At 32.8% G+C, this 64,233-nt stretch overlaps 1 protein-coding gene across 4 annotated transcripts; it reads right to left on the bottom strand.

The window, feature by feature from the left end:
• Nucleotides 1–11,778: 11,778 nt before the first annotated feature.
• LOC134725764 (regulatory-associated protein of mTOR-like) lies at nucleotides 11,779–63,780 on the bottom strand. Of its 4 annotated transcripts, none has more exons than XM_063589892.1 (32): nucleotides 63,508–63,780; nucleotides 57,826–57,928; nucleotides 55,303–55,463; nucleotides 54,641–54,721; nucleotides 53,200–53,346; nucleotides 52,491–52,669; nucleotides 51,022–51,081; nucleotides 50,701–50,801; nucleotides 50,023–50,167; nucleotides 49,042–49,222; nucleotides 48,565–48,648; nucleotides 46,804–46,914; nucleotides 45,353–45,427; nucleotides 44,441–44,506; nucleotides 43,244–43,342; nucleotides 42,491–42,583; nucleotides 40,323–40,463; nucleotides 39,265–39,424; nucleotides 37,631–37,693; nucleotides 35,367–35,593; nucleotides 34,715–34,818; nucleotides 33,705–33,834; nucleotides 28,818–29,037; nucleotides 28,165–28,279; nucleotides 25,720–25,844; nucleotides 25,348–25,455; nucleotides 24,186–24,292; nucleotides 21,694–21,824; nucleotides 19,754–19,840; nucleotides 18,499–18,615; nucleotides 17,473–17,602; nucleotides 11,779–14,449 (listed from the first exon to the last, which is right to left on the bottom strand). In XM_063589892.1, exons 1-32 carry the CDS (start codon nucleotides 63,655–63,657, stop codon nucleotides 14,381–14,383), a joined length of 3,870 nt encoding a protein of 1,289 aa, XP_063445962.1. In that variant the 5' UTR covers nucleotides 63,658–63,780; the 3' UTR covers nucleotides 11,779–14,380. The 4 variants fall into 4 exon arrangements, with proteins under 4 accessions (XP_063445962.1, XP_063445963.1, XP_063445966.1 ...); XM_063589893.1 differs by having other exon boundaries at nucleotides 39,295–39,424; XM_063589896.1 differs by lacking the exon at nucleotides 37,631–37,693.
• Nucleotides 63,781–64,233: the final 453 nt, after the last annotated feature.

The following is a 64,233-nucleotide window of genomic DNA, read 5'->3' as shown; positions in this document are numbered from 1 at the left end:
AACAGATATCTGCCCAATTTTATTGATTTTGTAACATTTGTTTCAAATATGACCAATTTCTTATCCAAAATCACCAGCACCGTATAAGGACCCACCAGCACAATGACAGGACCCACCAACACAGTATCAGGACATGAATAAATTGAGAAAATGCGAAATTTTAATAAATTGCAATGTTTTTTCACAAAATAGTTTTGTCTAGTGGATTGCGGTATAGAAAGCGGACTCTATGAGCATTTTTGTTTTTATTTTTCAGTTCGAGATTTTCTGAAAATGAGCATTTTTGTGTTACGCTTACTGAAACAGTTTAGAGGGGCAACTTTTTAATGGTTTACATATGAACCCATAAGAAACAAAATTGAAAAATATCAACTGTTTTTTTCCATTTTTTATGAGTGAAAACGTCAAAAATCATAATTTTCGTCTTTGTTTACATTTTTTCATTGATCACCAGCACCCGTCAGGACCGAATCACCAGCACAGAACGTTCTCTCGCAGGACAACCATACCCACCGTCACGGCTGGTAATCTACACACGCAGAACATTTGGTTCTGCAATGAAAACCGTGAGAGGATTTTCCGGTTGTGCTTGAGTGGAGCAATTGTCACCGCTTCAAAGGGTATAGACATTTCTAAATCTCAATTTTCTTATTCGACTGATCAAAATATTGAAAATCGGAGAATGCTATGCTGTGTTGAATACTTTAACGAAGAGATACATGTATCATTTACTGTTGTACGTGAAGTTGAACTCCTACACAATCAGTTGCCGCACGAGATGTTGCCTAAAAAAGTGAATTCAAATTTTGAAAGGGTTCTAATTACAGACCTACAAGTTCAAATTTACTTTTTATTCGGTCAGTTTAATATCTGACAAACTCCATCTGGACAATATATCTGGTAATCTATTCTGAATACCGTCTATATGAATAGCTCTTAATTTACATTCTTTAATTGCACAAATAAAACACATTTCTCTAAGACAAGCTTGTACCATCATAAAATATATTAGAAGAACATAACCGTGTCATGCTGGGTTTAGAACATGTGAATATATATGCGGTAGGTCTTTTCACCACCGAACAAACCAAAAATTATTTTTTACAATTTTTTTTATATATAAATGTGACCTAAATATAGTATTTAAGTTATCAATTCTACAAATTTTAAGATTAAGAGACCAAATATCAACAGCGAACAGACAAAGAGAGTATATAATACTGTGACTTGAACTCAAACGTCCACCACTGGACACCTCAAACATTTGTTTTCTTCATTTTACTTCTTCTTTTATAAAAGAGTTATACACCAATAATAAGAAAAGATACAATGTTAAAATCATGAGCCAAAAAATTATGTATTGTTAATCCGGAAAAAATGTGATGAATCCGGAGAAGGTTTTCTGTATATTGATTATATTGATTATCGACTTTTTCAGAAAAATGATGCACATAAAAAAAACCATAAAATTTCAATTATGTGTAATTTGATTGATTTTATCGTTTTATTGTATGACATCACTGATTTTCTTAGTGGTTGATGTTTTGTTGGGTGTTCGGTGTTGTGTGGTGGTGTTTGGTGGTAAAAAGACCCACCCATTTATATGAAATATATGTTTAAAGGGGCACTAGCTACGCGATGTATAACAAATCTTTTGCTCAATCAATAATACAATGCAAACAGTGAAATAATAATTAGCTTTTAGCAGACAGTATGGTTCAATTTTGTCAAATTAAGCTAAAAATTGATTATGAATTATTCACTTGCAAGTGAATAATTCGACCTCATTGAATGCGTATTATTGGAAACTTCAATTTGACCCCTTGTCTTGAGATGGATAAAACGTGAATTGTATGTGTAAAGTTATTCAAAGGAAAATAATGTCAACTTTAAAAGTGAAACAAAGAAAAATCATTTGAATGACTGATTCGATCCACAAAAATTCATTCTTATACAGGTAAAAACGATGATAAAAAAATATTTTTCATCTATAATATGAAATTAAATAGACCTAGAATAATCCAACAGCACGAATTTTCTTAATCTATTCATATCTATATTAATGTTTACATGGCTTATATGGTCATTGCTAGACTTTAGAGGTCAACTCGATAGTTAATTAGATGGCGTCTGGACTAAAATACACACGAAACTAAGCTACATATGTTCATGCTTGTGCCCGTTTTTTTTTTTAATTTATTTTACTTTTAATAGTTTGGATAAATGTTGTACACTGTTATAAATAAAGAATATGAGAATTTGATTAAAATTGGTGAAAATGGATTTGACAGTTAGTGCCCCTTTAATTCCCATGCAACCATGCTTTTCAGTCTTAAATACAGTAGCAGGACACCTCTGAGTGCGGGATTTTCTCGCTGTGTTAAACCCATTGGTCGGGTTGTTGTCTTTTTGACACATTTTCATTCTCAATTTCATTATCTATTAGTCGTTTTTGTCTTTAAACTAGTGGCCAGTAACTGCGAGTACTCTTTGAGCTGTTCTTTGTGGCTTTGTTGTTGTTAAGATGTATAATTACCCTTTTACATCGGGTCTGTGTTTTTCGTTAGACTTTTGTATTGCTTTTTATCGATCTGAGTTAATGCCTTTTCAGTATACCATCGAAACAGTTTTGCGTTCAGTATTATGATCTATTATGTAATGACGGTGTCTTCCACAGACATTTGGTTTCCAGACAATAACCTGAACATAAGTATATGGATCCATGAGATTATATCACAAGGTACCACAAAAGGATTAAGAGGTTGGAATTGCTTTTTGTGGGTTATCATGTCTTAATTATTTAGGAATTAAGATCACAAACCAATCAGGGTTTGATCTCTGCGGTTGTATCAAGCTGCATTCAAACATGTTTAACCTCGCCAAAGTCTTTATAAGTATGTCCTCATGCTGAGGTACGGATTGCACTCAAACATGTTAAACCTCGCCTTTATAAGCATGTCCTCAGGCTAAGGTACGGATAGCACTCAAACAGTTTAAACTCGCCAAATTCTTTATAAGCATGTCCTCAGGCTAAGGTACGAATTGTACTCAAAACTTGTTTAACCTCACCAAATTCTTTATAAGCATGTCCTCAGTCTAAGGTACGGATAGTACTCAAAACTTGTTTAACCTCACCAAATTCTTTATAAGCATGTCCTCAGGCTGAGGTACGGATAGCACTCAAAACATGTTTAACCTCGCCAAATTCTTTATAAGCATGTCCTCAGGCTAAGGTACGGATAATACTCAAAACTTGTTTAACCTCACCAAATTCTTTATAAGCATGTCCTCAGGCTAAGGTACATATAGCACTCAAAATATGATTAACCTTACCAAATTCTTTATAAGCATGTCCTCAGGCTGAGGTACGGATAGCACTCAAAACATGTTTAACCTCGCCAAATTCTTTATAAGCATGTCCTCAGGCTAAGGTGCGGATAATACTCAAAACTTATTTAACCTCACCAAATTCTTTATAAGCATGTCCTCAGCCTAAGGTACGGATAGTACTCAAAACTTGTTTAACCTCACCAAATTCTTTATAAGCATGTCCTCAAGGCTAAGGTACAGATATCACTCAAAATGTGATTAACCTTACCAAATTCTTTATAAGCATGTCCTCAGGCTAAGGTACGGATAGCACTCAAAATATGATTACCCTTACCAAATTTTTTATAAGCATGTCCTCAGGCTGAGGTACGGATAGCACTCAAAACATGTTTAACCTCGCCAAATTCTTTATAAGCAAGTCCTCAGCCTAAAGTACGGATAGCACTCAAAACTTGTTTAACCTCACCAAATTCTTTATAAACATGTCCTCAAGCTAAAGTACGGATAGCACTCAAAACATGTTTAACCTCACCAAATTCTTTATAAGCATGTCCTCAGGCTAAGGTACGGATAGCACTCAAAACATGTTTAACCTCACCTTTATAAGCATGTCCTCAGGCTAAGGTACGGATAGCACTCAAAACATGTTTAACATCGCCAAATTCTTTTTAAGCATGTCCTCAGGCTAAGGTACGGATAACACTCAAAACTGTTTAACCTCCCCAAATTCTTTATAAGCATGTCCTCGGGCTAAGATACGGATAGTACTCAAAACTTGTTTAACCTCACCAAATTCTTTATAAGCATGTCCTCAGGCTGAGGTACGGATAGCACTCAAAACATGTTTAACCTCGCCAAATTCTTTATAAGCATGTCCTCAGGCTAAGGTACGGATAATACTCAAAACTTGTTTAACCTCACCAAATTCTTTATAAGCATGTCCTCAGGCTAAGGTACATATAGCACTCAAAATATGATTAACCTTACCAAATTCTTTATAAGCATGTCCTCAGGCTGAGGTACGGATAGCACTCAAAACATGTTTAACCTCGCCAAATTCTTTATAAGCATGTCCTCAGGCTAAGGTGCGGATAATACTCAAAACTTATTTAACCTCACCAAATTCTTTATAAGCATGTCCTCAGCCTAAGGTACGGATAGTACTCAAAACTTGTTTAACCTCACCAAATTCTTTATAAGCATGTCCTCAAGGCTAAGGTACAGATATCACTCAAAATGTGATTAACCTTACCAAATTCTTTATAAGCATGTCCTCAGGCTAAGGTACGGATAGCACTCAAAATATGATTAACCTTACCAAATTTTTTATAAGCATGTCCTCAGGCTGAGGTACGGATAGCACTCAAAACATGTTTAACCTCGCCAAATTCTTTATAAGCATGTCCTCAGCCTAAAGTACGGATAGCACTCAAAACTTGTTTAACCTCACCAAATTCTTTATAAACATGTCCTCAAGCTAAAGTACGGATAGCACTCAAAACATGTTTAACCTCACCAAATTCTTTATAAGCATGTCCTCAGGCTAAGGTACGGATAGCACTCAAAACATGTTTAACCTCACCAAATTCTTTATAAGCATGTCCTCAGGCTAAGGTACGGATAGCACTCAAAACATGTTTAACCTCACCTTTATAAGCATGTCCTCAGGCTAAGGTACGGATAGCACTCAAAACATGTTCAACATCGCCAAATTCTTTATAAGCATGTCCTCAGGCTAAGGTACGGATAACACTCAAAAATGTTTAACCTCCCCAAATTCTTTATAAGCATGTCCTCGGGCTAAGATACGGATAGTACTCAAAACTTGTTTAACATCACCAAATTCTTTATAAGCATGTCCTCAGGCTGAGGTACGGATAGCACTCAAAACATGTTTAACCTCTCCAAATTCTTTATAAGCATGTCCTCAGGCTAAGGTACGGATAATACTCAAAACTTGTTTAACCTCACCAAATTCTTTATAAGCATGTCCTCAGGCTAAGGTACATATAGCACTCAAAATATGATTAACCTTACCAAATTCTTTATAAGCATGTCCTCAGGCTGAGGTACGGATAGCACTCAAAACATGTTTAACCTCGCCAAATTCTTGATAAGCATGTCCTCAGGCTAAGGTGCGGATAATACTCAAAACTTATTTAACCTCACCAAATTCTTTATAAGCATGTCCTCAGGCTAAGGTACGGATAGTACTCAAAACTTGTTTAACCTCACCAAATTCTTTATAAGCATGTCCTCAGGCTGAGGTACGGATAGCACTCAAAACATGTTTAACCTCGCCAAATTCTTTATAAGCATGTCCTCAGGCTAAGGTACGGATAATACTCAAAACTTGTTTAACCTCACCAAATTCTTTATAAGCATGTCCTCAGGCTAAGGTACATATAGCACTCAAAATATGATTAACCTTACCAAATTCTTTATAAGCATGTCCTCAGGCTGAGGTACGGATAGCACTCAAAACATGTTTAACCTCGCCAAATTCTTTATAAGCATGTCCCCAGGCTAAGGTGCGGATAATACTCAAAACTTATTTAACCTCACCAAATTCTTTATAAGCATGTCCTCAGCCTAAGGTACGGATAGTACTCAAAACTTGTTTAACCTCACCAAATTCTTTATAAGCATGTCCTCAAGGCTAAGGTACAGATATCACTCAAAATGTGATTAACCTTACCAAATTCTTTATAAGCATGTCCTCAGGCTAAGGTACGGATAGCACTCAAAATATGATTAACCTTACCAAATGTTTTATAAGCATGTCCTCAGGCTGAGGTACGGATAGCACTCAAAACATGTTTAACCTCGCCAAATTCTTTATAAGCATGTCCTCAGCCTAAAGTACGGATAGCACTCAAAACTTGTTTAACCTCACCAAATTCTTAATAAACATGTCCTCAAGCTAAAGAAAGATAGCACTCAAAACATGTTTAACCTCACCAAAATCTTTATAAGCATGTCCTCAGGCTAATTGGTACGGATAGCACTCAAAACATGTTTAACCTCACCAAATTCTTTATAAGCATGTCCTCAGGCTAAGGTACGGATAGCACTCAAAACATGTTTAACCTCACCTTTATAAGCATGTCCTCAGGCTAAGGTACGGATAGCACTCAAAACATGTTTAACATCGCCAAATTCTTTATAAGCATGTCCTCAGGCTAAGGTACGGATAACACTCAAAAATGTTTAACCTCCCCAAATTCTTTATAAGCATGTCCTCGGGCTAAGATACGGAAAGTACTCAAAACTTGTTTAACCTCACCAAATTCTTTATAAGCATGTCCTCAGGCTGAGGTACGGATAGCACTCAAAACATGTTTAACCTCTCCAAATTCTTTATAAGCATGTCCTCAGGCTAAGGTACGGATAATACTCAAAACTTGTTTAACCTCACCAAATTCTTTATAAGCATGTCCTCAGGCTAAGGTACATATAGCACTCAAAATATGATTAACCTTACCAAATTCTTTATAAGCATGTCCTCAGGCTGAGGTACGGATAGCACTCAAAACATGTTTAACCTCGCCAAATTCTTGATAAGCATGTCCTCAGGCTAAGGTGCGGATAATACTCAAAACTTATTTAACCTCACCAAATTCTTTATAAGCATGTCCTCAGGCTAAGGTACGGATAGTACTCAAAACTTGTTTAACCTCACCAAATTCTTTATAAGCATGTCCTCAGGCTGAGGTACGGATAGCACTCAAAACATGTTTAACCTCGCCAAATTCTTTATAAGCATGTCCTCAGGCTAAGGTACGGATAATACTCAAAACTTGTTTAACCTCACCAAATTCTTTATAAGCATGTCCTCAGGCTAAGGTACATATAGCACTCAAAATATGATTAACCTTACCAAATTCTTTATAAGCATGTCCTCAGGCTGAGGTACGGATAGCACTCAAAACATGTTTAACCTCGCCAAATTCTTTATAAGCATGTCCCCAGGCTAAGGTGCGGATAATACTCAAAACTTATTTAACCTCACCAAATTCTTTATAAGCATGTCCTCAGCCTAAGGTACGGATAGTACTCAAAACTTGTTTAACCTCACCAAATTCTTTATAAGCATGTCCTCAAGGCTAAGGTACAGATATCACTCAAAATGTGATTAACCTTACCAAATTCTTTATAAGCATGTCCTCAGGCTAAGGTACGGATAGCACTCAAAATATGATTAACCTTACCAAATGTTTTATAAGCATGTCCTCAGGCTGAGGTACGGATAGCACTCAAAACATGTTTAACCTCGCCAAATTCTTTATAAGCATGTCCTCAGCCTAAAGTACGGATAGCACTCAAAACTTGTTTAACCTCACCAAATTCTTAATAAACATGTCCTCAAGCTAAAGAAAGATAGCACTCAAAACATGTTTAACCTCACCAAAATCTTTATAAGCATGTCCTCAGGCTAATTGGTACGGATAGCACTCAAAACATGTTTAACCTCACCAAATTCTTTATAAGCATGTCCTCAGGCTAAGGTACGGATAGCACTCAAAACATGTTTAACCTCACCTTTATAAGCATGTCCTCAGGCTAAGGTACGGATAGCACTCAAAACATGTTTAACATCGCCAAATTCTTTATAAGCATGTCCTCAGGCTAAGGTACGGATAACACTCAAAAATGTTTAACCTCCCCAAATTCTTTATAAGCATGTCCTCGGGCTAAGATACGGAAAGTACTCAAAACTTGTTTAACCTCACCAAATTCTTTATAAGCATGTCCTCAGGCTGAGGTACGGATAGCACTCAAAACATGTTTAACCTCGCCAAATTCTTTATAAGCATGTCCTCAGGCTAAGGTACGGATAATACTCAAAACTTGTTTAACCTCACCAAATTCTTTATAAGCATGTCCTCAGGCTAAGGTACATATAGCACTCAAAATATGATTAACCTTACCAAATTCTTTGTAAGCATGTCCTCATGCTGAGGTACGGATAGCACTCAAAACATGTTTAACCTCGCCAAATTCTTTATAAGCATGTCCTCAGGCTAAGGTACGGATAGTACTCAAAACTTGTTTAACCTCACCAAATTCTTTATAAGCATGTCCTCAAGGCTAAGGTACAGATATCACTCAAAATGTGATTAACCTTACCAAATTCTTTATAAGCATGTCCTCAGGCTAAGGTACGGATAGCACTCAAAATATGATTAACCTTACCAAATTTTTTATAAGCATGTCCTCAGGCTGAGGTACGGATAGCACTCAAAACATGTTTAACCTCGCCAAATTCTTTATAAGCATGTCATCAGCCTAAAGTACGGATAGCACTCAAAACTTGTTTAACCTCACCAAATTCTTTATAAACATGTCCTCAAGCTAAAGTACGGATAGCACTCAAAACATGTTTAACCTCACCAAATTCTTTATAAGCATGTCCTCAGGCTAAGGTACGGATAGCACTCAAAACATGTTTAACCTCACCTTTATAAGCATGTCCTCAGGCTAAGGTACGGATAGCACTCAAAACATGTTTAACATCGCCAAATTCTTTATAAGCATGTCCTCAGGCTAAGGTACGGATAACACTCAAAAATGTTTAACCTCCCCAAATTCTTTATAAGCATGTCCTCGGGCTAAGATACGGAAAGCACTCAAAACATGTTTAACCTCACCAGATTCTTTATAAGCATGTCCTCAGGCTAAGGTACGGATAGCACTCAAAACATGTTTAACCTCGCCAAATTCGTTATAAGCATGTCCTCAGGCTAAGGTACGGATAACACCCAAAACATGTTTAACCTCGCCAAATTCTTTATAAGCATGTCCTCAGGCTAAAGTACAGATAGCACTCAAAACATGTTTAACCTCATCTTTATAAGCATGTCCTCAGGCTAAGGTACGGATAGCACTCAAAACTTATTTAACCTCACCAAATTCTTTATAAGCATGTCCTCAGCCTAAAGTACGGATAGCACTCAAAACATGTTTAACCTCACCAAATTCTTTATAAGCATGTCCTCAAGGCTAAGGTACAGATATCACTCAAAATGTGATTAACCTTACCAAATTCTTTATAAGCATGTCCTCAGGCTAAGGTACGGATAGCACTCAAAATATGATTAACCTCGCCAAATTCTTTATAAGCATGTCCTCAGGCTAAGGTACGGATAGCACTCAAAACATGTTTAACCTCGCCAAATTCGTTATAAGCATGTCCTCAGGCTAAGGTACGGATAACACCCAAAACATGTTTAACCTCGCCAAATTCTTTATAAGCATGTCCTCAGGCTAAAGTACAGATAGCACTCAAAACATGTTTAACCTCATCTTTATAAGCATGTCCTCAGGCTAAGGTACGGATAGCACTCAAAACTTATTTAACCTCACCAAATTCTTTATAAGCATGTCCTCAGCCTAAAGTACGGATAGCACTCAAAACATGTTTAACCTCACCAAATTCTTTATAAGCATGTCCTCAAGGCTAAGGTACAGATATCACTCAAAATGTGATTAACCTTACCAAATTCTTTATAAGCATGTCCTCAGGCTAAGGTACGGATAGCACTCAAAATATGATTAACCTTACCAAATTTTTTATAAGCATGTCCTCAGGCTGAGGTACGGATAGCACTCAAAACATGTTTAACCTCGCCAAATTCTTTATAAGCATGTCATCAGCCTAAAGTACGGATAGCACTCAAAACTTGTTTAACCTCACCAAATTCTTTATAAACATGTCCTCAAGCTAAAGTACGGATAGCACTCAAAACATGTTTAACCTCACCAAATTCTTTATAAGCATGTCCTCAGGCTAAGGTACGGATAGCACTCAAAACATGTTTAACCTCACCTTTATAAGCATGTCCTCAGGCTAAGGTACGGATAGCACTCAAAACATGTTTAACATCGCCAAATTCTTTATAAGCATGTCCTCAGGCTAAGGTACGGATAACACTCAAAAATGTTTAACCTCCCTAAATTCTTTATAAGCATGTCCTCGGGCTAAGATACGGAAAGCACTCAAAACATGTTTAACCTCACCAGATTCTTTATAAGCATGTCCTCAGGCTAAGGTACGGATAGCACTCAAAACATGTTTAACCTCACCTTTATAAGCATGTCCTCAGGCTAAGGTACGGATAGCACTCAAAACATGTTTAACCTCGCCAAATTCGTTATAAGCATGTCCTCAGGCTAAGGTACGGATAACACCCAAAACATGTTTAACCTCGCCAAATTCTTTATAAGCATGTCCTCAGGCTAAAGTACAGATAGCACTCAAAACATGTTTAACCTCATCTTTATAAGCATGTCCTCAGGCTAAGGTACGGATAGCACTCAAAACTTATTTAACCTCACCAAATTCTTTATAAGCATGTCCTCAGCCTAAAGTACGGATAGCACTCAAAACATGTTTAACCTCACCAAATTCTTTATAAGCATGTCCTCAGGCTAAGGTACGGATAGCACTAAAAACATGTTTAACCTCGCCTTTATAAGCATGTCCTCAGGCTAATGTACGGATAGCACTCAAAACATGTTTAACCTCGCCTTTATAAGCATGTCTTCAGGCTAATGTACGGATAGCACTCAAAACATGTTTAACCTCGCCAAATTCTTTATAAGCATGTCCTCAGTTGTCTGGACCATGTAGATCAGCTTTATATTGATTATTGGTTCACGTCTGTCATATTTGTTTTTCTTATAAAGTTGTTTATATTTCTTAATAGAATTGTTTCCTATTTTTCATGTCAAAATCTTTTATATTGGACTATACAGTATAGGTTTATCTCTTTATGAAGTTGAGAGAATGAGGGCACAACATCTTTGAAGGGTTCTGTCAATTCAAAACAAGAATTCGATCACCAAATCTTTGAAGGGATCTGTAAATTCAAAACAAGAACTAGATCACCGAATCTTTGAAGGGATCTGTAAATTCAAAACAAGAACTAGATCACCAAATCTTTGAAGGGAACTATAAATTCCAAAACAAGAACTAGATCACCAAATCTTTGAAGGGATTTGTAAATTCAAAACAAGAACTAGATCACCGAATCTTTGAAGGGATCTGTAAATTCAAAACAAGAACTAGATCACCAAATCTTTGAAGGGATCTGTAAATTCAAAACAAGAACTAGATCACAAAATCTTTGAAGGGATCTGTAAATTTCAAAACAAGAACTAGATCACCAAATCTTTGAACGGATTTGTATATTTCAAAACAAGAACTAGATCAACAAATCTTTGAAGGGATCTGTAAATTCAAAATCAAGAATAAGAACAAAGCAGTATTCACATCATTATTAATATGTATACTTTCGAGTTGATGTGACCATAACTTCATCCTAATCTGTCGTCAAGCTTAATTTAAAACTTGACACAGAGCTGACCGTGGACATATACAGTGGAAAACAATACACCAAACTTTTATTTAAGATTGGCACATAAATCAACAAACTTTCTTTGCAATTATGTATCATGATCATTTTTATGTCAAACTTAATATTTTCATCATACAAATACAATCATTTGGTTAAAACATTGAATCAATTTGGTGTATGCATACAATTCATCATAAAACATCACTTTACTGATACAGCACTCGCATATATAACACCATATTAAAATAACATAGATTAGTCAAACTTAAATTTCTGTGACAACTGATGCTATGATATATTGACATTTCTATTACAGTGAAACCATGTATGAATGATATATTGACATTTGCATTACAGTGAAACCATGTATGAATGATAAATTGACATTTGCATTACAGTGAAACCAAAGTTTTTCTGTTTACAAAAGTAAAGATTCTAATGTTGTAAAGATGTATATTACAGGCTTATGGTTAATTCATTATTTAAATCAGATGTCACTGACTGCATGCAATAAACTTAACAAGTAAAATGTGACTTCATCAGAAAAAACAAATAAAAGTGTATTTAATTCAAATTCTTCCTTGTTGGTTTATTTCTAATTTGCTTTTTAATGGGACAATTTTCGCAGATTAAGCAGATTATGAAAAATTAACAAATCACCTTGGCTATAGATTAAAATACTTATATGTTCCATATGTAATATGTTCCATATGTAAGTTACTTAAAATCTTTGTTTCTCCTATCTTTCTGGTTTAAAAAGTATTAAAAGAGAGGCTTAAGATACCAAAGGAACATTAAAACTTTCAGGTTGAAACTAAACTGACAATGCCATTGGAAAGAAAAATACTTATCATCACTGGTATGAGTCATTTAACATTGAAACAGATAAAACAAAAAATATCATTCTGATCAAATTGAAATCCAGTTGACAAATACAGTCTTTTATTATATCACTGTACAACATCCACTTACATTCTTTTTACTTTACAAAAAATCCCAATATTCCATACTCATGCTATGTTTCTTCCAGATCAGTTGATATTTACTTTTCATACTTACATACACATATGGCACTCATCATATCAAAAACAAATCAGACATCAAATGTACTGTTTTACATTAGGAAAGTGCATGATAAAAAAAATGTCATAACAGCAAGTATGTGTTTTATGCCTTCTTTCATCAGAAATTATTTTAACAGATAACGTTACTGTACAATTCACCTCATCTACCTAAAACATGAGTAAACTGTCTGAAATTGAGTTTCCCTAATAATGCCTCGTGAAGCTAGGTCATCAGGTATTTGCAACAGTAAAACCATGATATACATAGGTCAAAATTCAAACACCATATAAACACCTCTACTCTAATTTACAATAAACAAATCAATTTTAATTTCAGTCATCATTTGGATGAAGATGTTCATACAACTGAACTAAGATATGTTATAAGTACCATTCGTTGTCAACCGCCATAAGAGTCAACTGTTTATGGTTACTTCTTATACCCTTCAGATAGTAATTAGCGTTGACAAAAGATGACTTCAGGTCATAAATAACCTTGACAGAAAGGGCCAAAAATGCAACCATGTGTAATCGTTCATCTGGTGTTAAAATGAAGTATTTTGGAATAGCATCATTTCTATTAAAACACATGATGAGATATATTTATATGATCATGAATTTGTTGAAAAACATTTCAAAATTAATACAAAATGCAAATTTCAATGAAAATATAGCAATCATTATTCAAATCTTAATGATCTTAATTTGTAAGTAAACAATTAATGTATAATTCAATGAACATATTCAATCATTTAATGACATGCACATGCAAGGAAAATCAGTCCTGTTCAGCATTGAAAAGTGGTCACAGTGTTTTATACCACCTGGCTTTATTGATGGGTAGTGAGGTTTGGCCACTTGTCTAGGTGAAAGGGAGTAAAACTCATTGAAGAACTCACATGTCAATATATTCCTGAATCCAAACGGTCATCTTCCCTCGGATAGAGTGAGAATTTTAGAACGGTAATCAGAACCATCAATACAAATAAATTGTGTTAGAACTATATTTGTTTATGCTACATGATGATTGGCTGTTATTATGCCACAATTTTGATTGGCTGTGGTATGACATGATGTTGATTGGTTATTTAAATCAGAGGTATATAAGTATTGTAGATTCATCATCCTTCAAGAGATCACATTTCCCATGCAGTTCTCCTAAACTATCAAGTTAAGCTTTCATAGGCATTCACAAGATTTTGAATCATTCTGCCAATTTTAATTAAAAATTCTGACCTATGTCTTCTGCAGCATAAACTCATATCAATTTATATGTTATTTGATATTAAGTAGAGCAAGCTTATGTTTTGTTATAATATTTCTTATATGTTAATCAATGTATGTAACACAATCTTTAAGCAGAGCTGACAACCTCGTTTAATCACTATTTTTATCAATGTACTGAATCATAAACACAACAAATATTAGTGTTCAGTATTCATGTATCTGTGATCTAAACACACACATGCATAAGGTGAATCTGATACAATGAACTTCCTCTCCTGTAGTTGTCTGTCACATGTAGTCCAAGGGTCTAATGCAGTGACCTCAGTGCCCTGTCGTGTCTATCACATATATATTAATCTCTAACAAAACATTTATATTAATCTCTAACAAAACTGCCTATCAGCTGCGTCTGACTGCTGTAGAATACACTGAGATAAATGAATCGTTTCCTCCAGCTGCTAATTTGACCTGTAAAATAAAATCTTGTCTTTTATTCTAAGAGGATTTAACCTTTCCCTGAACAGTTTGATATCTTTTTTATAATCAATGTGTGGTTAGGGTTGTATAAAATTTTAATTTCATTCAATACCATATACAGTCGACTCTCGTTATCTCGAAGTCAGCCGGACCGGAGAAATATTTCGAGATACACATAGTTCGACTCAAACGAAAACCGGAAGTTTGACTGAACAAGGGACACAACTCTTGCTTAGCATGGTAAAGCTAAAATAAATCCGGGAAGGGGATCGATATTCTAGTATCAAATCGATGTATTTGTGTCATGGTCTTTCGTTATTATAATAACATTGTTTTACTTATTCAATTGTTTCAGTTACAATTGTTTCCTATGGCTTTTATCCGAGAGAGTAATTTCCAATCGATAGTTCCGTTATTCAGGTCGTTTAAAGTTGACAAAATTGTTTATTCTCGGATACAAAAGACTTTAGAAAATTTATAGATTCCTCTTCATTTTGTATTCTTTCTTTTAATAAAAGAAAATACAACAAGATAAAGACACCGATTGAGTAGTTTTTAGGTGATCATCAACGGAAGTCATAATCCTTACTTTATACACACCCAAGCTCATTAGTGTAAATCACAATTAATTGTTTTGTAAACATTTTAAATACTTTTTCATGAACATTAACAATGTATCACTAATTATTTATAAAAATTATATAAAAGATAATCTTAGGTAAACGCTCGTGGAAATAGCATGTCATAAATGAATACAGTGGTCAGTGACCGGAAATTTAATTACACGTGTATTGTCAGATTAACTCTTCAATCAATTTAAATGCCGGAAGGTCATGTTTTGACATAATGTGTATTAGTTCGAGATAAATAATGAATTTTGAATGCTTTTGTTAACCTTGGGATCGTGAATTTAGTTCGACTCAACCGAAATTTCGACACATCCAATTTCGACTCATCAGGAGTCGAATTACATACATTTATATGGAACAAAGTTCGGGACCACGTGAAAACTTCGACTCATCCGAAATTTCGAGTCAAGCGAGTTCGAGACAACGAGAGTTAACTGTAGCAGGTTATTTTCACAGGGTGCAAATTTTTGCTTATTTTCGCACACAGAAGAAAAAAACCACCAAAATAAATTCCCCCAGTTTAACAGTGCACATGATAAGGATTTATATCCCCCAAAATATTTTGTATACTTTATTCAATGAAAATCGCGAAATTTTACACCTGCGAAATTAACCCACTAGATGGTTTGACAAATATTTTTTTCAAGTATTTGGTACAGCTAAAATTATTTGATGAACTTAACAATTAAATATTTCTTAGGACATGTCTTACAGAAAAAGCAATATAAAGTAGACTTATTCAATATCTATTCAATGTGTTCATTTCATAACTATAAATAGAACTCCTTCTTTAAATTCACATTTAGGAGATAACTGTATTGTATTCAAGCTCTGATGGCATCAATTGGTGATTTGATGGTCTCAAATTAAGTTAACTGGTGATGCGTTAGCGTTATTCATTTTATAAAATTCCTGAATCACGGAGACAGCCATGACAGCTCAATGATAATGTGCTTGGTTCTAATGTAAATATACTCACTTATAGGGATGACAAATGATTGAGCATCATTTCTGAATTTTGATGTAAGGTAAGAGAGCTCCATGGTGACATAACCATGGTAACTAAAGTAACTATGCCTACTCGCCTTATAAGGATGGAAAGCTAGACAATTAATTGATCCTATTCTCTGTACTAGAAATCCTTCATGGTATTTAATGGTACTAAGTCTACTCGCCTTATAAGGATGGAAAGCTAGACAATTAATTGATCCTATTCAGTGGCGGATCCAGAACTTATCCTAAGGGGGGCAGTGCTCCAGTCCTGCTTCAATGATTCCCTATATAATCAACCAATTTTCTCCTACGAAAGAGGGGGCCAGGCCCCCCTGGATCAGCCTATGCTATTCTCTGTCCTAGAAATCCTTCATGATATTTAATGGTACTTAATCTACTCACCTTATAAGGATGGAAAGCTAGACAATTAATTGATCCTATTCTCTGTCCTAGAAATCCTTCACAATATTTAATGGTACTAAATCTACTCACCTTATAAGGATGGAAAGCTAGACAATTAATTGATCCTATTCTCTGTCCTAGAAATCCTTCATGATATTTAATAGTACTAAATCTACTCACCTTATAAGGATGGAAAGCTAGACAATTAATTGATCCTATTCTCTGTCCTAGAAATCCTTCATGATATTTAATGGTACTTAATCTACTCACCTTATAAGGATGGAAAGCTAGACAATAAATTGATCCTATTCTCTGTCCTAGAAATCCTTCACGATATTTAATGGTACTTAATCTACTAACCTTATAAGGATGGAAAGCTAGACAATTAATTGATCCTATTCTCTGTCCTAGAAATCCTTCACGATATTTAATGGTACTTAATCTACTCACCTTATAAGGATGGAAAGCTAGACAATTAATTGATCCTATTCTCTGTCCTAGAAATCCTTCATGATATTTAATGGTATTAAATCTACTCACCTTATAAGGATGGAAAGCTAGACAATTAATTGATCCTATTCTCTGTCCTAGAAATCCTTCATGATATTAAATGGTACTTAATCTACTCACCTTATAAGGATGGAAAGCTAGACAATTAATTGATCCTATTCTCTGTCCTAGAAATCCTTCATGATATTTAATAGTACTAAATCTACTCACCTTATAAGGATGGAAAGCTAGACAATTAATTGATCCTATTCTCTGTCCTAGAAATCCTTCATGATATTTAATAATACTAAATCTACTCACCTTATAAGGATGGAAAGCTAGACAACTAATTGATCCTATTCTCTGTCCTAGAAATCCTTCATGATATTAAATGGTACTTAATCTACTCACCTTATAAGGATGGAAAGCTAGACAATTAATTGATCCTATTCTCCGTCCTAGAAATCCTTCATGATATTTAATGGTATTAAATCTACTCACCTTATAAGGATGGAAAGCTAGACAATTAATTGATCCTATTCTCTGTCCTAGAAATCCTTCATGATATTTAATGGTACTCAGTGAATCACCGGACTGGTTATAAACTCCAATCATTTGATTGAAGGAACCACTGCAAAAGATTCAATATATCTGTTTAAGCTTACTTATGTGAAATACATCTAAATGTATCTTATCCTATATAGGAATGACATTAAATAAACAACAATAAAACAATATAGATACACGGAAGAGAAACATTTTCAAATCATCCTTGTCAAACATGCATGAAACATTTGCCACTAGACATTTAGCAACCAACAATCAATCAGTCATACTCTCAAATGTATTTTTTATAATTTCTTTTTTTGTTTTTCTTCTTAAAATAATGAGAGGCAGGATAGGTTTTAATTGTAGTGAAGACAATTGTGTAGAATCGGTTATCTCATCAGTAACTGTTATATGTAACATCTTTAAAAAAAATACCATTCAGACATATGGTTTTGATTGTCAATGTTGGTTTTATTCAATTTAGGACCCTATATATTTTGGAAGAGCATGTTTGACTTATTGATATAGGAATTAAACCCCACAAAGTTCTATTTTACATGTATACAATAATATGTGGCTTTAGATATCTGATCAAACTATTTCAATCAATATTTCATTTACAAACAAGAATTATCCCCAGTACATGGATGCCACATCTGCACTTTCATTTTCTATGTTCAGTGGACCGTGAAAATGGGGAAAAAGATATAATTTGGCATTAAAATTAGAAAGATAATATCATAGGGCACATGTGTATTAAGTTTCAGGTTGATTGGACTTCAACTTCATCAGAAACTACCTAGACCAAATGTTTTAACCTAAATTGGAACAGACGGATAAACGAATGGACGGAAAAACGGATGCACAAACCAAAAAACATAATGCCCATAAACAGGGGCATAATAAATTGGGCATAAAAATGTTTTGATTTTTGGATAAAAACATTTGACTACTTGATTGTTTTGCAGTATAACATACCAAGCTAAAACATCTGCATGTTTGTGGATATCAACAGCAGTTAGTCCTTGTTGTAGATTAAGTGTTCGCACAGATTCTGTAAATCTTGGATCCCAGAATCTCACATCACCAGCATTACTGAAAAAACCCAAAATATCACATATTCATATTGTATCTGTTTTGAATACAGACAAAACAAAAGCTTTAAATTTACAATGCATATAACAATTGAATATCTTAATGAGGTCAGATGCTCCAACAAATCTATTTGTTATGCCTTAAAATACCTCTCTTATAAATGTATTAACAATTCCTTCTCTATTTTTCTCAAGTTAACAAGTGAAACTGCGAGCTACTGCTCACTGATGATACCCCCGCGGCAAGTGGATAATATTAATAGTGTAAACATATACAAGTGTTCGGTAAACAGGAAGTTGTCGAGTGATGAATCTGAAAACGCATCACACAGTATAGCTGACTAATATAAATCCTGAAACCAAATTTCAGAAATCCTTGTATTGTAGTACCTGAGAAAAATGTGACGAAAATTTTCAACTTGGCTATCATGTGTAAAATCATACAAGTGTTCGGTAAACAAGAAGTTGTCAAGTGATCAATCTGAAAACGCATCACACGGTATAGCTGACTTAGATAAATCTGAATCCAAATTTCAGAAATCCTTGTATTGTAGTTCCTGAGAAAAATGCGACGAAAAATATTCATGGGATGGACCGACTTGACTGACCGAAGGACAGACAGAGGTAAAACAGTATACCCCCCCTTTTTTAAAGCAGGGGTATAAAAAAGGTAAATGCACACATACTTTTTTCAGCACCATCTTACTCCTGTCTAAAGCAATATCTTTTATACAAAATATATTGAATATTGCAATCAACATTTATATTTATCATAAGATGCGTTTTGCATTTATTATCAAAAATGTACTCTTGATTTAAAGTTGTGTGCTAACTGATTTTACTTGTAAAGATTAAATCTGTTCTGGCTGATATTTCAATACTTTAATTATATTGACAGTTTTTAGTGGGTACCAATTTTCGTGGATTAAGTAAAACTTGAATGTTCATGTATATCAAATTTCTTGGTTTTGTCGAAGTATGTGTAAAAACCTATATAAAATATTATTCTTTAAACATTTAATTTAGTGGTTTAATTGGTTCACAAAATCCATGAAAATCCAACAAATAATAATGAATTCACAGTATATCAAAACTCCCTTACTTCTAAACTTAATGTGATCATTGATCATTAAACTTACCTGGCACTAACTATTTTCCCTTCTGCACCTTTTTGTAAATGCACCTTTACAACCCATCGTGGATGTTCTCTCAAAGTCATTACTCGGCTACAATGAAATAAAAAGTTGTTAATCAGCTTCAATGTTATCTTCAATATTAGTGATTGCTAATCTTTAGTGTAAATACATAAATCACACATGCCAGTTTAATTCTCTCCCTTCTTTAACAGTTATTTAGCTTCCAGTACATCTTCATTGAGGGTCGATGACCATTTGATGTGAATTAATAAAATAATTGTTGAATATTTCACCTCTAGATTGTGTGACTTAATTTCTGTTTCCTGCTCATCTTCATTGAAACCATTTGATATAATGAAAATTAACGAAATCTAAGTTGAAATATCTTTAAAAAGTCAAGCTTAGTACAAGTCTGAATTTGGATTGTTATTAAAAATATTTGACATATTTTAGGTTTCTGAATAAATGTAGTCAAAGAACTTGAAATTGGTTTATATTTGAATTGAATTACAATTCAATAAAACATTTCTTGCTGTTGTGCAAAACACTTTGCGTAAAGTCTAAAATTTATAAAATTATAAGGGAGCTTTTGTCGATTGAATTAAAAAATTCACTGAAGTTCCTGGCAAATTGGTGAAATGGTTATTGAGTTATTGTCCAAAGAAACCGAATTAGATGATGGATATATAAATCCTATGGTGGATAAAATATAGTTTCCTATACATCATCATTATAAGGTGAGTTAACAAATCTTATGATGAATAAAATAATATTAATAAGTGGACATTGGACACCATGATCTTATTTCTATATTCAATGAACCATGAAATCTTAGTAAATATAATAAATAGATAAAGGAAGACGTGGTATGTGTGCCAATGAGACATCTCTCCATCCATTTCACAATTTATAAAAGTTAACCATTATAGGTTAATGTACAGTCTTCAACACAGAGCCTAGGCTCACACTCAACAACATATTTCATACTGCTTTTAATAGTTCACTTCATACTTAATCAATGTGCTGGCGGTCTGGCATAATGAAATCATCAGGAAGATCCAGATTTGTTTCTTACCATTCCGTCAGAGCAAGCCTCCTGTCAAACAGTCTGACTGTCCCGCCCCTACAACCAGCTATCACTAATGATCTCCTATCTGAGGGAGTTGGGATTATCAGCAACATTAAGATTTGTTTCCTACCATACTGTCGGAGCAAGCCTCCTGTCAAACAGTCTGACTGTCCCCCCAAAAACCAGCTATCACTAATGATCTCCCATCTGAGGGGGTTGGGATTATCAGTAACATTAAGATTTGTTTCTTACCATTCCGTCGTGGCAAGCCTCCTGTCAAAAAGTCTGACTGTCCCCCCCACAACCAGCTATTACTAATGATCTCCCATCTGAGGGGGTTGGGATTATCAGTAACATTAAGATTTGTTTCTTACCATTCCGTCGTGGCAAGCCTCCTGTCAAAAAGTCTGACTGTCCCGTCCCCACAACCAGCTATCACTAATGATCTCCCATCTGAGGGGTTGGGATTATCAGCAACATTAAGATTTGTTTCTTACCATACTGTCGGAGCAAGCCTCCTGTCAAACAGTCTGACTGTCCCCCCCACAACCAGCTATTACTAATGATCTCCCATCTGAGGGGGTTGGGATTATCAGTAACATTAAGATTTGATTCTTACCATTCCGTCAGAGCAAGCCTCCTGTCAAAAAGTCTGACTGTACCGTCCCCACAACTAGCTTTCACTAATGATCTCCCATCTCAGGGGGTTGGGATTATCGGTAACATTAAGATTTGTTTCTTACCATTCCATCAGAGCAAGCCTCCTGTCAAACAGTCTGACTGTCCCGTCCCCACAACCAGCTATCACTAAATATAATGATCTCCCATCTGAGGGGGGTTGGGATCATCAGTAAGATCTAGATTTGTTTCTTACCATTCTGTTGGGGCCAGCCTCCTGTCAAACAGTCTGACTGTCCCGTCCCCACAACCAGCTATCACTAATGATCTCCCATCTGAGTCTGATGCTAGACTTGTCACACAACTATCAGCTCCTGTTGGAATATCCTGAAGTACAAGTAATAAACTTGAGAAAAGAAGATTTTTTTTAGAATTATACAATTTTTGAAAAACAATTTTATATAAATTCCTTTGCAGTATTTTTTCAAACCTTCATGTTTATATAGTTAATCATGGAATAGTTTAACAATTAATTTCCTATTGTCATGGATTGAAAACAAAAGTTCCTGTCCATTAAGGATGTTGGCTTGTCATGTTTTGGATTTTTTGTCAGATTTTCAGAATCCTCTGGTTTTGTCCATTTGAATGCCTTAAAAATAGAAATTGCCCATTGACCCCTATTTTTTCTTTTTATAAATCTTTTACATGTATAATGATAAGCAAGCTGTAAAAGTCTTATCAAATTTTAATTGGCTTTTTTATAGTTTTTGAGAAATTTAACTTGTCAATGATACAGCTATTAAAGTCAACAGAGAACATTTTCCAGCCAAAATTTTAATGGCTAATATCTGGAATACAAGCACCAGGGGTGTGGAAATATTTGCTGTGGGCACTTGTCCCTGGGCAAGTAAAATTGTAAAGTTCACTTGTCCGGAAAAAAAGTTACTTTCCCTTATGGTCCCAATAAATATTGAAGTATTTTTGATTGTAGTTAGTATATGATTCTTAGCACTGTTTTGCATCACAAACAAATGAAATCCATTTGTTTATTATGTGTAAAAATTTAGGGAAGTAGGTTAACATCTATGGGACAGAAACCTTACAGCAAACCAACCAATGAAATGACATGTAAAGGTAATTTTTGCAGCAGTTTTTGAATAAAAATTGTAGCCAGTAAGCTAGGTACATATAATGATATACTAATTTAAATTAGAGGACAGTGAGTGAAGAAATGGAAATTAAATAATGGATAAACTATTGATTTTTTTGCTGTTTCTCTCAACTGACACACTTGTTTTTTTTTTTTGTTTTTTTTTATATAATTGTCTTGATGGGCAATTAAACCGTCCCTTCTATTTACCACTCTGATGGTAAACAAATAATGTTGACCTTTGATCTATAAATATAAAGACAAAAAAATAATTTATTTTCCGAATTTCCATCCTAGATAGCCAGGTTCAATCTGATATTCACGATGTCTGCAATTCTCGCTTCCATATTTTTTTTTAATACACCTTATCCTCCATTTGCGTTTCAGGTTTTTTACTCGACTCATTACTCTTTTTGTCTTGCTTGCCCGGTGTTTTATAAAGTATTTATCAATCTGAATCTTGATACAAAATCATATAAGATTATAATGACACTTCCGGTACATGATGGATAAAACCTAATCGACGATCCCGTATCAATGGACAAAACCAATGCAATGTTACGCAACTCGGGTTGGCATACTTATTTTTATTTATTTTGTTAATCATCTATTTTCTGTATTATGTAATATTTATCGTCATGAACATCGGTGTTTTTACTAGCTGACCATTGGTTTCTGTTACATAAATTTAACATCTTTATACATTTTGAACATGTACAAATTAATTCTATATTTTTGTCTTTTATATTTTTTTACTTGTCCACAGGCAACCCAGACAAAAATAATTACTTGTCCGGTTGTTCAAATGTACGAGTCATGCGAGTCGGGCATAGCATTTCCACACCCCTGAGCACATTGACCTACATATGTTTTTGCTCTTGTGATTTCATTATTAATCCCCATATCAATATAAACAAGTGTTTTGAAAAATTTATTTTATTATTTTGAAACTGAAAAGCGAACTCCCTTAATATTAGTCAGAATTCTACACAGATAGTCAAAGATATTGAACTTGCTTTGGGGATCAATTATCAATACATTTACTTTAGTATATAAAATTGAGAATGGAAATGGGGAATGTGTCAAAGAGACAACAACCCGACCAAATAAAAAAAAACAACAGCAGAAGGTCACCAACAGGTCTTCAATGTAGCAAGAAATTCCCGCATCCGGAGGCGTCCTGCAGCTGGCCCCCAAACAAATATATACTAGTTCAGTGATAATGAACGCCATACTAATTTCCAAATTGTACACAAGAAACTAAAATTAAAATAATACAAGACTAACTTTAGTATGTTTGTATAACTAGACACTTTAAAGTTATCATGTTTTTTTCAGAATAAAATATTGCTTTATAAACTATTAACAATATATTATTCTAAAAATTCTATCATAATCCTGCTTAGGTCACATAAATTTTAAATGTAATGTTAATTAAATTAAAGAATTTGACAAATATCTATGTGTGGTTCTATTAAAGTAATGTTTATTTAATTAAAGAATTTGACAATTATCTATGTGTGGTGCTATGATATGTTGTCTTGATTTCATTTCTGGATTGAATGGATGACATGATGATTTATTTTTTGTGTTCGTACCTGTAATTTAAGTTCTGTAACAGAATCCCATACTCTTATATAACGGACATCACCAGATGCTAATAATCTCCCTGATTCTTGTTCCCAATCTATCACCAACCCTGATCCTATAACATAAGAGTAAACGGTTCAGTGGTTGTCATCTGTTTATGTGGTTTATAAGTGTTTCTTGTGTATTGTTTTAATATAGATTAGACTGCTAGTTTTCCTGTTTAAATGGTTTTAAAGTAGTAATTGTTGTGGCCCTTTATAGCTTGCTGTTTGGTGTTAGCAAAGGCTCCGTGATGAAGACCATACCTTGACCTATAATGGTTTTATAAATTGTTACTTGGATGTAGAGTTGTCACATTGGCACTCATACCACATCTTCCTATATCTATAATAAGTTAACATGTGCTTAATACTGATCTGATGAGAACTTACTGTTCTAAATAAAAAGCACAACCAAATTAACTTCTTGGCACATTTAATACATATGTTTATGCAACTGTTAAGAATAAGATATATGCCATATTATATATAGATCAATCAAAGTTATTATGAAAAGATATATATAGATCCCACATGTTAAACCCCTCCACATTCTGTACAGTATGTGTCTGTCCCAAGTCAGGAGCCTGTTATTTAGTGGTTGTCGTTTGATTATGTGTTACACATTTGTTTTTCGTTCAATTTTTGTACAGGTCGTTAGTTTTTCTTGTTTCAATTGTTTAACATTGTCATTTTGTACATTGTCATTTTGGGGCCTTTTATAGCTGACTATGCGATATGGCCTTTGTTCATTGTTTAAGGCCATACAGTTACCCTGGGTTGTCATTTCAAAGGGAGCTAACCCATTAATCTTTCTATAAATAATTTAAATCTATATATTGTGTACAAGATGTAAATTTGTACAAATTATAATTTAAATAAGGTTTTTGTACAAGTTATATTTTTTTTTGACACATACCTTCTTGCATCAGGTGATAAAAGTTATCTTCTAAAATGTATCAGTTCAGTCTTAAATTCAAATTTATATAGTTGTTAGATGCATTGTTATTTTGGTCTCTTGTGGAGAGTTGTCTCATTGCAATTGGCAATCATACCACATCTTCTTTTTTTTTATAGTAAACTTTGAATACCTCAAGTGATAGGACATGTCATGGTTTGGAAGTAAACCAACCTTTAGTTAAGGGAATAGGTTCAGTGATGGCTTGGAAGGCAGTCACTAATTCTTTGCTATCTGAGTTTTCTGAAAGACAATTTCTCCAAATCCTGACCGCACCATCATCTTAAATATAAAATATCATTCATGACATGAACATGTACAATCAATTTTCTGTTTTTTAAAAATACTAAATTTATACACGCAGTACCTCAGATCTGGTGTCTATATATCTTACATCTATTAAAGTTAAAAAAAACTTACAAATTTTAAATCCATAATGAACTTATATTCCAATTCAAATTATACGAAAAAATGAAACCGTATTATACCTTTATGGCTAAAATTATCCTATTACAATAAATTAAGTGTTCCTGTATTAATACTCACCAGATCCACATAGAAGGAGTGTATTGTCATGTGGATTTACAAATTCCATTGTGGATATCTTTGAGGATTTAATATTCTCGTTCTGTATACTACCCATCTTTGTGCCTTGTTCCCAATCCCAAAAGCTGAAAAATAATCACAACTTTTACAATTTACTTTTACAAACTAGTGATACATATATATGAGTCATTGGGGATCTCCTGGCAATCTACCTGTACAGATTTTATACCATTGGCGATCTCCTGGCAATCTACCTGTACAGATTGTATACCATTGGGGATCTCCTAGCAATCTACCTGAACAGATTTTATACCATTGGGGGTCTCCTGGTAATCTACCTGTACATATTTTATACCATGAGGGGGATCTCCTGGCAATCTACCTGTACATATTTTATACCATGAGGGGGATCTCCTGACAATCTACCTGTACAGATTTTATACCATGAGGGGGATCTCCTGGCAATCTACCTGTACAGATGTTATACCATGAGGGGGATCTCCTGGCAATCTACCTGTATAGATTTTATACCATGAGGGGGATCTCCTGGCAATCTACCTGTACATATGTTATACCATGAGGGGGATCTCCTGGCAATCTACCTGTACAGATTATATACCATGAGGGGGATCTCCTGACAATCTACCTGTACAGATTTTATACCATGAGGGGGATCTCCTGACAATCTACCTGTACAGATTTTATACCATGAGGGGGATCTCCTGGCAATCTACCTGTACATATGTTATACCATGAGGGGGATCTCCTGGCAATCTACCTGTACAGATTATATACCATGAGGGGGATCTCCTGACAATCTACCTGTACAGATTTTATACCATGAGGGGGGTCTCCTGACAATCTACCTGTACAGATTTTATACCATGAGGGGGATCTCCTGGCAATCTACCTGTACAGATTATATACCATGAGGGAGATCTCCTGACAATCTACCTGTACAGATTTTATACCATGAGGGGGATCTCCTGGCAATCTACCTGTACAGATTTTATACCATGAGGGGGATCTCCTGGCAATCTAACTGTACAGATTTTATTCCATGAGGGGGATCTCCTGGCAATGTACCTGTACAGATTTGATACCATGAGAGACCTAAAGATCCTTGAAGTCCACATTATTTCTGACTGTCACAGGGTTTCAGGGAGATGTTATAAAAAATGTGTATATGGTCTGTCATATTCATACAAAATTACTGTTATGAATACATAATTTGAGGATGATAACATTTAATTTAACATCTTTTTGGAAATATAACCAGCAAAATATTGGACAAAGTTGCTTATTAACCCATAGGCCCAAAACTATTTGTAGGTAATAATATGTTTTAGGATGGCTTATCAATGTTAAATGCAGTTTGGAGTTAGGATACATGCATTTATATTCTACTTCAATTTGTTCAAAAGAATATAAAATATTTTTATTTCTCTATCATAATTAACAAAAGATTGAGATGGTACACCAACCAGTTTGATAAAGATTCAAAATGAAATAAATATATATTTTTGTTCACCTTATTTTATTTTGATATCTTGCCTTTAAGACAATGGAAATATAGAATTATCCTAAGACATATAACTAATTATCATAGGTTGTCCTTACAAAGGGAGCTAACCCATTAATCTTTCTATAACTATTTATAATATATAAACTTACCTGATACTCTCTTTATCAAATGGAACTAACCCATTAATCTTTATATAAATATTTATAATACTAGAACACACCTGTGATATTACGGGTCCGTGACTGAGTTAAAGTATATAACTATGTGCAAGCCTTATTTTAGTATTATTTTTGTCATCTGATAAAGTCATGCCGGTTATATGATACACAGTTTTTCTCTTTTCTCTGCTTTCAAATCTTTCTATTTGAACCCATCGAACTGGAACTTATCAATTATTGGTAATATTAATTATTTGGAAAACAAAAGTTCCTGGAATGGACTATTTTTTAATCAACAGCATTGTCCTATATTAGTTATAAAAAAAGTTGAAATCTTTGATTCGCTGTTTTACGTCATGCCCCCCTTATAAATTGAAGTGTATATAGCATATTTATCCTGAATTCTCCGTTAGGTGGTGCGCCTGTCAGATGCGTAAAGTACAGATAAGGTAATATGTAACAGGTGAATGTACTATAGGTATCAGTATCGGACTCGACCCGGAACTTCTTAATTATTGGCAATTTTAATTATGTGGAAAACAAAAGGGCCTGGAGTGGTGTAATTTTGAATCTACACTTTGTACTATATACTTTATTATGTATAAAGTTGAATTCTGTGATTTGTCGTTTTTTCGTGATGAAGGCTGACAAATTGGACCTCGTAATTTTAGTATTATAGATATACACTTACCTGATACTCTCTTTATCAAAGGGAGCTAACCCATTAATCTTTCTATAAATATTTATAATATATACACTTACCTGATACTCTCTTTATCAGCTACTGCTATGTATGACTCATAAGGATGAAACTTGATCACAGTTGGAATTCCTTGGTTTTTATTTACAAACACCTGATCATCAAGTCTATTAAAACCTGAAAATAATAAAGGGAGATAACTCATTATCATCAATAAATTACCAAAAACTCTCTCTCAAATTATGTTGGCTTATAAATAATGTCCATATGTATATACAATCTTTATGGAGTGGTTAGTTTGTGAGTAAATGATAGATAATGTACATTTTAGGCACAAGACATCACTAAACATGACATCTTTATGACCATCTTCATTTGTATCTAAACCTTAAATAGATGTAGAAAGATGTGGTATGAGTGCCAATGAGACAACTTTCCATCCAAGTCACAATTTATTTAAGTAAACCATTATAGGTCAAGGTTAATTTATACATTACATTTAATTTGTTCCAATGAAATTCAATATATAAATTGTGCCACCCTTTTAATATATATTTTGCATTGTTTACACCTTATTTCATTCATGCATTTAGTTTAATCTTGATTGAATAAATATTGCACATTGAGAGACTTAAACCTAAACCAGTTTCTAAAGAATTTAATCTAAAGGTTTTATTACTTATTTTAAGGAAAAAGTTGTCATTTAAATATATACCTGCTTTAATCTGTTCATCTTTGGCTTCATCTCGTATTAAACAGTTCCGTCTAAACTTGAAATCTCTATCGTGATGAGATAAACTCTCTGGATCCTTCTCTTCTGACAACCTCATCACAGGTTCGGCAAACCTCTTACAACACCACTGAAAGAACTCGGTAGAAGATATGGAGAAATGCAAAGGATTCTTGGAATCTTCAGGTATTATAGGTTCGTCCATCTAAATAAAATAAAGGTACTTATTATCATAAACAATGGCAAATTACAAGTCCAATATATAGGATTCTTGGAATCTTCAGGTATTATAGGTTCGTCCATCTAAATAAAATAAAGGTACTTATTATTATAAACAATGGCAAATTACAAGTCCAATATATAGGATTCTTGGAATCTTCAGGTATTATAGGTTCGTCCATCTAAATAAAATAAAGGTACTTATTATTATAAACAATGGCAAATTACAAGTCCAATATATAGGATTCTTGGAATCTTCAGGTATTATAGGTTCGTCCATCTAAATAAAATAAAGGTACTTATTATTATAAACAATGGCAAATTACAAGTCCAATATATAGGATTCTTGGAATCTTCAGGTATTATAGGTTCGTCCATCTAAATAAAATAAAGGTACTTATTATTATAAACAATGGCAAATTACAAGTCCAATATATAGGATTCTTGGAATCTTCAGGTATTATAGGTTCGTCCATCTAAATAAAATAAAGATACTTATCATTATAAACAATGGCAAATTACAAGTCCAATATATAGGATTCTTGGAATCTTCAGGTATTATAGGTTCGTCCATCTAAATAAAATAAAGGTACTTATTATTATAAACAATGGCAAATTACAAGTCCAATATATAGGATTCTTGGAATCTTCAGGTATTATAGGTTCGTCCATCTAAATAAAATAAAGATACTTATCATTATAAACAATGGCAAATTACAAGTCCAATATATAGGATTCTTGGAATCTTCAGGTATTATAGGTTCGTCCATCTAAATAAAATAAAGGTACTTATTATTATAAACAATGGCAAATTACAAGTCCAATATATAGGATTCTTGGAATCTTCAGGTATTATAGGTTCGTCCATCTAAATAAAATAAAGGTACTTATTATTATAAACAATGGCAAATTACAAGTCCAATATATAGGATTCTTGGAATCTTCAGGTATTATAGGTTCGTCCATCTAAATAAAATAAAGATACTTATCATTATAAACAATGGCAAATTACAAGTCCAATATATAGGATTCTTGGAATCTTCAGGTATTATAGGTTCGTCCATCTAAATAAAATAAAGGTACTTATTATTATAAACAATGGCAAATTACAAGTCCAATATATAGGATTCTTGGAATCTTCAGGTATTATAGGTTCGTCCATCTAAATAAAATAAAGGTACTTATTATTATAAACAATGGCAAATTACAAGTCCAATATATAGGATTCTTGGAATCTTCAGGTATTATAGGTTCGTCCATCTAAATAAAATAAAGGTACTTATCATTATAAACAATGGCAAATTACAAGTCCAATATATAGGATTCTTGGAATCTTCAGGTATTATAGGTTCGTCCATCTAAATAAAATAAAGATACTTATCATTATAAACAATGGCAAATTACAAGTCCAATATATAGGATTCTTGGAATCTTCAGGTATTATAGGTTCGTCCATCTAAATAAAATAAAGATACTTATCATTATAAACAATGGCAAATTACAAGTCCAATATATAGGATTCTTGGAATCTTCAGGTATTATAGGTTCGTCCATCTAAATAAAATAAAGGTACTTATTATTATAAACAATGGCAAATTACAAGTCCAATATATAGGATTCTTGGAATCTTCAGGTATTATAGGTTCGTCCATCTAAATAAAATAAAGGTACTTATTATTATAAACAATGGCAAATTACAAGTCCAATATATAGGATTCTTGGAATCTTCAGGTATTATAGGTTCGTCCATCTAAATAAAATAAAGATACTTATCATTATAAACAATGGCAAATTACAAGTCCAATATATAGGATTCTTGGAATCTTCAGGTATTATAGGTTCGTCCATCTAAATAAAATAAAGGTACTTATTATTATAAACAATGGCAAATTACAAGTCCAATATATAGGATTCTTGGAATCTTCAGGTATTATAGGTTCGTCCATCTAAATAAAATAAAGGTACTTATTATTATAAACAATGGCAAATTACAAGTCCAATATATAGGATTCTTGGAATCTTCAGGTATTATAGGTTCGTCCATCTAAATAAAATAAAGGTACTTATTATTATAAACAATGGCAAATTACAAGTCCAATATATAGGATTCTTGGAATCTTCAGGTATTATAGGTTCGTCCATCTAAATAAAATAAAGGTACTTATTATTATAAACAATGGCAAATTACAAGTCCAATATATAGGATTCTTGGAATCTTCAGGTATTATAGGTTCGTCCATCTAAATAAAATAAAGGTACTTATTATTATAAACAATGGCAAATTACAAGTCCAATATATAGGATTCTTGGAATCTTCAGGTATTATAGGTTCGTCCATCTAAATAAAATAAAGATACTTATCATTATAAACAATGGCAAATTACAAGTCCAATATATAGGATTCTTGGAATCTTCAGGTATTATAGGTTCGTCCATCTAAATAAAATAAAGGTACTTATTATTATAAACAATGGCAAATTACAAGTCCAATATATAGGATTCTTGGAATCTTCAGGTATTATAGGTTCGTCCATCTAAATAAAATAAAGGTACTTATTATTATAAACAATGGCAAATTACAAGTCCAATATATAGGATTCTTGGAATCTTCAGGTATTATAGGTTCGTCCATCTAAATAAAATAAAGGTACTTATTATTATAAACAATGGCAAATTACAAGTCCAATATATAGGATTCTTGGAATCTTCAGGTATTATAGGTTCGTCCATCTAAATAAAATAAAGGTACTTATTATTATAAACAATGGCAAATTACAAGTCCAATATATAGGATTCTTGGAATCTTCAGGTATTATAGGTTCGTCCATCTAAATAAAATAAAGGTACTTATTATTATAAACAATGGCAAATTACAAGTCCAATATATAGGATTCTTGGAATCTTCAGGTATTATAGGTTCGTCCATCTAAATAAAATAAAGGTACTTATTATTATAAACAATGGCAAATTACAAGTCCAATATATAGGATTCTTGGAATCTTCAGGTATTATAGGTTCGTCCATCTAAATAAAATAAAGGTACTTATTATCATAAACAATGGCAAATTATAAGTCCAATATATAGGATTCTTGGAATCTTCAGGTATTATAGGTTCGTCCAGCTAAATAAAATAAAGGTACTTATTATTATAAACAATGATAAATTACAAGTTCAATATATAGGATTCTTGGAATCTTCAGGTATTATAGGTTCGTCCATCTAAATAAAATAAAGGTACTTATTATTATAAACAATGGCAAATTACAAGTCCAATATATAGGATTCTTGGAATCTTCAGGTATTATAGGTTCGTCCATCTAAATAAAATAAAGGTACTTATTATTATAAACAATGGCAAATTACAAGTCCAATATATAGGATTCTTGGAATCTTCAGGTATTATAGGTTCGTCCATCTAAATAAAATAAAGGTACTTATTATTATAAACAATGGCAAATTACAAGTCCAATATATAGGATTCTTGGAATCTTCAGGTATTATAGGTTCGTCCATCTAAATAAAATAAAGGTACTTATTATTATAAACAATGGCAAATTACAAGTCCAATATATAGGATTCTTGGAATCTTCAGGTATTATAGGTTCGTCCATCTAAATAAAATAAAGGTACTTATTATCATAAACAATGGCAAATTATAAGTTCAATATATAGGATTCTTGGAATCTTCATGTATAATAGGTTCTTCCATCTAAAGAAAATAAAGGTACTTATTATCATAAACAATGGCAAATTATAAGTCCAATATATAGGATTCTTGCAATCTTCTGGTATAAAAGTTTCGTCCATCTAAAGAAAAATAAAGGAGTTTATATATATTAATAAACAAAAGTAAATTACAAGTCTGATAATGGTTTCTTGAAATGATCTGGTATACTGGTAATTGGTTCCTCTGTCTCAGTAAAATAAAGGAACCTATAATTATCAAAATTAGTGATTTACAAGATCAAGGCAGACTATTTGGCTCACTACAAATCTTTGCATAACAATAATATAAAGTTTCTCACATATAAAACTCCAGACAATGTGCTTCTCAAGTTATGAGATTGTTACGGCCAGAAATCGCCTTTAAATTGTAGCCAACAAAAGACACAAATCAATAGTAAAATTTAACAATATTTAATATACAAAAGTTTACAAAAGGTATTACACAAATATTACTGTTAACTTAACTGTCAAAATATGAGTCCAATCTGTTATCTTTATCTGTATCCGGAAATCTTTCGGAATCCAATTTGAATATTACGTTCACTACTAATGTCACAATCCAGTATGATGTTGTTTGTAGAATAAAAGTGTCAATCCAAATGCTGTGAATACTAATGTCTATCAATGTATATGTCCAAGTTTAATTATGAGAGTTTAACTTTAGTGTCTGTATATATAGTGTTGTCATGGAAAATTCTATTCAACAATAGCAACTATAGCTACATGTAACAATGGATTTTCTTTTTGGTTCAAAAACTACCTCAACCAAAAACTTTAACCTGAAGTGGGACAGATGGAAGAAAGAACGTACAGACAAAAGGACACACAAACCAGAAAACATAATGCCCATAAATAGGGCATAAAAATTAAGAATGCTGTATGTTGAAGTTTTCTTGTAAAATAAAATGAAAAGAGATTTTACTTACCCCATTTGGACCTTTGTCAAACAATTTTCTGCTGCGAGAGAACTGAGCAGAGTAAGAATATTGCATTCCTGGTGAAGAGAAATCTCTCTTGATCCCTACGTTCTCATCTAGACCATTATTGGGGGGTGTACTGAAGAAATAAAAAAATTAAAATGTGTCATTAGGAAACCAACTCACAATATCCTTGTCAAGCGATTATGAAATTGAGGTCACATTTATAATTACTAAAAGATGATTTCAAGGTATAATTGTGCTAGTGTTGAAACAAAGAATTTTTAAATTTCGAAGGGAGTATAGTATGTCTGTCAACTGAGCATGTTTAAAAGTATACAACACACATATCTATCACAGTTCTGAACTGGGTTATTTTCTCAAATGGGTGTTTTCTGTGGAAAAAAACATTTGTTTCAAAAACAAAATTAAGATGATCAAAACACTATATCAACACATCATATCACAATTATTTCCCACTATGGTTTCAGAGGACATGCGGCTCAATGATATCAGTCTCTTCCTTTAGTAGTATAGAAATCTTTAAGTTCTTCTCACAATTTGTAAACATGTGTCTTTAAAAGATTTAAGTTGATGTTAATATATATGATAAACAGCAACAAACTAGAAAACAACTAGGGTTTTAAAAAAATAACAGAATATTAAATCCTTTTGAATATGTATAACATAAACTACATGCATCTCTTTTCACAGAAATGATTTATTTTTCTATTCTAAAAATGACATTGATTTCATTACCCTTAAAGCCAATATCATGTGGACTAAAACCAAATACTTTGAAGAAGATTAGAATATACCTTTTCAAAATCTAAAGGACTATGGGTAATTTCATTGTTTGTACACCAAAATGAAAATAACATTAGGTCATTGAATGGAATTCCATTGTATAGAACATTTAAAACCAATCACAACGTTTTGGTGTATGCTTTTTTAAATATTACCCAGAATGCAGTAGATTTTGAAACAGTGAATTGTAATAAGGTGTATTGATGACTTACCCCATATGGTTTAGATTGGAAGCTCTATTGGAGGGACTGGACGGTGCTGAATGTGGGACTCGAGCATTCTGGATCACTGGTTTTGGTTTTGCAGAAGTGGAAGCCTAAAATAATCACAATATTTCTTTAAATTTTTATATCTCTGTATTCAAGAATCTGTTAAAATTTTTACACTTTTTTCTAGTATTGTAAATTCCAGAATTATTGCATGCATTTTTATTGCAATATTTGAAAATTGGACAAAAATGTGTGATTAATTATTATAATATTGTATAAAATATCATGAAAAGAAGTCTTATTATGGTAATATTAATCCACTCACATTATTCCTAATGATAATAAAATGCTTTGACGAGCGTAGTCTGATACAACCTCAGAGGTCTAATTTGAAAATAAAAAAAAATCTAAATGCACAATAATATTTAGCATTTCATAGAGCTGCAATAATAAACCGAAAGTGTCTTGGGAAGATGACATGATAGCATTATATAAGATTGCAAACAGAATTGGAATTACAGTACTATAATTAAACCGCTTTCAATTTTTGATTTGATGGCAACAAATATCCATCTAACTGGCTTCATTATGCATTGCAATTGTAAACCCCCCAATAGGCAGCAGCAAATGTTCAAAATACAACCTATTATCCTACCTTTAATTTAATAGAGTTGACTATATATTTGACAACCTCTCGAACCTGAGGGTTTGGATCAGCTGTTAGACTAAGTAATGTTTTCCATAGATTGGTATAGATTGTACTACAACCATAACCCAGATTACTGTTGGAAGAGTTCCGTCGGAGAGCATCAGTACTGGAACCACTATCAACTGACGTGGTAGAATTGGACTGGGCCATGCCTAATAAATGACTAGAGCTGGCTAAAACAGAAAATTAACATAAATCAATACCATAAGTCTATATACTTCATGAGACCTGTCTGATTTTTCAAGATTAATTTACCAACAGTTTATGTCACAAATATGGCAGTAACCACATTGTTTTAATATTAGTATAATTCAAAATAAAGCAGAACTGTAGATCTAATACTTGTTATGATATAACAGTACAACAAATATATAATCAACTAATTAAGGCATTACAAGAAGAACTGCAGGTTGTAATTTTCTAGGAATTTTCTATTTCCAAGAGCCACAAATTTTGCAGAAATTATTCATCTGCAATAAAACTACAAATCAATCAGTAACTTCTTTATGATTTGTCTATATAGAAAATAAACACATTCCACAAAAGAAAAAGTATGAAATTTTATAGGACAGTCAACTAGCATAGTGCAAACATTTTAGTTCCCAATGGATTCATTGACAGAAGACTACTAAACTTAAATGAAAATACTAATCATAGCTATAAAATAATAATTGCCAATGATATTTATAAATAATAATACTCACTTATAACATTGATATAAAATAACTCACTAATAATAACAATCACAATGAAAAATAAACAAATAAATACCAAAATAAGCAAAAGAGAAAAGGTAAGATGCTAAGCTATTAATAAAAAAAGTATCTAAATAATTCCTAGAATACCAATAAATACCATAAAATCAATAAGGTGGTTTTATCAAAACATTTGAACAGTCAAATCAATTAGAAAACTAAAAAGCATATCAAACCAAAAAAATCAAGCAAAAAATGTGTAAAATTGAGCTACATCGTTTTGTGCATGGGGAAATTTTTCTGTTTTATATGATTTTAATATTTCATGAACAGTAAATCAAAAATACATATTCTCTATTTATGTTTTTTACATATCTTTTTGTTACTAGTTCTATGATGAGATTGGTTTATTAGACTCTTTCAATACTGAATAGGACACATACACTGACAAAGTAATAAACTTTTACACATACACAAAGTAATAAACATTTACACATACACTGACAAAGTAATAAACTTTTACACATACACAAAGTAATAAACATTTACACATACACTGACAAAGTAATAAACATTACTGTTTTCTACAGTTTATGTTCAGGTCTAAATGTTTTTGAAGTATACCGATATTTCTATATGAAGATAACTTCAAACGCAAAATATTCTTACGCTTGAAAACGTGTTTGTTTGAATATAATCATCTGAAAAGTTGGATTAAAGGGTGTTTGAAATTTCCTGATTTTTTGTCAATGGGGGACACATATTCGCCGTTTTTACATATCTTTTTAAAACCAAAAAAACGCAGCTTTATACAACATTGATCAAATCAATTTCATTATAGATGAATAGCAGACATTTCAAAGGTGTTAAAAGAACTGAAATTTAGGGCATTCAGACAAAGAATTACTAAGAAATACTTCTTTGAATCGTGTATTTTCTTCATGAAATTGGCCGAAATTCGTTGTCCAATTTTCGGTCCTTTTCAGTAGGTGCCGCAATTTTGTCTCAGTTTTAAAAAATAATCATATTTGTTATATAATTTCATTTACTGGTATATGTCTTTCATTTCAGCCATCCCTTGAAGTTTTTACACCTCAAAATCATAAAACGGCGAAATTGTGTCCCTGGCGAATATGGGCATCCCACTCTACACAAAGTAATAAACATTTACACATACACAAAGTAATAAACATTTACACATACACAAAGTGATACAAATCTACACATTCACAGACAAATTTATACACATTCACACATGCCTAGAAAAATCCTTTCAATAGGTGTATTTCAGATAAATATGTAAAACATCAGCTAACAGTATTCGTCCATTCTGAATGTTGTCTTGTAATTCTATACCTAAACTCTGGAATAATGTTGATATATATATTCTACATGACTAATTACTTTATAATCTTTTAGAAAATGACGGAGGGTTTGTAATACACAAATAATTGACAGTTAGAAGTTAAAATAGCAACCCAGGTAAAATGGTTTAGCAGAATGTGAATGGCTTACATGAGTTTACAAGACCTTTAAAACTGCTCCGTGATGAACTCTTTTTCATACCAGTAAATGGTTCTGAAATAAAATGGCAATTGCATGTGTAGCTAGGATTGGGAAGGGTAAATTTGGTATTGCTGGATAGACAATTTATAATTCTAGCATTAATTCCTTTTATGCAAATTGCAAGGAAAAAAATAAATTTTCCAGGAAAGTGTTTGATATATAAAGATGAAGAGGAGAACATTTTTGTGTGCAAGCAAATATCAACCAGTAAAATATTTTCTTATTGTTTGAGGAACAATGAAAGTTACAACATATCAAATTATGCCTCATACTTGGCAAATATTTCAAAATGATTCCACATCTACTATGCTACAAAAAATACAGAATGTTTAAGCAATGTCTAATGTTAGAAATGAGTTATGATAAAATGACATGTTAACAAACTCAAATAGAAATATTCTGAACATTTTATTTACTGTTATCATGGTTATTATATACTTTAAAATTATGTGAAAGGATAAGAAATAGGAAATCACAAGAAACATCATTTAACCAAATATATATTATCTTTATTTTCATAATTTTCCATTGACCTTTCTGTGTGATAATTCCTGTCAAATAATGATCACTAGAATCTCAATGTTCTTTCTAGAACCTGATAACCAGAATTCCAATGGTCTTTCTAGAACTAATATGATCAATAATTTTATCAAAACTAAACATGTGAATAATACTATTCAGCCTATTCAGGTATCTCCATGGCCTGTTTAACGATGGGGCCCCGCAATCAACATCCCCCTTTTTAAGAAGTACAAAATAACATGTAAAACAGTAATTATTATTTCATCGCAAATAACTTGAGTACTGCTGGATTGTAACGATAATATAGAATTACTTTAAAAGTTAAAAGTATAATTTTTTAACTTTAATATTTCCTGTAAAGAAATATCCTATTGTAATTCCGAATTCATTTCGTAGTTTACAATGAAATTGATACATCCGGGTTTCCGGTTTCTATTCAGACTCAAAGGATGCATTTTGCATAGCATCGATTTGCTCAATAAATTCATTACAAATCTTTTTACATAACCCGTACGACTCGTTTTGTCGTTGCTGCAAATCAGCCATACGGGTAATGGTTTCATGACATCTGAATTTGACAGTGTCTGTGAAAAATAAGCTCCACGTGATTTTTAACCCCCATAACAATTACAAAAAATAGCAAGAGAACTACATGGTGACCTTCGTGATAGCTATTGGTCATTTTCACCTAAGGGAAAGGGAGGGGGCATGAGGGCTTGTCCTTTGAAGAGTTACAAACGGCAATATTGAAAATATATATACTTCTATAGTATTTATAGTGAAAATTTAAATACATATAATTTAAATAAGCAATGAATTTGCATGTTCACCTATCCTTTTGTGGAGGAATGAAATACTTTCGATCGCGCTACACTGTACGTCGTAGATATGGTTTATGATGGTGAAAGTTCCTCCATGGTTCAATTTTCATCCAAGGAGATCCCTGCTTATTTAAACAAATTTTCCTCTTTTTGACAACATTTATTTCACACAATATCAAGTAAAGTAAAAAAAACCTGTGATGTTTTCTGGTGAGGGGGGAATGTGAAGGAAATAATTACCAGATTGCCCAGTAACAATATTCCACCCACCAGAAGTTTCAGCAGCTACAACAGGTGCCCCTTTATCTTTCTTCTTCTCATCCTCTAAATGCTGGGCAGCTACAGCAGTAAACTGGCTTTCAAACTGGGCAACTAAGGCAGAAAAGGCAACTACTAGTTCCTGAAAAACAAAGTAAACTGACTATCAACTTATACAAATAGTAATTGCTTATTCCTGTAAAAAGAACTGCAACCTTTGTTTCAAAGTAGGATTATGCAAAACAAGAATGTGTCCCCAGTACACGAATGCCCCACTCGCACTATCATTTTCTATGTTCAATGGACCGAGAAATTGGGGTAAACACTCTAATTTGGCATTAAAATTTGAAAGATCATATCATAGGGAACATGTGTACCAAGTTTGAAGTCCATTGGACTTCAACATCATCAAAAACTACCTTGACCAAAAATTTTAACCTGAAGCGGGACAGACAGACGAACAGACAAACGGACAAATAGACCAGAATACATAATGCTCCTCTACTATCGTAGGTGAGGCATAAAAATTGTGAAAATTTCACATAAGGAAAATGGTCTTTTGAAACAGTACTGCTCATACATTTACATAGTTCAAAAGAAAACCTATGTTGTGTGGTGTTACACTATTGTTTTAGATTAGGTGAAGGTAGGCACCTATTAAAAACCGACCTTGCAAGTGCTGTATAGCCATTCAAGGTTATTAAAAACTTCCATTTGTTGTCCTTTTAAAATGTTTAAACCCACTGCATTTGTTTGCACCTATGCTTAGTCAGGAACTTGATGTTCAGTGTTGGTCCTTTGTTAATGTGGTGCATAAGTGTTTATCGTTTCTAATATAGATTAGATCATTGGTTTTCCTGTTTGAATGGTTTCAGACTAGTCATTTTTGGGCCATTTATAGCTTGCTGTTTGGTGTGAGCCAAGGCTTGTTGTTTTGACTATACTTTGACCTATAATGGTGTACTATTACAAATTGTGACTTGGATGGGGAGTTTTCTCATTGGCACTCATACCACATCCTATTATATCTAAAAACAAACCTTTCTAACTAAGGGACTTCCGTCTTGAGCTATATTAGAAAAAGTCATTCCAACACTGAGATCTATGTTGTTAGCATGATCTGTTCTTTCTGTGTTACAGGCAATAAATGTTCCCAAGGCGAATACTGCTGCTGCTCGTACCTGTAAACATGAAATACCATAGTCACATTTAATATGTAGGCCAAATCATACAGTATATCATAGGTCACATTCATACATTCCCTCAAAAATGCTTTTAAACAAGATATGCTAACCAAAGAAGTCACAGTTTTAAAGTTTATCTTAAATGACAAATCAAAGTACTTACCTATATTAAACATGTTAAACATGAGACTAATTTCATTTAAAACAATATACCCAAAATTAGAAATGTGTTTGTCCATTAATTTTAATAACAACTCACACAACTATAAGATGATTAATGAGAGTTCTGAACATGCTGTATACAAGTAAAACTACCAAGTTTTATAAGTAAAGGAGTATGTTCGATAAGGTCCTAAATGGCCCCCTTTTTTAGCGTAAATTTCAATTTCAGATTTAGCGACCAATATTACAATAAATTACAGCTATTACATTGTTTAGCTAGGATATAAACCATTTTGTTGAAAATTTTACGTTTCTCCGTTTCATTATGACGTCACAAGTTTTACTCGTATTGATTTTTCACGAAAAAATCAATGCAAATGGGTAAATTTTCATATATTATTGGACAGGAAACATAGAGCGCATACGTCGACAACAAAGATCTTTTAAAATAATGTTTGTGAAGTCATTCCACATGTCTTATTTGAATCTTAAGCTTGTCGACGCCTGCGCTCTATGTTTCCTTGTCCTTTATTTGGTTGAAATCTATCTGATTTTGTCAAATTTCACCAAAATCCCTTATTTTCACCTTTTTTTACTGTAAAAATCAACGTGTTAGAATTAAACTCTGACAAAAATAGTTCTGTTTAACTTTCTAACATGTCTTTAAGGCAACTTAAAACATTTATTGTCTTGTAACTATGAACTTTATAATTGGGGCCAAATATGGCCCTTACCGAACTTACTCCTTTATCTGAAACTAACCATAGGTCTAATTCAATTTTCACAATAAAAGAAAAACAGCACAAAAATTTCTGAAGTAATAAAAAGTAATGCCTCTTTAACTGAATAACCTGCATGGTCTATGTATATATATGATGTATGAACAATCCTACCTCAGGGGCATCATCTTCCAGTAGTTTATATAACTTCTCATGAGCTATATATATATAATGTGTGAACAATCCTACCTCAGGGGCATCATCTTCCAGTAGTTTATATAACTTCTCATGAGCTATATATATATAATGTGTGAACAATCCTACCTCAGGGGCATCATCTTCCAGTAGTTTATATAACTTCTCATGAGCTATATATATATGATGTATGAACAATCCTACCTCAGGGGCATCATCTTCCAGTAGTTTATATAACTTCTCATGAGCTATATATATATGATGTATGAACAATCCTACCTCAGGGGCATCATCTTCCAGTAGTTTATATAACTTCTCATGAGCTATATATATATGATGTATGAACAATCCTACCTCAGGGGCATCATCTTCCAGTAGTTTATATAACTTCTCATGAGCTATATATATATGATGTATGAACAATCCTACCTCAGGGGCATCATCTTCCAGTAGTTTATATAACTTCTCATGAGCTATATATATAATGTATGAACAATCCTACCTCAGGGGCATCATCTTCCAGTAGTTTATATAACTTCTCATGAGCTATATATATATGATGTATGAACAATCCTACCTCAGGGGCATCATCTTCCAGTAGTTTATATAACTTCTCATGAGCTATATATATATGATGTATGAACAATCCTACCTCAGGGGCATCATCTTCCAGTAGTTTATATAACTTCTCATGAGCTATATATATATGATGTATGAACAATCCTACCTCAGGGGCATCATCTTCCAGTAGTTTATATAACTTCTCATGAGCTATATATATAATGTATGAACAATCCTACCTCAGGGGCATCATCTTCCAGTAGTTTATATAACTTCTCATGAGCTATATATATATGATGTATGAACAATCCTACCTCAGGGGCATCATCTTCCAGTAGTTTATATAACTTCTCATGAGCTATATATATAATGTATGAACAATCCTACCTCAGGGGCATCATCTTCCAGTAGTTTATATAACTTCTCATGAGCTATATCTCTTACTCCACACCATCTAGCATTGTCAAACTGGGTCCACACCTGGAAAAATAGCAATTACTGTCAAAATGTTTACGGTGGGGAAATAACCAATATTCACATTTACACTATCTTTCCAAATAAGGGTAAAGGTTGGTATCTATTCAAATGTTTAAACCTGTTGCAATTATTTGCACCTATCCTAAGTCAGGAATCTGATGTTTAGTAAGTTATTGTTTGTTGATGTGGCTCATGAGTGTTTCTTGTTTTTTATATAGATTAGATGGTTGGTTTTTCTATTTGAATGATTTAACACTAGTCATTTTTAGGGTCTTTTATAGCTTGCTGTTCGGTGCGATCCAAGACTTCGTGTTGAAGAATGTACTTTGACCTATAATTGTTTACTTTTAAATAAGAATGTGTCCCCACTACAGGGATGTCCTATCCGCACCATCATTTTTCTATGTTCCATGGACTGTCGTGAAAATGGGATAAAATCTCTAATTTTGCATTAAAATTAGAAAGATCATATCATAGGGAACATGTTTACTAAGTTTCACAAGTTGATTGGACTTCAACTTCATCAAAAAACTATCTTGACCAAAAACTTTAACATGAAGCAGGACAAATGGACAGACGAATGAACAGACACACAGACCAGAAAACAACATATTGCCCATAAATGGAGCATAAAGAGTTTACAGCTGCTGCATTAAAACTTACCTTTCCAAGACATAGAGCTAGCCACTGACGTAATGATGAGTTCAGATCACATAGTTGTTCCAAAGAAAGAGCTATCAAATTTCCTTGCAGAGCTGCTTCCTATAACAAAATAAAATGAATAAGTAAAGTCACATGATATATCACGTGGTAAATATAGTCTGGCAAACTCTACCATTGCCCTCTGTGGGTGTGCTTCATAAGTGTTTCTCGATTTCAATTGTTATGTAGATTAGAACTTTGTTCTTCCTGTTAGAACAGTTTTAGACAAGCTTGCTGTTTGGTGTGAGCAAAAACTCAGTGTTGAAGACAGTACTTTGACCTATAAATAGTTATTTTTATACATTGTAACTAGGATGGAGAGTTGCCAACCATACCACATTTTCTTTTCTTACAGTATTGTGAAGAGTTTCAGCATAGGTTGTCTTCCTAACATAATTATTATAAATAAATCTGTATTTAAGGACTAACTTTGTGACCTTGACATAGCAAACTGACACATAAACCTTTATCAGTGATTATTATTTACTATTTCATAGAAAAGGTTCATACACTTGTGTATTTGATCTCTAGATATCAGTTTTAATTTTAAATGTTGATTTTTCATTGATGTTTAACCCACATATCATTTAATTCATACCTATGATGAACTATAATAGACCACTTTCAAGTTCATCCATCACTGGAAAAAACTCGTCAATTATACACGCCTTTATGACGTCATTTACCAGATAGAGGGGATCGCCTGTATCCCTGCACTATTAACGTTCATCAAGCGTCTTAGTGATTGTCATTGTGCAGGATAAACTAGAAATAATGGTTGTTCTGTAGGTACTTAATGACAATTCCCTAATGACAGCAGTGCTGATTGTCAATTTTGAGAATTCAATTTGCCGAAAAATTTGTACAATATAGAATTAGTTTTCCAACCACTCGCTCAACATTGTAATGGAAGTGGCGACGCCCCTAAAAGCACAATTGACGTTCACTAAAAACCAGACTTTTTGACAGAAATGCATCAAAGTCGAAAGTTGTCTATTGTGACCTGAACCTTAAGAATTAACTAACATCTTGACACCTTTCTTTTAATATCCAATACACACTCCAGGTAATGGCATAAATAATAAAGAGTTTATTTAAAGTTCTGAGTTGACTATGACAGACAGACATATTTTCTATATAACCTGACTATTTACTTACCTGCCCTTGTCTGTATTCATTTACTATCATAGACAAAACAAAAGCTGCCATCGTTCTATGTTCTGCCTGTAAACATATATAATTATACCTTACATATATTATAAACAATTCTGTTTGGTAACATGCTATTATGTGACATAAAATAATTCAATAGATTTTCATCATTTTGGCCCTTAATTCCTATATGTTTGCAGCAATTAACCCCAAACTCAATCCTGGCTTTCTCTTTGTTATATGGAACCTTGTGTTACAATGTTAGAGAGATCCATACACTTACACACAAAATATTGTCTGGAAACTAGAAAAATGCTTGTTATTGGCCCCTTTTTGGCCCTTAATTCCTAAACTGTTGGCCCCATAACCCCTGAAATGATTTCCAATCTTCTACTTGTGGTTTTAAACAATGTGGTACAATTTTAGAGCAATCAAAATACTTGTACACAAGTTATTATTCTTTAACTAGAAAAATGCTTGTTTTGAGCCCCAAATTCCTAATCATTTGAGACCTTTATCCCTGAAATCCATCCCAACCTTCCATTTGTGGTATTGAACCTTCTTAAAAATTTCATAGATATCCATTCACCTAAACAAAAGTATTTGACTGGAAACCAATATGTCCTAAGATGATGCAGACAACGACATGATACCATTATAGGATCCCAAAAATGTTTTAAGGTCATATAAAAATAGCCAACATGAGTTAACCATAAAAATTTACTATTTTTCTATTTTGTCAGATTAGAAAATTCCAAAAATGTCTAAAACAACATTTGTTCATGTATATAAATCTAATATTGGTTGACGAGTCATTTTGGTATGAAATCTGATGAAAAAACAAACATCTCAAGACATCTGGCATTTAAACCAATGGACTAAAAAAAGCTCAAAATGCTTTAATACACAAGTACTTACAGGCATGTATGGATCAGATAAAACAGACAGGAAATATTTATGTCCATTGTCTTTGACTAAATCTGCCTGGCAAGACTGAAACATAAAAGTATAGTTCAGATAAATTAAGAAATATTTTGATGTCATTGACTGAAACTAAGAACAAGAATAAGATATACTGTATTGGTGTGATTGACTATAAAACAATGATGGTGCTTGTTAAGGTACCTGGGAGAATATTGGATATTTTAATATTAACAAAAGCATCTGCTTTCTTTCCAATTCTATATAATATATCAGACTATTAGTGCATCTTATCTTTAGAAATTGTAATTCCATAAGATTAATTTCATGTAATAAAATATAACTAATTGACCAAAGATTTTTTTTACAAAGTATAACCATTTTTTATAGCTTTAAACGCCATGTTATCAACTATAGTTCTGTCTCAGTTGTGTAACTACTTAACATTAACTTAACCTATCTACAGATAAGATTTTGGCCCAAATAAACACTAATAATGGCCTAAGTTCTCTGTAATAATTTATAAGTAACTTAACCTATCTACAGATAAGATTTTGGCCCAAATAAACACTAACAATGGCCTAAGTTCTCTGTAATAACTTATGAGTAACTTACGCTATCTACAGATAAGATTTTGGCCTAAATAAACACTAACAATGGCCTAAGTTCTCTGTAATAACTTATAAGTAACTTACGCTATCTACAGATAAGATTTTGGCCCAAATAAACACTAACAATGGCCTAAGTTCTCTGGCAGATCTCTGTAATAACTTATAAGTAACTTACGCTATCTACAGATAAGATTTTGGCCCAAATAAACACTATCAATGGCCTAAGTTCTCTGTAATTACTTATAAGTAACTTACGCTATCTACAGATAAGATTTTGGCCCAAATAAACACTAACAATGGCCTAAGTTCTCTGGCAGATCTCTGTAATAACTTATAAGTAACTTACGCTATCTACAGATAAGATTTTGGCCCAAATAAACACTATCAATGGCCTAAGTTCTCTGTAATTACTTATAAGTAACTTACGCTATCTACAGATAAGATTTTGGCCCAAATAAACACTAACAATGGCCTAAGTTCTCTGTAATAACTTATAAGTAACTTACGCTATCTACAGATAAGATTTTGGCCCAAATAAACACTAACAATGGCCTAAGTTCTCTGGCAGAGCTCTGTAATAACTTATAAGTAACTTACGCTATCTACAGATAAGATTTTGGCCCAAATAAACACTATCAATGGCCTAAGTTCTCTGTAATTACTTATAAGTAACTTACGCTATCTACAGATAAGATTTTGGCCCAAATAAACACTATCAATGGCCTAAGTTCTCTTTAATTACTTATAAGTAACTTACGCTATCTACAGATAAGATTTTGGCCCAAATAAACACTAACAATGGCCTAAGTTCTCTGTAATAACTTATAAGTAACTTACGCTATCTACAGATAAGATTTTGGCCCAAATGAACACTAACAATGGCCTAAGTTCTCTGGCAGAGCTCTGTAATAACTTCAATACATATGGAAATATCCCAACTGACAATGCCTGAAAGTACAAATATTTCATATCATGAATTTTATTTTCTCTAAAACACTTAATATACATGACATACAAATGTATTAACATAATGTACGATGAACCCTTGCTCAATTATTATATCCCCCCCAATAATGTTGACTCTATTTTTCTGTTTAAGATACAAATATACAACAATCAAAACATTAGAGGAAATAAAACTTGTATGAAATATGACATCATCATATGAAGTTTTAATTCAGTGTACATCATTTGTCATTATAACTGTTGAATCTAACTTCTCATCTAAAGATTCCCATAGAAATGCAGTAGAATTATTGACACAAGTGTGTCATATGTTATTTCATGCCCTTAACTAATAGTTTAAAAACATTAAAATAACATCTAATTCTATGGATATATATTCCTTTCCGAAATCCATTGTATAAATTTTTTTAATCAAAGTGTGGTAGCCGGTGATCTCAAAAGATGATTGGCTGAGTCAAAGGGTCATAACCTTTCTCAGCTCCCTGTAATGATCAAAATATTCTAACAGGTGTTAATGAAATGAAAGTGGAAGGCACTCAAAGGGGATTTTGGTTTAGAAAAAAGGAAAATTTATCTTTTAATCATTAGAGAGACAGATTATTACATAGTAACACATGGATTATCGGATTTATCCAATCTCTATAGTAAAATTAGAAATTTTAAAGTCCTCGCCAAGGCTCGGACTTTAAAAATTGTTAATTTAACTATCTCCATTTGATAAATCCAATAATCCACTTGTATCAATGTAATAATCTTTATTTATCATTTTTAGAAGCCAAGTTAAAATGCAAAACTTCGATAGGTTAATACAATGGAGACATTATGCCTTATCCCATGCTTAAGGGGGATACTATTTTGTTTAATGCCACCCTCTTGTGCAGAACAAACAAAAATTGATATTTTGACAATGAAATTTCTAGCAGTTACAATCTGCTCTATAACCTTTTCAGTTATGTGTTATGTATATGATTAAAAAGAAGAATCATTATCACAATGTAGTCTATTTTTCCTTCCTACAATTTTCATATCATAAGGTAACTTTGGAAAGAAAATAATTGCTAGAATCTAAGGCCTGCTGGCAACAGTAAATTTTTTTTTATAGTGGAGAGAAAGAAAATGTACCTAAATCATTTGCAGAAAAAGCAACACTAAATTATGCCTATCACGATCTTCGCCAAATGCATGAAAAAAATTGACTCAACATATATTGTGTAAAGATAGAAAGTAAAATCATGTATACAAACACAATTAATGTAATTTGTTAATACGCTTCTTTTATTTTACAGACTTTTGACTCCGGAGTTTTTTTTCAACAGGTTACCTACTGTGTTGTTGGACTTTCTGGTAATCGGTCAAGTAAGAGCTATGTAAAAAAGGTAAAATCAACCTTATAATATATACAATTTATGGGGAAAATTAACAGCTATATATTTCTTAAAACGACAAAATAATGATTTCCCATCAAATTGCACGAATTATATGTTTGATTTTACTTCTTTTGGTTGCTCTTACTTGACCATGTACCAGGATGTCTAACCACAGAAAAGGTAACCTGTTAAAAATTATATAATCCGGAGTCAACTTGGTAATATGAAAATAGTCTATTTGTGAAATGCAAAGATATAAACCTACCAAGCTAACAGCCCATGAGCCTAGATCTAGGAACCTGCCCAGTAATTCTAATGCTCTAAGTCTGTGGACTTGACTTAATAATACCTGAAAAGAAAACACATTACAAAATGTTAATAAAGAATGAATATATGTTTTATACATGGTAATTGTTTAACATGTTTAAGAGGATCACAATTATTACAACTTCACAATTTTTTTTTATAAGATATTACTAGTATAAAAAATCTGTTTTTGTGAAAAATAAACAATATAAAAACACTGAAAATATTGTGTTCATATGTTGTACTGTTACACCCCTGTACTAGGATTTGGGGAGGGTTTAGCCTCTACCAACATTGTTAACCCTGCCAAATTTTGAATTTGCCTTTACACAGTAGTAAACCTGTATTTCATTGGTTGTCGTAGAAGAAAATGTTCTATTATTTATAATACAAAGTCAATAGTCAGTCTAAGACAACCTAAATATTCCATATTAACCTGTAGAACAATGGGAAGTTGTTCAGGAGGACTTCTGTGTTCAGAACCATAGGATAACCACACTTGGAATGCAGTCAGCTGATCTGTGAAGAATGGACTATGTTGAAATGTGGCATTTTCATCTTCTAATAAGGTTGGTAATTGTCTGAGACAGAGGTCTAAAGCCAGATCCCAAGCTTGCCTGAAATAAAATGTGTACATGTAGATATGACACAATTGTCTGGGACCAAGGTCTAAAGCCAGGTCCAAAGCTTGCCCGAGATTAAATGTTTACATGTAGCTGAGGTCTCAGTGTAACATTCATGTAAATACCAACCCACATCGGTGAAGATATGTTCATAACATATATCCAACATTAACCAACCAGATTGGTGAAGATAACATATAACACATACTTTGTGGGGAACTTTGCGACCTTATTGTTAAACCAAAATTTACATTGCTGGCTAGAAATTTTTACACAGTTACAAAGTCCTACCTTTTTTGTGCTTATAAATAAATGAATACAAAATAGTTCCCTAAATATACGAAAGAAATGCTTAAATGAAATACGATTCCATTTAAGGTGGACAAATATTTATTTTGCTTTCAACATGATATCCCAGAACTACCAAGAAACGTCTCTTCCTGTGAATATAAAATATAAACTCTGTAAAACTTAATGGATCAAAATTTCCGGAAAGTTCAATTTACATTATCCGGAAATTCAGGTCCCTAAAATTTTCCCAGAGTTTAATATTGTTTATACTAGATGTTGGTGTAATTGGGTGGAGATATGTATAATCTATTTGTAAACCTACCACATGGGGTGCTGGTGGGTTTGAGATATTTTTGGACTGGAAGTTAGTTGAATTTGTGCCACTATTGGTATTTTAACTAAATGTATCATTAGACCTAGAATGCTGGAATGTTAAGGGGTAACTTTGGACTAGATGTTGGTGTACATGGGTGTAGATGGGTATAAACTATTTGTAAACCTACCACATGGGGTGCTGGTATGTTGGAGGTAACTTTGGACTAGATGTTGGTGTACAGTTGTATGATCGCATAATTCTTTCCGCCAGCAGAAAGTTACGAAACAAACTGGCCACAAGTAAATCTTGTCGAAACAGCTTTTGAAACAATTCTGAAAAATCAATAAAATAAGATTTTAAATAAACATCATGAACATGGAAATAATGAAAGGAATTTAGAATTTGTTCCTGATATTTTCATGTTTTAAATTTTTCAACAGTTTAATAGTCATTTGTGATGAAATTATAACCAATTATTAATGTCTTTCGGTTGAGAAATTTAAGTTGATAGTGTATCAATTGAAAACACCTAATTCATGTACTCGGTATTATGTAAAGAGTTGAGTTTTGAAGTTATTTCGGCGTTATTTCCAAATGACATAAACATCGGTGTACTTTCACCTCGGGTGGACAGTTGTCTCATTTGGCAATCATTACACATCTCTTTATCATAGAGATTAAATTATGAGTAACATGATATGTAAAATAATAGGAAAATTGGGAAAACAAAACTATGATGTAAATTTCATTTTACTTTTGATAAACTTTCTATTTTGAAGATTTATAAATTATGTATCATTTTTCAAATCTAAATGCAATCCCCCGCAAAAAATCTTCATTTTTTAGAGAAACAAATTATAGCAACCTCTGGGTAGAATATTCCATGCTATGGTGTCAGTTATGGCAGTAAATATCCAATTTAATTCTCCCAACATTGTTCTTCTGTCATTTAATTGTCCTGGTACTCTAAAAATAAAATGTTCCCTGTTATTTTTGTGTTCTCATTTATGAAGTTTCAATTTATTTGTACAAATTTATTAGGTATTACTAGTGAAGAATATAATTTTTGTCAAATGTCTATCTTTGTAACTTATAATATATTTCTGTTTTTGTTCAATTCAACATGTAGATATCTTATTAACAGAAAATTTAAGTATCATAATGTAACATGATGAGTAAAACTTACTTGTCAACTGATTCTTCTGTTAGACCTGGAACCAGTTTACTGGTATTTTGTAAGACATACCTACAACAGAGAGAAAACAAAGTAATCTGTTTTGTAACCAGTCTACCTAAGAATCCTGCTTGAAAACATAACAGATATATATGTAGGTAAGAGAAACCATAAACTTCTTTTAAATGAGCATTCCTAATTGCGTCTTTTTGTCATTTTTTTACGGAACGAAATTTCAAGATAAATAAATGTGCTTCCTTTACATATTGTAGAAGAATATCTCTTAACAAAATAATTGTTTTATCTATTGTATTATTTAACCTTTTACATTTTCCTTTTAAATAAAATCATCTAAAGTTATTGTTAAAGCCACATCCTCTTTAATCTTAATGTGAGTTTGTGGTCTAGTGGTTAAGTCCGATGGCTACAGTGCTGAAGGTCCCGAGTTCGATTCTCACTCGGGGTGCTAAAAATATCAGTACATCAGAAGGGTGTTTTTCACCCTCTCACACACATTTCTGGTACCCAGACCGGAGTTTAAACTAGAATGGGTACTATGGGGGCCTCGGTTGGTCAAAGTTGCTCCCGACTTTGACCTGGAGATCAAAAATATTGAAAACAACACGTTATTAATTTCTTGCGTCCGAAGCGCTTTTCTGGATTTACCTTCATCAGGAACGCTCAAAGCCAAACATTTGAAATCCGAAGATGTATAAGTACCGAAACCGTTGAAGAGCTGTATGTCAAAAAATACCTAAAATAATAGCCAAATTCATCTAAAGCCAACTTTGACTGAGGGAGTTGAAACCTTAGTTTCTTAATAATTTATAAATTTATAAACGGACAATTTTAGTAAAGTTTGTTAAATCATGTCAGTACCGAAATACTGACTACCGAGCTGATGATACCCTCGGGGACTGATAGTCCACTAGCAGAGGTATCGACCCAGTGATGTAAAATATTGAAAACAACACGTTATTAATTTCTTGCGTCCGAAGAGCTTTTCTGGATTTACCTTCATCAGGAACGCTCAAAGCCAAACATTTGAAATCCGAAGATGTATAAGTACCGAAACCGTTGAAGAGCTGTCAATCTGCTGATATCTCTTCGGTTTGTCTGTTCCCGCCGAGTAGCCCGGTGGTTCTCTTTGAGTACTTCGGCTTCCTCCACCATAATAACACTCTGTCTGGTGTTGGGTGGGGATTGTCCTTGTAAATATTGAACATTGTAAATAAGTTAGTGACACATCTCCATTAATCCTGTTAGGGAGTGTACACGGATTCCACTGTACCCTCACAGCTCTCGAGATGTGCTTCGTAAACGGAGGGATCTACGTACATACATACATCATCTTTCTTTGCATGATATACTTTATTTAAGAAAACCTATTAAAAAAATTTAGTGACTTAACCTGATGATATGTATTCTAGAACATATGTACTGTTCCCTGAAACTGATACCTACAAATATTCATACCTTACCATTTTAGCGCTATTTTGATAGGTGTAGTAAGACAGGAAGTAAACAGATCAGCAGGAAGTTCAGGATTCATGGGCAGTAATTCTTTGGCACCACATGCTGCTAACTGTATACAGTTCTTCACTGAGGAGAGAGGAGACCCACTTCCAGAATATCTACTGTTTCCATTCACAGTAGCAGACTACATAGAAAATTGATAAATATATTAGTTGTAACAAAACAGGAAACTGACATCTATTTTTACTGTGTATTCTTATATTGTGTTGCGACACCACTGTTGAAGCTTACGGTCATGAAGGTTAGAGGAAGGGATGAGCACTGACAAATATGTTTACACCCTCTCCCCCCACCCCCACATTCTATTTGTACTTATCCTGTGGCATGCTCTTTGGTGGTTGTCATTGGTAACTGTTGGTCACATTTGTTTTATCACAAATCATCTTAACAAATACATAAAAAAAAATCTATTTTTACAAGATTTATTTAATTAATCACTTGCTAGTTATAATAAATCATAATTATTATTGTGAAAGGAGAAGGACCAATACCCTTAGCATTCATTCAAAGTTCCATTTACCATTGCAACCTATTGTATTCATCATCATTAGATATTGGACTTTATTTATAATATAATCTAGACTATAATTATCTGGTCAAAATTTATTATGATGCTAGATGTGTTATGACAAACCATTTCTTTATCTTACAAACCTCCATCTCATTTTCCCGCTGTACAGAAAACTGATGAAACGACTCTACGATAATGCCAGCTTTTGAACAGTCATATACATATATAGAGGGACTTCCCATCCAAGTCTGTAAGTCATATATAGATAATGGAATATACTGGGTGTAACTCTGAAAACAAAACAAATACATAGATTCTGGACATATCTAGAAAAATATATATGTACATCAACAAATATTTTTAAATACAAGTATAGATAATGAGTACTGGGCATTACGTTAAAATGTAAATCTGACTGTATAGATCAGAAGAAAATAATAATGTTGAAAAAGGAATACTCACAATGGGCCATTCCAGTTAAGTTCTGCTAAAGATGGATGGATTGTCCTTTCTGAGGGTGTAAAATGTATCCATCTAGGGGGGTTTAATTTTGTTTTTTTCATCTGACACGTACAATTATACGAAAAAACTTCTAAGGGTCTTGCAACAGTAAATAGTTTTCAAGGTAAAAGTAATTACATCTAAGGATACTATACATTTGGTAGGTCTTAATTATAAGATTGGATGGGTAGTTTTTCATGTATTCTTTTCTGATACATATAAAAAAAAATCTTAGCATCAATCCCCACCTGTCAGAAATGAACTGGAATGGCCCTATGCCTTCTTCTTCCAAAATACATTGCCAAATCCTTATTGACCAGAGGGAAGAAAAAACAATTGAAACAAACAATAGAGTAGACATATAAATAATTAAGTCACATGCTAAAGGTGTCAGATTGGGTTAGGCCTTTGGCTCATATATATTTTGACCCCAAACTATGTGTCAAACAGCCATTTTAGACAGGGATCTCCATGGATGAAAATTGAACGATGGAGAAACTTTCACCATGACAAAATCCTGCATCTATGGCGTGTTGATATTGAAATTTTTTTATTCATTGATTTTTGTTCATGTCTATGTAGGGAATGGTGAGCAGGCTAATATATATTCCGTTTTTTTTTTTAATTATTTCAACGTAGAATAACAAATATTTTCATTTATTGTCATTTGTAACAATTATAATGCCAAGCCTCCATTCCTCCCCTTTAGTCAAAAATGATGTGCTGTTTTTGGATTTCCCATTTTGTTTTCTTGCTATAATTTTGGTTATTGAATAAAGCTTAAAAAAACGGTTGGATATTATTTTTTTTCACTGTCAAAGTCAGAACGGGCATCGAAGATTTGCAGCATCAAATACCAAAAGTTTCGTACTCGTTTTGTAAAATGCTGAAGAAAATATTTGGAGGGCACACGTTTACATCTTTTTTTAATGACTTTAAAATTTAGATACATGTAGGAGGGGTTCCATCCCCCATAACCAACCCTGAATACATGTTCATAAATTTCTTTATTTTATAAACCCAAAAGGTAATCGTTCTGCTTAATTGTTCTAGAAGCTGTGTTATCTTTTTTAATCTATTTACCTTATTAAATACCCAGATTTCTCCATTTACTGTTGGCTTTGGCACACCATGACCATTATAATGAAACAAAACTCTTTCTTCCTATAAATAGAAATACTATAATAATGTACTATAAATAGAAATTTTCACTTAAAATATAACTTCAAATGTGTCAAACAAATTTTGAGAACAAATATATGTATGTTTAACATTGTCCTTGGTTATATAGAAATAAATTCAATGATACTTTACTTAATGATTTATCGATAAAATAGTCCAGAGGAGTAAAATGAACTGATATTAAGTGAAAGTTTACACCATCCGATATATATACTTCTCTAGGAATGTACATTTTTACAAGACCAATTTTTCAGGGTGAATCATCTACAATCACTTACACAGGTTGGTGAAAATTGTGTGTTATGAACATGCCTCTATAAAACATGCAGAATCTAGAGAAAGGTGGAAATCTTTTTTTGCTCCTTCTCATAAAAGTCATCAAAATTAAATATCTCAGTTGTGGCCCCCTTTAACATCAAGACATTGTTATCATGGTGGAATTATATTGCTAATTACAAAATGGTTTGTCATCAATAAGTTGTTTTCCAGGGTGCTTAATGATATTTTTCTAATGACAATTATCTCATATAATGCTGCTGAAATCGTTTTAATTCTAAGCTTACTTTAGCATTTCTTCTCAGTGATGAACATAATTTCTTCACTTCATCCACCGTTGGATCAAGACTTTGTTTATATCGAGCTCTAGGCTGCCATCTTTCATATTGCTTCTGTAAATTTAAACCAATAGCCTCCAAAGTTTTCTGTGGTCCTGCTGTCACTGGGTCTATTTAAACATAGAAATTTAATTCTTAGAATAAAGGCAATTGAGAATGTAACATATTGTTTTGACTCTTCGCCATGCCTCTTATGTCCCTATAATGAAACTGACAGAAAACAACGTTCAAACATGTATTTAAAATCTGTCATATAGTCCAGTCAAACTAAGATTTAACCTCAAACTAACAGAAAATGTTTTAGTTCTAATCTATAGCATTATGCCCTTTATAAACACAGAAAAAGGTCTCATAAAATCTAACTTGAGAAAAACTCAAAATTAGCATTTTTAATTTCCTATGGAAATTAACATTGGAAGGCGAAATAACTCTTGCAAAAATGAGTCTTTTTTGGTCAGCTTTTGGTTGTTTTTCTTAAAATTTTAGTAAAGTATGATACTTTGATGGGGTTGGGCTTAAATTAAAATATAGATTGTTTGCCCTTTACCGACCGACCCTATAAATTCGTTGCGCCTGAAAATCTTTTATTTGTATTTACCAGCAAGATTTTATTTTATTTTATTTTTTCTTTCCTACCAAAAATCTTATATTTGTATTTCCCGCTCAAAACTATTTTATCTGGAATTCTCGGGTTTTATCTTCAACGTATAAGGTCCAGTCCGTTTGGTATTACCTAAGCGTTTGACATGAACACTTGCATTTGAAGTTTCAAAGCATTTGTTTGAAATCGATGTTCAGCATGTGAACGCTTCTCTGTACCTTTAAAGAGCAGGGTTCATTTTCAAAAAAGTTTGTTTGATACAAAATTATCAACGTGTGTACAAACTAATTTGTAACGGACGTTGTATTCTATGTAGGGATGGCCTTTTGTGATCCGCAGATCAGGATGATTATGTTAACGATGCCCCTTTATTATTTATATTGGACATGAACCAAAAGTGGCTAAACCCTGTAAAGTGGAGAATATCTGGCAGTAAAATCGCCAAGTTGTCCAAACAGATCATTTATGAATGCGATGTAAAATATGTGACAATTGTCAGAGTTTAAAGTCTTGTAGCATTTTTATTGGAAACAAAGGCACACACGATGTGTTTAACACTCTAGTGACTTTTTCTACTAGTAATGTATGTCTGCCCAGACAAATCTTATCAGTACAAAGTTATCTTTTACAGAAAATCTTAAGGTAAGCATACAAGGTACGTAGTACAGAATATAAGTGCAAGTTCAAACTGATTTCCAAACTCTTCAAAGTTCCAGGCATATAAACGTTGAAGATATGCGGCACAGCTCTATTTTTTTTTATATTTGAAAACAAAATAGTAGTGCATATGAATTAGCTTCACATTCTACGTGATATTTTTTTTAAAACTAATAGTCCCAGAAAACTTATTTGCAAAAACAAAACGGACACAAATAACATTTTGCAGAGTTTGTATCTATAAAATAAAATATTATACCTACCTGCCTACCCATGACAAATAATATACCGAGCCAAGTTATTTTTTTTGGGGAAAAAAATAAAATATTTTACCTACCTACATTGTACCCTGTTTCAAAACATAGGGTCGGAAAAGGGCAAACAAACAATATTTTAATTTAGGCCTTATAAATTGTATTTGACTAAATTATATAATCTTCTGCTCATGAAATGTTCAAAACTGAAGTACGGTATTTTAATTTTTTTGTGCATTTTTCATTAAAGAAATTGCAAATTTGAAGCTTTGTAACCATTTTGAAAAAAAAATGTGAAAATTTGGTATTGTTTATATCTGTATATTATATTTTTTCAGCAACTTACTTATCAAAAGAAACTTTAAACCACAAAAAGAAGAATAAATGCTTAATTATTTTTATTAAATTTGAGATTCTTTACCTTAACATGTGGAAAAATCAATAAATGGTCAACTAATGAAATATGAATTCTAAATTATAGCTTGATAAAATATAGGAAAACGCCTTTAGAGTTGTTTGTTATACTCTAAAGACCACTAAAAAAATCAAGAATCAATACATTCTGATGAAAAGAAGCTGTAAACTTTAGTATCAATTTTATTGATATTTCTGCCTTTTTTGCAAGAGTTATCTCCCTTTTCAATGCAAATCTCCATAGGAATTTTAAATTGTGATTTTTTATTCTTCCTCAAGTTAAATTTTTGGGACTTTTTTCTGTGTATATTTGGAATATAATGCTATAGATTAAAACTTAAAAATCTTCTGTTGCAATTACTTTCGGATAAGGTGAAGTTAATGCTAGATTGACTGCACTAATATGCTGTCTGTGCTTGCGCTTACCATGCTTACTTTCCATAGCATCAATTGTCAATTGATGCCATGTAAATAAGTGACGTTATTCAATCAAAATGAATGTGACAATCATTGTTGTGTTAGAATGTGTTTTCTAACAATCCTTACCTATCCAACACTCCAGTCTGGCACATGGTGAAGTCTTGACAATATCTGGTGGATCAACGCCCACATTCAAACAAAGAACTAATGCAACACTAACGGTCTTCATCTGGAAAATAAAAAGATAATTTCATTCATTGGTGGATCTACACACACATTCAAACAAAGAACTAATGCAACACTAAGTCTTTATCTGGAAAATAAAAAGATAATTTCATTCATCATGTTCATTGGTGGATCTACATCCACATTCATACAACATGTACAAAGATCTAATGCAACGATTAGTCTTCACTCTGAAATAACAATATCACAATTATATGGGGATGAAGTCCCCTATTACAGTAGAAAATTCAATAAAAAAAAAAAAAAAAAAAATCTGGAAAATATCCCAAATATTTCATTGTACTAATTATATATAATGAACTCAAAATCGTTCAATTTTTTTTTGTCGGGTTTTTGAATTTCCAGATCGACGCAGAAATCTACTTCCGTTTCCAGTCTTGTTTACATGAGACTTTGAATAAAATATATAATAAGGAATCCTTATAAAGGAATTATTAATGAGGTATACAATGAAGTAGATCACTTTTATGTTTTTAGGTGTTGGTTTAGAAAATAAGATGGAAATTTATACTTTAATGTTTTATATGAAATCACCTGGGCCATGTGATATATAGCAAGATTTCAAGTACTAGCCAATGTCATATATATAATGTCACTGAGTATTCAAATTGTCTGAAATTTACATATATGCAGAAGAGCATTTTCCAGTACATTTTCAATTTGAACACAAAATTGGTCAGTTATGATTGTTAACACAGTCACTGGACTATTTATTCCAAAAAAATGCTATGAACTAGAGATACACATAATAAATATGATATATAAAATTAACTATAACAGTGTTTTATTTACGGCCCACTATGTATCTACTACAAAGTTCAAAGTTCTTTATTTCCAATTAAGGGCCCCTGACGGGACATACATTGTAATTACAACAATAAATTCTGATTCTTAACACAAAAACATATAATGAAGATAAAATTAAAATTTTTCAATTCACATGAAGAGAATATAATATCATAGAATATATATCTATAATACTAAAATTACGATGTCCAATTTGTCAGCCGTCATCACGTAAAAACGACGAATCAAAGAATTCAACTTTATATATAACTAATATAGTACAAAGGTGTAGAGTAAAAATTACACCACTCCAGGCCCTTTTGTTTTCCACGTAATTAATTTTGCCAATAATTAAGAAGTTCCGGGTCGAGTCCGATACCGATACCAATAGTATATTCACCTGTTACCTATTACCTTATCTGTACGTTCCGCATCTGACAGGCGCACCAACAAACGGTGTATTCGGGATTAATATGCTATATACACGGGTCATAATCACAGGGTTGACACTACTAAATTGTCAAATTGTTACCTATTGTATTATTTTAATCAGTGAGACTTTCTAAGATAACAATACGAATACTAAAAATCTGGACTAAAAATAAGGCGTCTAGGTACAGTTTTCAATTTGTTAGCGGGCATAACGTAAAACAGCGAATCAAAGAATTCAACTTTATTTATAACTAATATAAGACAATGCTGTTGATTAAAAATACTCCGTTCCAGGACCTTTTAATTTCCAAATAATTAAAAATATTACTAATAATTGATAAGTTCCAGTTCGACGGGTTCAAACAGAAAAATTTGAAAGCAGAGAAAACTGAGTATCTTATAATCGGCATGACTTTATCAGATGACAATACTAATACCAGAGACATATATACACATGTGTATATATGTCTCTGCTAATACTAAAATAAGGCTTGCGCATAGTTATATACTTTAATTCAGTCACGGACCCGCGATATCACGGGTGTGTTCTAGTATCATATAAAATGTCACAACATCAAACAATTGTTATTGTTATTTGTTCTTTCAAAGTTTCTCTGCTATGCTAGAATGCCAGCAAAAATAGTTTAATAATTTATTAATTCACCATATTAAATGGAGAATGGACATAGTTTGCTAACAGAGGTCCACCTCGTCTCTTATCCATGAAAATAAGTTGAAGGAATAAATAATACAAGTCACTAAAATAGAAAAGAGACCAAGGGCAAATGCACTTGGACATGTTAGGAAGTGGAATTTTAGATACCGTCTTAACCTCCTCGTGACTAGTGCACAAAAGTAAAAAAAATATTGTTCACTTTAATGCAGAATTCACCAAGGGATGATACTACATGTACTAAGGGAAGCTCAGTCAGTTGGGGCATAGTTTTGTGGCATAGCCATAGGGCCGGCAGGGTTCGACACTAACGGTAGTCCGATAGTCCGGTGCCCCCCTAAAATCTAGGAGGACTACCAAAACATGGTTAATCAGTAGTCCTGTGGACCACCTGGAAATTTGTATATGGTCTGGCTATTTCAATGCTAAAGATTGGCATAAAAGTCCTCCCAATAATGTTTAAATTCTTCAAAAACAGTGATGGCATTTGGAGGTTAAAATAAACAATTAATTTCCCCATAGGCGACAATGGTAGCCTTTTTCGAGATACAGACTTTAGAAAGTTGATTTTCTTAACGAAACCTTGCTAGAATCAAAGAAAAGTTATTAGGACAGTATTTTTTGGTCCAAAAAATATAGGTTCGCGTTGCTTTTCTTAGCGTATTTTGTACTTATCTCCCATGCCTATCAATTTTACCCTTAAAAATACGTGTCTTGTCGTAGCGTTGAAAAGTCATCTCAGTGCCTTTAGGGCTACGGAATAATTTTTATTTTGCCTTTTGTATAAAGCAGAGTGCACGAAGTCTCTAATAATAAAAAATAACGGGCGCACATATCGACCAATCAGGATTCGCCATACTCTTAATTCTGAATACCATGTTATGCTCATAAAATGGCTGCGCCCATAAAATCTAATGGTGTATTGTAACCTATACGGTATTTAATACTTTCTTGTATCGTGCAATTCATAGTGCGTTAGATGCACAAATATATATGCCACAAATAAATCATCTTCAAACCGTTCTGGCTTTACTCTCTGAATTTTCACAAATTTTTATCGGAGGTGACCCCAGTCGAAAAATGTGAAGAAAAAAAATCTGTTTTTTTGAGTAAATGCGGTTCTGTTAAAAAAGGACTGAAGATTATGCCCACTTTCTCCGATGATTCTTTATATATCATTAAGTACTGATTATATTGATAACAAAACCAATCCAATATATTAATACTACGGTAAATTTTGAATAACAGTTTTAAATGAAACCATTTTCGTATAAAAGTACATTTTTGAAACAGACTATAGCATTTCAAAATATAGAATATGTGTTAATATTTGTGTTTTGACATCGATAACTGTTTGTTAACTACAAAATGGCGTGCTTTTTTTATTCTTTTAGTTTGTTATTCGTATGAACATTTCAATGTTCGAAGGAGATCATTTCCGTACATTTTCGCTGAATTTGGTAATCTCGATAACAGCACTTGGGTCGAGATTGTTATGTTTAAAAATCGATTTATATTCACAAACTCTAGACGTGTACTTGCTCTTTTCGAACAAATCAGCAGAACTTCAGAAAATGACATATTCGTTCCACAGTAAGTCAAAAGTCGAGCTCACCCTTGTTTCTAAGGTAAAACGCAATACCAATATGAAACAGACTATAGCTTAAAAACTAGATAATCAATATTTCATTTGTCACCAAAAAATACGGTTTCACATCAAATGTCAAGTAAAATGACTGTTTTTGACACTTTTTGAGCACTATGATAAAAAAATGTCGATGCTGTATAGGTTAAAATAAACAATTAATTTCCCCATAGGCGACAATGGTAGCCTTTTTCGAGATACAGACTTTAGAAAGTTGATTTTCTTAACGAAACCTTGCTAGAATCAAAGAAAAGTTATTAGGACAGTATTTTTTGGTCCAAAAAATATAGGTTCGCGTTGCTTTTCTTAGCGTATTTTGTACTTATCTCCCATGCCTATCAATTTTACCCTTAAAAATACGTGTCTTGTCGTAGCGTTGAAAAGTCATCTCAGTGCCTTTAGGGCTACGGAATAATTTTTATTTTGCCTTTTGTATAAAGCAGAGTGCACGAAGTCTCTAATAATAAAAAATAACGGGCGCACATATCGACCAATCAGGATTCGCCATACTCTTAATTCTGAATACCATGTTATGCTCATAAAATGGCTGCGCCCATAAAATCTAATGGTGTATTGTAACCTGGAAGAACGTAATTTTAATATTGTTATTATGAAAGCACTTTTGAGATCCAGATTTCTGATCAGAATCATCACAGTGTTTGTAACACTAAGGATTTTCAATGTAAATAAAAATGTCTGATAACCAAAATGTGAAGGAATTGCTGAATAGACAGCAAAGGTCAGCAATAAAAACGTAGATGAGTTAAAAAAATAACTTCCCAAATTTGGATGAAAAATTATTATCCCCCTAAAAAAAATAAACAGGAAGAGGTAGTTTGGAAAAAAAGGCAACAATATTTTTTTGGTGGCTTTCTTATTAAAAAAACCTACATACATGTCATTCAAAATAATATTAAAGACATTTTGTTTCAGCAACATACATTGTATCCACTGAATTGCTTTCAACAGTGATGATGAAGTTGACCTCTAGTACACAAACAAAGACATTGTATCACTACAAAAAAATAATTATAAACTGTTTGAAGCATTAATGAAAACTTCAAACATTGACTTAGGCCACACATAAAAATATTTAAGTTGGTTTGCCCAAACCCTACCCTAAGGTTGAGACAGTGGGTAGGTAGGTGGGCATTTTTTTTAAATTTTTTTTTTTAAAGAAATTGAAGTATTAGATGTTTATTAGTCTTCATGCCTATTTGATTAAAAAAAACTTCTTCAAATCAGGACAATAAAAGAATTTGAGACAGAGTAGGCAGCTTTTATCTGGGTAGGTAGCGTTTGGACAAACAAACCTATTATTTATTATGGCCTTATTTTTATCCTATTTTTGCTAAATAAACCCGGAATAAAAGGTGAAATAACACTACCTAACAAGGCCTTTGAAATTGTCTCAGATTGCAGATTTTGCATTATTTTTTTCAATATTTTCTGACAGGAAAAGTTCAGGAGTAATAAAATTTATTCACTAAGTGTCAACTTTAATTTATCTGAAAAAAAAAACCCAAATATTTTCAAAACTCAAATGAACATTTGTGTGATTCTGGGGTGCTCAGATGGCAGGAAATTGCATCTTATTTCCAAAAATTTTCTTGGGGGGGCATGCCCCCAAACCCCCCTAGCTAGTTCGGGCCGCGTTGCGGCCCTCACCAGTGATAGACGAGGACTACCAGGACTACCCAAAATTTTTTCTTGGTAGTCCTGTGGACTACATCACCTCTAATGTTAGTGTCAAACCCTGTAGGGGTACCCGGTTCGATCCTCAAAAATCATGCTCTCCAGTTACACTTTTAAAGTATGGACAATGCTTCTTCACAGGGGATGGACAATATGGTGGCATTGCTGACACATCCTTTACTGGTCGTGTATGTGTGTCAGTCTTATCTCGAAAGCATGTAAAATACAAAATAAGACAGCCTTTTTCAATGAACATCATGAATCCATTATTATTGCTAACATATGAGGTGAACATTTTAAATAAAAAAGTTTTAAAATATGGAATATGCACCCTTTCTTTCATTCTCCAAGTCTGGGTAACTTTCTTTGACCCTTCAATTTTTTCCCAGTGACGAAGTTCGTTAAAGGCAACGAGAAGATTCCAGTCAGACAGCTCATCATCTTCATCAATCAAAGGCGTCAGTTCAAAATCATTTGACATTTTGAATAAAGATGTGTAAAAATATGTTATTTACAATTATCTCAAACTGTCAATGTGATGGAAAAGAATAAATTTGACAGAGTAAGGTGTCATGCTTTTTTCATCGGCCATGTTTACTTTTTACATTCGTAGCCTCTAATTTATCATGGTATAACAGCTTCATTCCATCATTTTCGACTATCTTTATATTGTAAAATATTTTTAAATTTGAATAGATTTTGATATATCAAATTACGAAATCGGTAGTTATATACTCGAAAAGTAAAAGATTATTAAAGATTATTTGTGGTCGATATCGAAAGTGAAAGTACAAGTTGTAAAAGCGGGAATTATGAGTTAAATAATCCGCGACAACTCGTCCCACTCGCGATCGTCCCGCACAAAAATCGACACATTTAAAAAAAAAATGATAAATCGCAATATATCAATTACAATCTACTCTTGTTTACCACTTAGGAAAAATCGGTCATAAAAATACACCTAATCGCTATTTGTCCGCCATTACTTGATATCACACAGATTCCCGTATAAGATAAGATAAGATAAGATAAAAAAAACTTTATTTTGATTCGGCAT

Source organism: Mytilus trossulus, chromosome 7 (assembly GCF_036588685.1).
Source record: "Mytilus trossulus isolate FHL-02 chromosome 7, PNRI_Mtr1.1.1.hap1, whole genome shotgun sequence".
NCBI classification, from domain to species: domain Eukaryota; kingdom Metazoa; phylum Mollusca; class Bivalvia; order Mytilida; family Mytilidae; genus Mytilus; species Mytilus trossulus.
This window is presented reverse-complemented; position numbering and strand designations above follow the sequence as displayed.

What these genes read in the sequence shown, in the direction of transcription:
- LOC134725764 (XM_063589892.1), bottom strand. Translation starts at nt 63,657, where the DNA reads ATGTCAAATGATTTTGAACTGACGCCTTTGATTGATGAAGATGATGAG. An exon ending in AACTTCCCATTGTTCTACAG is followed by an intron (nt 48,649 to 49,041) that starts GTTAATATGGAA and finishes TTTTCTTTTCAG; the next exon opens with GTATTATTAAGTCAAGTCCA. An exon ending in AAATCTTATCTGTAGATAGC is followed by an intron (nt 45,428 to 46,803) that starts GTAAGTTACTTA and finishes TTTATGTTTCAG; the next exon opens with TCTTGCCAGGCAGATTTAGT.